The following is a 63,074-nucleotide window of genomic DNA, read 5'->3' as shown; positions in this document are numbered from 1 at the left end:
CCTTATTTCCTATACACTATTATATATACTTAGTAAGAAATAACTAAAAATAACAATCACAAACTAAAATTCTTCGACATGTGTCTTGTTATGTCTCGAATCCTTAGCAATTTTCCTTGTGTATTGATCTCTTGATCTAGCCTTTTCATAAGCAATTTGAATTTCTTCAATCGAAACTGAATAGCCTTGAAATCTCCAATATGCCAAGTAGTGACTATTTCCCACAGGCGGCACCCATGTTCAAAATAAACAGAAGAATTTACCCCGAAGAAGATAAGATACTCATAGTGGTGGTGGATCGACGGAAGTAGGTGCTTCGATCGTTGATGGCGGTTCTCCGAGGATGTGGTGGTGGAAACCCCATTGAGTAGAAAGGGGGATGTTGTACCTGCTGGTGCTCCGACACCCAAATCAGTATATGAGCAAAAGTTGAGGTGGAGAATATAGAGATACATATCTTGTGAGCTTGTCAAGAACTCTTTATATAGGGTCAAGGAGACATTTATGTGGTAATGGTGTGATAATGGGGCAACATCTACCTATTACATCTACTTATTTAGCTATATATTTTTTGTTGTATAAACCCACCTGCATGGACAGTTCTAATTGAGAGACTGATAGTCATGCTCCCCCCACTAAAAAAAATTATAGCGAGGAAATGACAAAAAAAAACTATTTAAGTAGGTATATTCTCTCTGCACCTGCAACCTCACACCCACCCACCCCACTCTCTTCCCTTATGAGTTCTCTCTGCCTCTCGCCTCACATCTCCCGTGGTTGCTATTCGCTTGAAACCTCTCATCTATGACTTCTCTTATCTCTCTAGTTCCCTCAAGATCAAAACATGACTTTGCCTCTGTCTGTCTTACCTTAATCTATTTGTCTCTTTTATTCATTTGATTCAATTCAATGTTGGAATAAATTACTACTCCCTCCGTTTCAAAATATAAGCAAAATTCACTTTTTAGGTTCATTCATTTAATGATGTATGTGGTCCATATTATGAACCACATATACATCATTAAATAAATGAACCTAAAATGTGAATTTTGCATATATTTTGAAACGGAGGGAGTATATATTGCTTGCTTCAAAATTGGGAAAACTTGCGCCCTAGAAATCAAAATTGGTAGAATTGTAATTGGTTTGTTTCTATGTTACAATTGCATTTTAAATTTGGAAATTGCACTTGGTTTGTTTGTTTATTTTAAATGTGTTGGATCTTGCCCAAAATATTTGGGGAGAAAGATACTAATTGGCACACGTTGTGCTTATTGTAGTTTTTTTTTTTTTTTTACAAAAATAAACGATATTTATTCATTCAAATTGATAGAGTACATCGATACAATATAAGTTCAAATTCGCTAAAAATAAAAAGGATGAATATGTGAACAAACTCGCAGCATCTATGTTAATAGCATAAAACGACAAGGTACATATGTCTACAAATATGACTAATATGAATATATTCAAGTCTCCAGAATTCTCATGTCTCCGGATCTGCAACGTTGATGATGCCAAAGTCATTGTCATTGTCTTCAGAAAATGAAGAAAACCTAACGTTTTTGAATTAAAACTAAAGGAAATGGCCAAAATGTATAAGAGATAAGTAAAGGGACTAAAATAAATCAAATTTTAATTAAAGGACCAAATCGATACTACCTAAATAGTTAAGGGACTAAAAATGATCGTAATTAATCCAGAAACTTGTATTACAACGCTTGAATCAATTAGGGATCAAGACGATGGTTTATGTACAAATTTTATTGGAAAATAAACTCTTGAATTACAAAATAAATTTCAGAAAATATACCAAATAAAAATCAGATTACAATAAATAATATAATGATGGACAAGAAAATTAATTAGTATTAATAATAAAAGCCTCTTTGAAAACCAAAAATCAAAAACAACATCACAAAACAACACATAGCTAGCACACGTACATAACAAATCCGATCATCCAAGAGTCCATTTCCAGACCTTGAACCTCACATCCACCGCACACTTCTCATCCGCCGTCGTCACTTTCTCGCCGGCGACATCGATACCGTCACAAAGCACATTTATTCCAACATGTGGAGTCTTGAAAACCCACATCTTAGCCTCCACCTTAGTCTCCATCTTCATCTTCAACTCCAATGACTTCCTCTTCACACTCTTTCTCTCAACCAAAGCTTTCAACATCGTAGTATTCTTCGTTCCATGCTCAAACGACGGAATAACACCGTCACCAACGTCGAGTTCACCGGCTAGAAGAGAAACTGAGATGGGTTGGTAAGAAAATGTTATTTTCTCGTTAGGGTTTGTGGTGGAAAGAGTTAGGTCAAATTCAGAGGAGGTGAGTTTAAGGGAGGTGACGGTGAAGGAAGGACGTTGGGGATGGTAGAGGAAGTAGACGACGGTGCCAGCGACGCCGAGGAGGATGAGGACGAAGATGAGGATGAGAAGAAGCCAGCAACAAATGGTGCAACACCAGTTACGGTTGTTACGGTGACGGTGGGTTTGTGGACGGTAGGTTGGGCGGGTGGCGCCGTAGATTTGCGCTTTTGTCGCCGGGAATGAGGGTTTAACGGCGGTGGCTGCACCACCGTTGGTGGTGGTTTTGGCTTGAGGGTGGATGGTGGTATTGTTTGTCATTTTTTTAATATATGTATGAATGGAAATGAGAGAGTACTAAATTAGATTGAAGAGAAACTTTGGTTTTGTAGAAAAAAGAGAGAAAATTAAGGAAGAGTGTTAGATGATTAAGAAGAAGGAAAATGGTGTTTGATTGATATAGAATTTTCGCCAGCAATTACATATCATGATGTTAAGTGCCACCATACTATACTCCACTTTTTTGCTATATGAACCTCTTAATTAAACTATAGTTTAAGTTAGGTGTAATTAACTAGCTAGGATACATTTGTCGTAATTTTGTGTCACTACATTTTATCAAAAAAAGTTGTGTCACTACAAGTCAAATGAGTCTTTCATGTTTTGATTTTCATTTATCATATATTTATATGTAACTCCTCTGTCCCTAAATATGATAAAAAAAAAAAAAAAATGAATGAAAAAAGTTGATATATTTTGTCCAAGATCTAATACATCATTTTTTTTTTAATATACTTTTTACAAAAATTAGAAGTGTTCTTTGTATCAATGTGATACAATGTGATATATACATTGGCATCTCATGACATCCCATTGTACTTTCAAAAGTATTATTCATTAAGAAAAATAAACTAAGGTGAGGCAAAATAATTATAAGAAATACGATAATTAGACAAGGCAAATCTATCTTTAGAAAAGCTTCTCTAAAACAATGACGAAGGGTATCACATTATTAGACTAAGTCATAATAAAAAAACCAATATTAGCAATTCTATTAGCATATACATTCCCTTTTTTTTTTGTAAATGTGAGAAACTCTAAAACTAAAGTTGTTGATAGTATGTATGCATACGATTCTTCCACTTGTTTTGCAGCTTCTAAAGAACAATATCAATATTAGGGAAAGCTTGAACGGCTAACAGAAAATCACATTCAAGCCATAAATCATCCTCTAGCTAGAATGACCAATTTTAATGGAATAAATATGGCAGCTCTTATTTCAGAGAAAGCACCAATAAAAACCTCAAAATGACTTTTTCTTAACTCATTTTTGCTTATAATTAGATACAAAGATAGTTTAGATTTGCATGCATATATTAAAAAATTCATTATGAAGAATATTTTATCACACAAAAATACTGTTGGATTCAAGTTGACAACAAAAAGAAACACAATCTTAAAAAAATATCGATCATATTAATTTTCGATTAGAGATTGTAACAGTTATGTTGTTGATGTTTTTTAACCTTTTAACATGAAAGACTAATTCGACATAAAAAAATAAAATACCTATGTTGATAAATTATGGTTAGATCTGATTTGGAGGATAGAATTTATCTTGTGTATCACGCAAGTTCCTTAATAAATATTAACTAAACGGCTGTACCCGTATAAAAGAATATCTATTACAATTTTGTCATGTTAAATTTTATTTTTTTAATTATAAAAGAATTATTTTTTGACAATAATTATAAAAGAAATTAATTAGGGTGTGATGATACACCTTAGTCCAACGAAATATGTATAACCTCAATGAATACAATGTAGATAAAATTATTTGAATTTGGATCATTCAAACCAAGTAAAAAAAAAATTGACAAATTTAAAGTGAGTAAAGTGAAAAACAATCAAAAGTTATTATTTTAACAAACTCATGATTTATTATGATGTACTTACAATATCTATATTTAAATTCTTTCTCAAAATATCTATAATAAATTATTAATAATGTTTCATATTAGTCATTTTCCTCTTAAAAGTTAATTGTCAGAATGATTTATTATTTAATCTCAAATGGATATACAATTTATCAGACGGCCAATGTTTGTTGGATTTTCTTATTAGACCATAGTCTATGATACTTAGGATGGTACCTATTGATTGCTCAATCTAGAAATAAATAAGAATAAAGACGAAGTAAGATTATCCTATGAGGTCTGCAGTCCCATTGAAAATTAGTTTAGTTGTAAATTGATGATCAAATGTAAACTTCAGCTTCCTTAAAAATCGTATTAACGAAATAATCATTAACACAATGAAAATCATATAAGAAGTAAAAAGCCGGCAAATGGCAAATTGATTCTTTACCTTCTTAATTGATAGTTTTTGTTACTGAAATTGATTTTGTACCTTCCTTTGCTTTTTTTCATTTTTTGATAGAGTATACCTTCCATTAATTGTTTAATTAATTTATACTTTCAATCATAAAATTGATGTGCATTTTGTTCATCTTTCATAAATTATTGTATAGAATTATTTCGAACAATTTAGTTCAATTAAAATTTTCAATATTTGCGTGGAGACTACTAAATGATTGCTTTCCAACTAAAATTAATTTGATTGATTTTCAACTAAAAATAATTTAATTTGTAGGTGTAAAATTTAGCATCTCCTTTATATATGAAATGATGTAATTTGAATGAAATATCCAAGCATTTGTTTTTCTATTATCCTTGTAAATTATAGTTGGATGTTTATCTTGATTAGGTATCAGTAGTGCATTGAAAAATATAGTTTTTGTCATGTGGTGCAATTTATATATTTGGTATCTCATGGAAAGAAAGTAAATGAATGTCTCCATGTGACTTAGTTATTAGCATGCATGTGGTCATTTTGGAAGAATTTTAAGTATGTGGTTTTCAATGATAAGGAACGTCAATTAGATTCATTTATTGACGTGGTTAAATTACTTTGTATGGTCATAGATTAAGTCTAAAGCTAAGGATTTTTCTTATGCATATTATCAATGGATCATTCAACCACTCGGATGTTTATAAATGGTTTTAATTGCTAGTTGATTATCATTTCTTTTAAGGGTAGTTGATTACCATTTGTCATTTTGGTTTGGTGGCATTTTTTATTTTGATGTCTTTTATGTAACTTTTAGCTATTGCTTCTTCTCGATCTAAGCACCTCTTGTATTTTTGATGAGTTGTTTTTTACATTGTATTTTTGGCCTTTTAAGAAAAAAATTGTTAATGTTTTTTAAATTTATTTCTAAAAAAATGAATTTTTTTTTCTGAATATGCAAGTTCTTCTCATATTTTCCTTCTCTTTTTTGACATACACAAAATTGTTCTGCAACATCTTTTCTGTGAAATTTCTTTTTTGTTTTTTTGTTCACATCAGGTTTTAATTGTGTGCAATGTGTATGCATACGGTAAAAGCAAATGGACAGTTTAATCAATATCAAAAGATTTAAATTTTAATACAAATTTAATTTAAAATATCAAACTTGAAATTTGAATCGCTTGATTTTGATTGAACGATTCAGATGTGACAGAGGCATGCAGTAAGGAATTGTGATAATTGACACGATCTATATTGGTTCACATCTCAAATCTATAAAACTACAAATGAATATTTGTTATTATGTTTTCAACAAATAATTCGCCAAGTTAGTCAAGTTGGATATAATTAAAACAAATTTTTATTGTGTATTTGGGTTTTAGGTTGGATTCAAAGGAAGAAATTCTTGCAAGAAATTACAGATAAAAATAATGAAATTGTATTGAAATCCTACATTATCAAGTTTTTTTTTTTTTTTGAATCAGTGTATTTCATTAAAAAAAAAAAAGCCTAGCAAGAATACAACACAGAGGTCAAAACTGGCGGAAAAGGGAGAAAATCAGGCACAAGTCACCACCCAAACAAAAGCATAGCAAAAACAACAGCTGCAATGCTAGAAAATAAAACAAACAGGTGCCTAAAAAACGAAACAACCACCCGCACCTCCCCTAATCCAAACATTGTTCGTCGCTGGAAACCAGCAAAACAGCACCCAACAGCCCAGTCCAAAAAACACCAGCTCTCACCTCTTATTCAAGCACTCTATCGGATTCCAACACCACTCATAATAAAGGCAATATGCTATCCGTAATATACTCAAAGACCAACACAAAGACAACGCCTTAATGTCTATGTGTGGTGGGCATCGTCATCCTAGCTTTCGATAGTGAGATTAATAAAGCTCATTTAACATGATATCAGAGTCGAACTAATGTGGAAATTTGTGAATTGGACTATGAATCCATGTTAGATGTGATTGTGTGCTATGTGTTGGATTCTTAAATTTATTGGATGCATATATATCGTTGGACAAATCCATCCTTCAAATTTACTTTTTAAGAGTGAGATTTCAGTTTTTTTTTTTTTTTTTTGTGAAAACTCGATATCTGACATAAGAATTGATTAATTTAAAAGATCAATACCACCACCCACTAACGGATATGAACTTATCTAATATAAAGATTGTTGACACTTGAGAAACTCAAATTTAAGATTTAAAGAGGAGCACATTCCTAAATGCTAAGCCTATATCAACGTGTAAACTCCAATAATTAGATTCAAGTTTATTTGACAAAAATATCATTGGACCGGAAGGAAAAAATGTGTAACCAAACCTAGGCTTAATAATGGATGCTACGGTACCAACAAAAAAGAACGAAGCTCTTGACTTTATTTGAATTGTTTCAATGAAATTAATAAGGATTAGGATTATAACTACAAAGGCAGGATAGGATAAATTTCAGGATTAACTTATCATATATTGTCGTGTCACCAAACACTGGACTGAGACAGAATATGATACAGTTATCATATCATGTCTCTTATCATATCCATCAACGAACCCTAAGGGCATAAGTTAACTTAAGGATCTAAAAACGAAATTAATATATATGTCAGAACACATGTGTTGTACTTTCATTTCTACATTTATACTCAACCATATTCCTCTCTTAACTCTTAAAATTTTTGTGCGATTTAGGGTTTTTCATCACAATCCTTCCATGAACTATAGTCAATCGTCACTCTTTTGTGATTAAATAGACGGTAAAGCTTAGAAGGTTCATTTACATTTCGTTTATGCTCATTTTTTTTAATTAAATATAACCCCCGAGAGATTCCTCCTCAACCATAATGTATATGAGTTCGGGAGTTATGAATGAAATTGATATGTTTCTGTAATGTATTGATTTTTGTAAGATATTTTTTTGCATTCAATTGTTTTAGTGGGGTTTTAATGATTTTTTGTGTGTGATATATACGTATATATGGTTGAGCCTTTCATTGTTATGAAACCAGATTCAGAGGTCAATTATATCGATATTGTGAAATATTTTGTTTATGGAATAAATTATGAAGATCGAGAAGAGTTGATTAATTGGATTTGTTGTCAAGCAAGAAAGGCGGAATTTAATATTAAAATAGATAAATTTGATAGTGGTTTCAGACGTAGAAAACTAAAGTTTGTGCTAGGTTGTGAAAGAGGTGGTGAGTATAAAGGAACAAAGAATTTGAGACGAGAAGAGACAAGCTCAAGAAAATACATAAGTCCATTAAGCTTGTGTGGTTATATTAGTGCATCAAAACAATGGAGTCTTGGTGGTGTTTCAGGATTGCATGATCATAAGATGGAACCAAAGTTAGAAGGTCATGTTTCGGTTGGTCGTTAAAATGCGGAAGAGACACAATTTGATCTAAGATGACAAGGAATATGGTGCAACCAAAAAAAAATTTGTCGAAATTGAAAGACATAAGGAAGATAGTTTAACGGTTTCAAATCAAGTTTACAACCCGCGTTAAAGATATAAAAATACATTAAAGGTTCAAGAACTAAAATGCAGCAGTTATTGAAGTGTTTCAAAGAAAACAACTATGTTTTAAGTATAGAATGGTTCGTGAGTCAAAAACTATTCATGACATGTTTTTGGCATATCCTAAATCTTTGAAATTGTTTAACAAAGTTTCTACTATTTTTTATGGATTCCACTTAAAAAATTGATCTATTCGGGAACAAAAACTAGGACGACGCAATCTCGACACTCGTACTAATGAAGATCCGGTACAAAGGACGAAAATCTCTAGTGCAGCGTAGGGTTTCCTTCGTTGATGGGGAAGTGTTATACCCTGATTTTGGACCTAAAAATACTCATTCAAATTTCCTTTTTAACACTGATATTTGTCAATTCTCTGTTATTTTACTCTGAATCTTTACTCTCTTTTTAAACGTGTTTTGCTGCCTCTGTCTTTTCTGACATTACAAGTCATTTAAGAACTCTCTGAAACGTCGCATTACTTTTCTTGCATTTTATTTCAAAAATCATACAAAAGGGTATTTTGGTCATTTCCTGCAGTGGAACCCATTTTAGTCCCTGTGTTTGCCTCTGAGTCTTTTCAACCTGTCTGTACGAATCATTGTTGAGTCTTTGTTTAAAAATTATTTCAAAAATAGCATCTGAGTCAGTTTGGGTCAGTTTAGTCCCTAGGGGCATTTTGGTCTTTTCCTGTCAAAATTTCGGCAGAGAGGTATTTTAAAATACCTCATTTTTGTAGCTGGTTCATTTTAGTCCTTTTGTTGATTTTATTTTTGGTTTCACTTTACGTTTTGTCCAATTTACCAATTTTAGTCCAATTTTATTTTTATTGCATTTTAGTCCCTGAAACAGTTTCTAAAATTGCATTTTAGTCCAATACTTTTCCAAATTGCATTTTTAAGTCCTTTTTCATAATTGCAGATTAGTCCTTTTATTTTTCTTTTTTACAGAAAGGTCCAAGTCCAGATGGCAGCGCCTCATTGGTCCAAAATTACACTTGGCAGTCTATAAATAGACTGAATCTGCACAGATCCAGGGAGATTTTTTTGACATCACCACAAACAGATTTTTTTTTTCTCTCCATTCAGTTACAAATCAAAACAGAAAAATCATAGAAAATCATCAAGAATATTCACATAAACCCTAACCAAAAATCATCACAAATTCATCAAATTCATCATTCTTTTTGTGCGATTCTCGGAGATTCTTCGCGAATCTTCATCACTGAACCGTTTCTGCTTTGCAATTCAAGTGCGAATTCGCCACCGAAAGCGGCGAATCCGAGCACGATCACAGAGAGAGGAGAAGAGGGAAAAAAGTTCGGAACCGAACCGAAAGCACCGAATCCAGCAACAAAACCAAATCCAGCACCGAATCCGGCAACAAGACCGAATCCAGCGCCGAATCCAGCAACAAATCCGCGCCAAGAACCACCAAAATCAACAAAGTCCGAACCAAATCACCAAGAACATCACCAAACAACAAGCACAAATTCGGTCAAAGAGTCACGAGAAGAAGAAGAGGAAAAAAGGAAGGAATATTCCGGATCCAGAAGAAAGCAAAGCTCTCTCCCTTGCTCCACAACACATCACAAATAGGTAACAACTTCTTCTTTCCTCTTTCCTCCTTTTGAATTCAAAAATTTCTGAATCTTTGAAGTTAGATCTACTCCGATTGGGACTTTTTTTCAAAAAACTAAGTTCGGATTCGTGAATAGCATAAAAAAGGATATCTAAATCTTTAAAAAAAATTTGAATTCGGAGCTTTTGCTCGATTCCGGCGGCGGCCGGCCACCACGCCGGAATGGCAAGGTCCATCGGAGAAGACGATCGGAGTTGTAGAGAGAAGTGGGAGCTTCTCTCACTAAGTGAGAGAAGAGAGAGAAGGAAGGGGAAGCAAATAGAAAAAAACGGTCCCATGCCTTTTTATAAACAATTAAATCGGTCCGGTTTATTTTCGGTTCTTCCCTTTCTTTCTCAGCCTCTAGATTGATCCAACGCTCCCTGCGCCTCCAGATCTTTTGGTTGGTTTGGGCTTTGCCTTTTTTCGTTTTTTTGCTATTTTCCTGCTATCTGCACCCTGCTTTTTTTGCTAATTGAACCTCTGCATGCTCAATCTTTTCTCTAAAAATTCCTAAAAAATTGTTATATGTTTCTTAATACATTTTAACACTTTTGTGATATTTTTCAGTGGTTTAAAAAATGATAAAAATGTGTGTGTTATTTCTTCTTGATTAATTTTGTGTTTGATCTAAGTTTGTGTATTTTTGTGGTATATTTTCTCATAAAATGTTGGCATGTGATGTGGATGATTGGTGTGTAATTTCATGGTGAATATGTTGCTGATCACATGTATGTTTTGCTGATTGTGGATGTGGATTTTCATTTCTTTCTTGTTTTGCAAGCAATGTGTGTTTTTCATCAAGAAATAAAGTGCAAAATATTTTAAAAAAAGGTGTCATGATTCTTGGCTTGAATGTGTCCTATTTGTTCCCACATTATAGCTCAAAATCAAACCCCTTTAACATTGCTATAATGAGAGGATTATAGGTCATGTGCATGTCTAAGTGTCATAACCAATTTTAGGTATATTTTGCCACTTTATTTCATTTCATTACTTTTTTTTTTCTCTCTTGCTATTCTATTCAATTTTGTTTACCTTTCTACTATTTTTATGCCTTATGATACTAACCATTTCATCTCACATTTCATTCATCCCATAGTTTTGGCATCATTTCTCTATTCATTTCTACATCAATTGGGTTTGTAATAATTTTAGATAGATTAGTTCTTTTTAAATTCCTTGCAAGACCATAGCATGTATTTAGGACTCAATATAAAGGACTATGGACACTATAAGGGATGTACACCGACACAAGCACCGACACGCACACACGTTGCATGATTACCGTTTAGATGTATGCTTAGGAAACGCGATTTTTAGACAAATGTCAATTTTCAAAAAATAATAAACCAATTCCATCACTCAAATTTTTCCAAACAAACCTTGGAGTCAAAACTCCATTGAATTTTTTCCTTTACTTTCTTAATCAAATCCAAACGAATCCTAATTCCTACTTAGACTTTTTTAATAACAATTGGACCAACCATTCACCATTTTCTTCTCTTATGCCTTTAAGGCCTCTTCCTTTTCTTCAAAACCATTTTCCAACAAAAACTAAAATCAACCAAACACACAAAAAGCATTTTTTGAGAGAGAACTACATGGAGTTTGATCCCTTAAATGGGTATGTAGGCATGAGGTCAAAACCTCTCCAAGTCCACTAAAATAAAACCTCAAACACTTTCTCCCCCCATTCTTAACATAAATAAATTTCCTTTTTTATAAATAGCATTAAAAATAAAGCGTAGACATAAACTAAGAAAACGGCTCTTATAGAGTACTATAGTCACCGCGGGTGCCTAACACCTTCCCGTAGTGAAAACGACCCCCGAACTTAGAATCTAAAGGTTTTTCTCAATTTTGCCCTTCCCAAGAAAAAATAGAGAATATCAAAGATTGAAAGGTTCAAGCCTAATTTATGACTTGACACCCGAAAATCGCGATAACAGGAAGAAACCTGCAAAAATAGGTAACTAATTTGATGCCCAAGTCAGCATGTGATTGAGGAGTAAAAAATGTGAAAAAACGTGTAAAATTAAATCGTTTCCGAGTGTGGCAGTTATATAGACGAGCTCGTTGTAATTGCTTATGTATTATTATTGAACACTAATTTCTTTTCTTTTTTATGAAATTTTTTTTGGACCATTTCTCGATTTGTGCGTGTCATCTTTGCGCAAGGGCCATGCTAATCTTCTCTGTATCGTTCCAATTATGTATTATTATTGGAGACTAATTTCTTATAACTCTTATATCTATTGATATTGAATTATAAAGGTGATATCTCCTTGAGACATGGGTCAATTTAGACCTAACAAGATAAACAAATAGCATGATGTTCATTCTTTTTCTCCTTTATCATGCTCGTGGTGGCTGGTGTTGGTTTTCGTGATGATGCTCGTGGTGGTTGGTGCTGATTTTTGGTGAGGATTAATGGTGGTTTTTGTGGTGGTGGTCTTTCTGGTGCTTGTGGTGATTTTTGGTGGTGGTCATGTCTTTTGCGGGTTTTCTTCTATGAGTTTGTTGTTAATTGGGTTTTCAAATACTTAGGTGGTGATTTTACTTGTGCTTAACTGCGCTCAACTGCAGAAGAGAAGCAAAGTGCGGTTACCCGGGTTTTTGGTAGGATTGATGGTTATTTTGGATGGATTTTGCAACAGTTTGGCACAAGACTTGTTTCTACTATTGCTCAGGCATTTAGAATTTGGTTTTTGGAGATGACTTTTTGGTTACGATGTTTAATTTTTATTGGTTTGGGGGGCCCTCAGTGGAGGGTGTTTTTGGTTTATTTGTAGAAGTTTGTTTTGACGCATGGATCTTTGTTTGGGTGTTCCGCATATATACGACACACTCTTTCTTTGTATGTTCCTACTTAAGTCTCCTAGTTAAGCATTCTTTGTGCTTGCTTAGATTCTTTGCGTTTTGAATAAACTTCATTTTACCTTCTTCAAAAAAAAAATCATAGTATTAGTGCAAGCTTAATCGAATTAACAACAAAAATAATGCTAAATTACATGTTAAAAATAACTACTATAAAAATAAAAAAATAAAAAAACGAAATAACCATATTGGAAGTATTTTAAGACTTGTACTGAAGACAGTGCATTATTTTTATTCAACTAACGATCATTTATCGCACGATAAGGTTTTCTATGTCATTTTCAAAACTGGGTAGCAAAAATGAATCTTAACGTAAATCACCGACAAAATGTGTGTGTGGCTTGCTACTCGGTCGACAACGTTGTTCTCATGGTTATGGAGGAAAATAAAGCAAAAGGCACGGTCCCAACCTTTTCTATTTTATGTTTGAGTCTTCCAAACAAATGTCTTTGAAATTATTATTATTTTTTTTTTAACAAACAAAAAGGAGATATATATTAGGCTAAAGTGCACTTTTATCCCCTAATTTTAAAAAACTTGCAATTTTAGCCTTCTAAATACAAAAACTACAATTTTGACCTCTAAAATTTAGCCCATTTGCATCTTTGGTCAATTTTGACTTATTCAATGCCTACGTGGGCAGGCCACGTGTCTAATTAAAAAATAAAAAAAAGATGATTTTTTATCTATTTTTTCATTAATAAAAAAAAGATGATTTTTAATTCATTAATTACACACGTGGCTGTAGGCATTGAATAAGTCAAAATTGATCAAAAGGACCAAAGATGCAAAGGGGCTAAATTTTAGGGGGGCAAAATTGTAGTTTTTGTACTTAGGGGGCCAAAATTGGAAGTTTTTGAAAGTTAGGGGGTAAAAGTGCACTTTAGCCTATATATTAATAACAGTGATTTACCCCGCACAAGGCGTGCAAGGGGGAATCACGAAAGAGTGTATACAATATTACTTGCTACAAACAGCAAAGCACAACCAAAAGAAGAAAAACAGGAAATGAAAATACAACTACACGTGGACGCCCATACAGAGGAAGAGTTGATTCCACCAGTCATGATAGTAGTAAGGTAACATAGCTTGTTTCGATTTTAGCCATAAAAAAGATGTCAGTTTAACCTTTTCAATAAGAATGGAGGAAATAGAAGCCTGATTATTGAACGCATGATCATTCCTTTCCTTCCAAATTACCCAAAAAGAGGTAAACCAAATGATTTTAAAAAACATATGTATAGATCTAGGTAAACCCGCCATATTGCTAAATTGTAATAAGTGTTGATGAAGATCAGCAGTTGAAACTGAGGAGATACCCAACCAAATCCAAACATGAGACCAAAGAGACCCAAAAAAGTCGCATTCCAAAAAAAGATGTAATGTTGTTTCTCTATTCCCACAACCAGACGCCACTTCAGTGTGAGAAAGAACTCTCCGCCGCAACAAATTGTCCTTGGTTGGAAGTCTGTTGCGAAGAAGGCGCCAAACGTTGAGAACTTGAGGCCTATCAGCCAACTCACCTGAAGTTGTGAGAAAGCGGTAAGCCACCCGCACTGAATAACCATGAATAGGATCTAAAAGCCACCTCCAAGTGTCGTCTACAGTATCCTGCAAAACAATGTTCAAGAGTAACATGGTACACTCCCTCACACTTTCCTCCTCCCATGCTAATTAACAACCGCCGACGCCACAACCTCTCCCTCCCCTCAACCGACCCAACCATCCTCCTCATCATCTCCACCGAACAATCCTTGTGAACTGACAATCAAAAATACGGGGAAATTTAACTTTTAAAGGAACATCCCCCACCCAAATATCATGCCGAAAAAACGTGCTCTTACTATCACCAACGACCCTCCTAATGTTATTATCAAACCAATTCCCTATTCCCTCGCCTACTCCCTCATGCAGCCTTGAAATACTATTTAAAGATTTTACAATAAAAAATTATTTCTTAAGCAAGTTCAACACAATGATTACATAGACTTTCATAAAAATTTATTAAGTCGTTAAAATATACTCGTTAGTATTTTCTTATATTTTTTATATGAAAAAGTTTAAAAAAAAATTGGACTTGATGGCTCACCATAATCCGAGAAACTTCACAAGTTTATAGAGTAGCGACAAATGTACTAACATGTTATCCATCACTTTTCTTTAATCCGACAAATCCGAGATAAAAATTGACAACGAAATTTAAACTTTAATCCTTGTAAAATTTGGGTTGAATTACTTTTCTTTATCACGTAGTGTAATGACTAAAAATCCAGTGAAGTTCAAGAGTACGTTGAATTAAGTTTCTACCCAACCTCTTCTCTAAATTAAAACAACTAACCAAATCCAATTCTATCTCTGGTGGGGTCATATTATCAAACGGAATGGACCACCATGTGCATTTCATCAGTTTTTGTCTAACTACGACTATTTTTATTTGAGATTATTCATTTAATATAATTAGTTAACATATTAATTATGTAACCGAAAAAATTCACATATTAATCATGATCAATTGTTAAACTAGTGGAACACATAGTACTTAGGATGGAAATGATGCAAAACTCAAGTAATTACGATCTTTATAAGAAGGACAACAAGAAATATTATAAAGAGAAAAATATCCAAGAATAACCTGTATCAGTCGTACCAAATTACGCAAAACAGCTTCAAATAAAATTGAGCATGGATATCAATATTCAAGAGCTTGAAAAGGAAAATAACAAGATTGAAATACTGTTGATATGATTTGATATGTGATCGTAAATTACGTCCTTATTTGTCACCCTCAAGAATAATGGCCCTAGTCAATAGTAATGTCCAACAATATATCGTTGGTTCATGAATACACATAAATGAACGTGTCTTCATTATTTCAAAAAGAAAAATATTATAGTAGTATGTGTGTTTTAGGCAATTATATATAAAAAAATGGGAAAGGGAAGTTTTTTAATACCAATGATACTATAATGATCATTTTAAAACCGTCTCAAATATGATTCAAACTTTATATATAAAATGAAGCATTAAAAGTGAATGTATTATTTGAATCATTTGAAAGAAATCATTAACTTGATAAAAAAAATTACTCCCCAGGCAAAAATAAATAAAAATTATAGTTTATTCCTTTATGATTTAACCTAAAATAAATGAGATTATAAATTTAATAGATCAGAGTTGGGGTACCTAACCTTGTTTGTCCATTACTGTCAGCAACAAAAACCTTAGTTTTGTCCATTATTAAAACTGACCAACATTCCAACAATAGCTAACTATGATGTTAGACCTGATTTTTTTATGAAGACAAAATTATACTATGAATGCCAGAGTTTATAGCCCACGGGTCATTTTGACAAATTGACATTATTGCTTCAATGCTGTATAATAGTAGTAGATAGATAGAAATTCTCAGTTTTTTTTCTTTTGATAGAAAGATAAAAATTCTACTTTAGGGTAAACCACTCCTTTATAGTATAATGTTTTAAGCATATTAATTAGATTTACCGGTTGAACTAGTCACACCGACAAATGGCAATTTCAAACATTATTTGCTTTAACTAAAGTCCTGTATGAGCACGTGTGATTAAAACAATCTATAAACTTGCTAATATATGTATTAAGGTTTTCTCTTTAATTTGTTTCCTTCATTTTAGTTGCTAAATTGTATTTTAACCTTTACCTTTATTGTTAAGCCATTCCCATTAATCAAGATAGCCAATCCCAAAGTCCTACTACTAATTGTCCAAGTGGATCATTACCTTGATAAACTGAAAACAAAGTCAAGCATTAAGGTCTTAGTTAATCAATTCAATCCAATTAATCTCTTACTTTATAGTCAATATTTATGACTTTTCTCTTTCTCTCTCTCTCTCTCTCAATCAAGCACATTCATATTACATATGCACAACCCCACCAACTCTACTGAAGTGTTTACTGATCTTTTGTTATGCTTAAAGTGAAGTGGGGTTATGCTTTTTTGTTTCATCTCTTACTTACATTTTTCTCTCTAAAACAATGATCACACTACTTTCACAATTCTCATGTCTTCAATGATTAATGTTTAATAACATGAAACTTTGGTGTTTTCCACCAAATTCAGTTTTGTACTATTACTGACCTGTCTTGAAACATAGGTTTATGTTTTACTTTCACATGCATTCTAGTTTTGCTTCATAGGTTTCTGTTTCTACTAGATTCTCTTCAATTTTGTTCTGTCATTGGTTTTTTGGTGAAAGCTGAGAGATTTTCTCTATTGATCTAGCTCTTCTTTAGCAGAAAATGGGAGTGTTTCTAATTTTTCTGATATTTATGCTACATTTTGTCCTCAGTAATCAACAGCTTCATGAATTTTCAGGTATGAATGAGTATAATTCATGTGTTTTAAGTTCTTGAATTGGTCATGAAAATGAAATTTGTTGTAGTAATTAACATATTGTAAGTATTTGGATATTTATAATCTATAATGATAATGGGTTTATATTATGATTCTCTCTCTTAAAGATGAATGTTAGTGTAATTGTTATTCTATACAATCTTTTTATTTTGTACTGTTTGGTATGAAACATTTCAACAACATTGGACAACTATAATTAGTGTGTAAGTTAAAATTACTTAAAAAAGATACTTTAAGTGAACATTGGATCAAGATCATTGATTTAGTTGGTTTGATCCTATGTTGTCAATTGGTGAAATAACATTTTGTTCAAATTCTGCTACGATATAGAAACTATTTGACAACACTTTGTACTAAATCGCGTATGATAGAACAAAAGCAATTTGTTGAAATCCATCTATACCATAGCGTTATAGCGCTGCTATGGCCATATTTGACAACATTGGTTTGATCTCTGACTTACACTATATGCTTAACAGAGGGATTCTAAGAAACAAAATTAGGGGTAATGACTGTACATTTTTGTATTAGTTGTATGAATTTAACATTATGCTTCAGAACAGGTTGAAGATCGTAAATAAGGTCTAGAAAATCTGGGGAATTTTACGTTAACTAATTTTATAGTTGATAAAATATTATTTAGGAAAGTTCATGCTAGAAATTATCCTAAATTGAAGTTCATTTTTACACTTGTAGACACCAATCTACCTCATTTCAGAACCAGAAGTCATTTAAGTATTGCAGTCCCGCCAACAGTGTCTTCTTCTCATGTTCGTTCAAGTATTGCACAACCACCTGACAAGTCATCGTCCGGCGTTCCTAGAAGTATTGCATTTCCACATTCCAAGTCACCTGACAAAGCTCCTAGAAAGGTATGGAAACATGGTTCTTTGGGTTCTCCAATATCACATCATAAGCATCATCATCATTCCCGAATAAAGAACGAAAATCGTACTCCAGGGACGAACTCTCCAATCCAGGCTCCTTCTTACAGCAGTCAAGGTTTGATTCACTCCCTGAAAGTGCTTAAATAAAATTACCACCTAAACTTTTTACTGAAATGTCAATATTGATTTCGTTTATTCTATAAAATTATCTTGTATAATAGGTCCTTCAGTTTTCAAAGCACAACCTCCTTTCTCTTCACCGAAGAGCAAGTTTATTCATGCACCTGCACCGTCACCAGCATTTTGGTCAGGCCATCTGGATGGTATAAAATCCTTATTTATTAATGTCATCGACTTTAATTATACTCTTTCATTTCATCCATCTTTCTTTTTTATTAGCATTTACAGTCACCAAAGGTTTGATTTTATCCTTTGTTGAATATGGCACCTAGTTAATGATAAGTGAACAGGCCAATTGAGCGAAGAGAGAGAGGCTCGCCCTTTAGACCGTAGTATTGATATACAAGTTTTACTCCGTAAACCTTAAGTTTTGATATTATAATGCAAAGGATTGGCAACTGCTCTGCAGTTGGAGGTGTAGGCAAAATTGGCTGAATTTCGTTACCAAGCATTGTGTGTTCTTTTTCTACGTTTATCGTTTCATTTTTTTGAACTGGAATTGCTGTTCTAACATCCTTTGTTCATCAATCATCAGTGCCGTATCCTTCGCCTAGAATTTCACCTCTAGGTTCACCATTGAACAAGATTAAGACTCCACCACCAGCATATACATTGGTTCTTCCCCCTCCACCTCCTAATAAAGGTATTCTAAACTTAATCCTGCATCTATATTAGCCAAAGTTTTATTTAAATACACATGCGCCTTCCTTTATAATCATTTCAATAATGCTATCTGATGTTGATCCTCCTGCAGATTGCTTGTCCGTTACTTGTTCGGAGCCGTTGACATACACACCTCCTGGATCACCTTGTGGTTGTGTATGGCCACTTCAAGTTAAACTCCGCATTGGTATTTCAATATACAAGTGTTTTCCTCTTGTTTCAAAGCTAGCTGATGAAATTGCAGCGAGTGCTATGCTGAACCATACACAAGTTCGTATTATGGGAGCCGATGCAGCTAACCAGCAACTAGATAAGACCAATATTATCATAAACTTGGTACCTAAAGGCGTAAAATTTGACAATACTGCAGCATTTTTAATATACAAGAAATTCTGGCACAGGGAGATTCTAATAGATGATTCCCTCTTTGGTGCTTATGAAGTACTTTATGTTCATTATCCAGGTTATATATTGATTACAAGTTTGTTATGATTATTTATGTTAGAAAGTGACTTTTTGTAGTATGTTTGGTTTCGTTAGTAGATATCTCTCTTTAGATTTATATTTTCGCATACTGCATGCAGGTCTTCCGCCATCTCCACCTTCAATTCCCTCAGGTGTTTCTAGTATAGATGATGGTCCAAATCCTGGTCGTGACAACAACGGAATGATGATGAAACCTTTAGGAGTAGCTTTACCAAACAAAGAAAAAGAAGGGAGCAACGGAAGAATGATTTTTATAATTGTACTGTCATCAATTACTGCTTTTGTTCTATTCCTTGGACTTGCTTGGCTTTGTCTGTTGAAATACAGTTGTTGTACTCATCAACATGAACACGTTTCAGATAGCTTAATGTCAACTTCTTCAAAACAGTTAAGTAAGTCCAATTACCAACTCGGTAAAAGCTTTATTGATAGTTTAGAATATATTATACAAAATAAAGATCCTGTTTTCTTTAAGCATCATAAAATGGAATCAAAGGATGCTATTTTATAGAATTTGGTTTGAATGTGGCAGGGGTTTCCGGGTCATTAAATCATGGGATTATGTCAGGATCTGGATCACGATCCTTCAATTCAGGAATGATAGCATATACAGGGTCCGCCAAGAATTTTACCTTGAATGACTTAGAGAAAGCAACAAATAACTTTGACACTTCTAGAATATTAGGAGAAGGTGGCTTTGGACTTGTTTACAAAGGTGTTCTAAATGATGGGAGAGACGTAGCAGTAAAGATTCTCAAAAGAGAGGATCGACGTGGTGGCCGCGAATTCCTGGCAGAAGTTGAGATGCTTAGCCGACTGCACCATAGAAATTTAGTTAAATTGATAGGTATATGCATAGAGAAACAAACTCGTTGCCTAGTCTATGAGCTTGTCCCTAATGGAAGTGTGGAATCCCACTTGCATGGTAAGCAAACCCACACTTCAAGAATTTCATCAACACTTATGTAAGTAAGTCAGTGGTGATCATTTCTTTTCAGATACTGACTTCTGAGTAATCTCTATTTTACCAGGTGCTGACAAGGAAAGCGATCCATTGGATTGGAATGCCCGGATGAAGATTGCTCTTGGTGCAGCTCGGGGATTGGCTTATCTGCACGAAGATTCCAATCCTTATGTCATACACCGGGACTTCAAGTCCAGTAACATCTTGTTGGGACATGATTTTACAGCCAAGGTTTCAGATTTTGGATTGGCTAGAACAGCTCTGGAAGATGGAAACAAGCACATCTCCACACATGTCATGGGAACATTCGGGTAATAATCCCTTTGCTAGTTGCTAGCACTTTCATTTCATGTTGATGCGTCTTTTCCGTATATGTTTACTTTTGAACCAGGGTTCATATGAATGGTTATATTAGAATTCTTAATAATAATTCTCTAGAATGAAAACTGAATTAATCTCAATGCCATCATGTTTTTGCAGCTACTTAGCTCCTGAATATGCAATGACAGGTCATCTTCTCGCCAAAAGTGATGTTTACAGTTACGGAGTTGTACTCCTTGAGCTCCTAACCGGTAGAAAGCCTGTGGATTTGTCACAACCAGCAGGTCAAGAAAATCTCGTGACATGGGTCCGTCCACTTCTCACGAGTGACGAAGGCTTGCAAACAATCATAGACCCATTCGTAAAGCCAAACATATCCATTGATACTGTCGTAAAGGTTGCAGCGATTGCTTCCATGTGCGTTCAACCAGAAGTATCTCAACGACCTTTCATGGGAGAAGTTGTTCAAGCATTGCAGCTTGTATGCAGCGAATTTGAGGAAACAAACTACGTAAGATCAGGTAGTTTTCAAAAAGAGAGTCTTGTAACTAATGTCGAAGGTAAGTTTTTCGAGGTTTCAGATGAGAGAGTAGAGTTTTCGGAGTATCAAAAAACACTTCATGCCTATCAATCTGGTGATGAAAAGTTAAGATTATCAGATTCAGAGTTGCTCAGCACTTCAGGTCAAGAATTTGAGTCATTCAGGAGGCAATCCACTTCAGGGCCTATTACCACCGAGAAGAAAAGACATTTCTGGAAAAATTTGAGAGGTTTGTCTAAAGGTAGCACAAGTGAACATGGATTTTCAACTAAACTATGGCCTGGATCCCATTAAGTCACCACTTCCTGAAAACAAATAATGATGAAAATGGACTTATGTTTATTACTGAGACAGAAGTTTATGATTTGGTTGCATTTTCTTATACTGTTATAGAAAAAATGGCATATTTTTTCATGCTCAAAACCAAAAAGCAGCCATCTTTGTTGGTTACAAACTTATGGAGCAAAATGAATAAAATTGTGTCCTTGTATAAGCTATTTTATGTTACCATTGAATTATAGAAACTTATGGTGTATCATATCTTTCCTAAGCTCCTAAAGTAAATAGTCAAGCCAATACAAAAGAACTTTATTTTGAATTTCAGTGCAGTCCAACAATATTTTCTATGCTAAAATAATAAAGAAATTCATTTGATTCATTTCTTTTACATCTTTTTTGGTTATATATAACCAATATCAGGTCTAGGCTAACTTTGACATTATAATGAATACTTAATTTTCTGCTCAAGAGGTACATTTTTAAATTAATTCTCTGGAACTTATTTAAACATGTACAAATTTGTTCAAAGGAGTATAGTTACACATAATGCAGATATTTTAAATGAGTGATGGAAAGAAACAACTTCTAGGCATATTTTGTGTAGTTATTATACTCTCGATCTTTAATTGGACACTACCATTTTGCTTGCTTTTCAAAAACTAAAAAAATCAATTGTTTTCAAGTTTTAATGCCTAATGAAAAAATAGATTTTACCAACTCAAAATGACTACTCTTTTTCCCTTGAAATAGAGGTTAAAATAAGCCACTATACTCAAAAAGCTAAGACTTTGTTGATTACTAATAATCACTGTATTCTAGAAATTACACCAAGAATAAACTAAATTCATTTCCAATTCTACAGCCAATTGTTTTTTCTTTTCTTTTTGATATGCAACAGCTTCTTTTATCTTCATATTACATACTTTTGTTGGTTTTTTCAATACTTGAAGTGATCTTCACACAGCAAAATCCTCCTTATATACCAGCCAATCTTCCCAACCTACCTCTCAAAATCTTCACTCCCATGTACCTGTACAAACATAAATACATTATTCATATGCAAATTTTGTAATCTGTATCATAACTTGTGTAATTAGATTTTAGGGTTAAATATATTTTTAGTCAGTATAGTTATATTAAATTTTTTTTTTGGTCCTTGTACCCACTTTTAAGTCTCTACAAATTACAAAATCGTATACTTCTAGGGACTAAAAAGTGGATACCGGAACTAAAACCAAAAAATGTAAATTTTACAAAGACTAAAAACATATCTAGATTTTATAAAAACACATGTTTATCAGTTTTATGAATATAATTCATGCATGCATTATGCATACCTTCCCATCATCATCACAGTGGCTTGAGGATTTGTTCCTGGTGATTCAGTAAACGTTGAACCATCGACGACTCGGAGTCTGTCAACGTCAAGAACCTTATAATCAGGGCTAACTACCTTTCCCACATGACATCCACCATGGTAATGCCAAATTGTGATGACAGTGTCTTTGCAGAACTGCTCTAGGGAAGATGTGTCATTGGCATGTTTTGGTATGAAGTTGACAGTAGTCTTCACACTAAGGTTAAGAAGTCTCTCTGCGGTTTCTCTTTTACATAATGTGTAGTTTGTGAAGTGTTCTGACTGGACTACTTTAATGGCCATGCTGATCCCTTCGACGCAGCGCTTTAAATCGTATGGATGACTGAAGTAGTTGAAGGTAACAGCAGGATTTTCATTCACATTGGTGTTGACCAACTTGAGCTCACCTACTGACCAAGCACTGCCAACTTTGGACAAGACAAAGCCTCCCTTGAATGCTTCAACAGGTATGTCTCGCTTATTCTTCTTGTAAGCTTCAATAGCTTCTATTGATCTTTGCTTGGGAGGAATTGTGTGAAGTTGTCCGATCTGGTTTATTGTGTAAAAATGAAAACAATTACTTCTGGTTTCTAATCTACTATGCACATTTGCTTAAGGGCCTATTAGGTTTGAGAAAATTTTTACTGTTTTCATTTTTAATTATGAAACAGTCATATAGTTTGCACTCTATTTCTTGATTTTAACGATTTGTACAAGAAACGGTGGAAACAGCTACAAATCATTGAAATCAAGAAACAAAGTGAAAACATCAGACGATTTTATAATTAGAAGTGAAAAATGAAAACGAAAAAATATAAATTGTTTTCTCAAACCAAACAGGCCATAAGGATTCAAAAAGTGATTATTTTAACTTTATTTTAAGAAATTATAGAAATATTATTGCATACCTCAGGTGACATGATACCATGATGGCAGTGAATGCTGCTGTTGGACTGACTAAATCCACTACTAGCCTCAATATATATACCTTTCTTGGTGATACCTACAGTTTGTATGAGTGACTGATGAACTGGCCTATTAGAAGGAACAAAAACTGTGTTCATAGGATTATCTATCATTCCCTTCCCAACAAAAGGATTGTTAAGGACCACTGAGATGTTCAAGTTCTGAAGTTCATCTTTAGGACCAATTCCACTTAGCAATAGCATTTGAGGAGACCCAATTGCCCCACTAGACAATATCACTTCACTTTGCATATCATTTCCCAACCTTGCCTCATGTTGTTTCCCATTTTCATCATTGAAAATAACCCCTATTGCTTTTGGTCTCTTACCTGCAAAAATAGGATATTGCCTATTTTAGTCATAAGTTACTTTGAAGGGCCTAATATGCCATAACGTTGGATTCGGACACCCTGCAGTCAGAATTTTCAGTTGTCATCGCAGTCAGTCTATCTAAGCCATTGATAGATATTATATGGCTAACATCATGACTGTTTCCAATCAGTAACTCGAATTATCTACTATTCGATCTTTATCGACGACTGAGATCACTGACTGCATGAAATTCGTTTCGCATAAATTTTAAGTATATGTTTAACTCTTTGACTTAAAATATCTTATATAGTATATGTACCTGTTGTATCAAAAACAATCTTTTGGACAGTAGCATGAACCAAAACAGTAAGTTTGTCAGGGTTTCCAGAAGCAAGAAGTTCGGCAGCTGTGTGTCGGCGACCAAATCTGTCGAAAATGGTTCCGCCGACTTTTGTTCCATATATATGATCATAGGTGAAACCATTAAAAGGAGAGACTCCATTGTCTATAAGGCTGTCCCTAACTGCTCTTTGAAATGGTGAAAACTTTGGACGATGAACAATTTGCTTCTCAACCCAAGGGTATGACTCATTTACTAGCTTCACATCCCACCCTGCCTTGTTTATAAACCTGCATGTCATATTCCATATAAGTTTTTAGATTTAATTAATATGCCTTATTAGAGTATATTTTTTTACAGATCAATCATAATCATCAGATCGTTAGAAATATTTGACTTCGATAACACTATCTTTAAATTTATATACATGATTGGTTGTGATTGTTTGACTTACATTGACGGGATGTGTATAATATTTGGAGAAACTAATTAATAGTAGTATATGAATTGAATAAATAAAAAAGAATTTTCCAATTAGTAAAGAACTTAATTAAATTAAGTGGCTGGAAAAGTATTGCAACTAGTTACAGCAAATGTAGGGACCTTGCTAGGAAAAAACTGGAGCCATATTTTACTCAAAAGAGTAGTGATATTTGAACAATCATTTGATATAATTTTTGTGACAACTTCTTCTCTCTCTATCTTTTCATTGGTCAAAAACAATGGAGAGAGAAAAAGGAAGAGAGAGAATAAGATAATAATGTGAATATGAGAGAGAAAGTTGTCACAAAGTGGTTGTACAAATATCATTTCTCTACTCAAAATGTCTTCTATCGATTAAACCGCTGCATGTGTTAGTTGCAGCCTCTCATTAATAATATTATTGTAACTGTAATAACCACTTTTGAAAATGGCATAGAAATTGTATATATTTATGTTTGAAAATAAATAAAGATTAGATTAATATACACTTTTATTTTTAGGGTAGACTAATATACACTGTTAATATAAAAAATATATAGAGTTGTCAATTTATGTAAGCAACAAAATTTGGCCTAAACCATGTTTAGGCTAGAGATCATCCACTCAAATAAGCTTCAAATCCTGTGAATTTTTTTAAACTAGAAACTTTTCTACTATACACCAATTAAATTTAATAAGGATTAAATATGTTTTTAGTTGTCTAAAATTTTCCTTCAAGTTTTAGTCCCTATAAAATTTTCAATCACTACTTTTGGTATCTATTTTTAAGTTAATTTTAGTATTTTTTTTTTTAATGAAATTTAGCATAAATGTGTAGAATATTGTAAAAATCTTTCATAAAAAAAAAATAGAATTTTTTAACAAAACATAAATTTAATATGAATTTTTAACCATAAAATATCATATTAAATTCATGTTTTGTTAAAAAAATTCTAAATGTTTTTGGGAGAGATTCTTATAATATTATGAATTTTTCTGCAAAATTTTACTCAAAAATATGAATTCTACATATGAGTTTACTTTAAAGAAGGGACCAAAAGTGAAGATGAAAAATATTTGAGGACTAAAAGTTGAAGGAAAATTTTAGAGGGACGAAAACAAAAAGTTGGTATATTTATAGAAATCAAAAATATATTTTACCCTAAACTTAATTGGGTAAAATATTTTTTTACAGCAAAACACATACTTATTAAAGCTAAACCCTAAACCCTACTAAGTTGGACACAATCTCATCCCAAATATAAAATATTTAGGCGCATACACAAGAATGATAAAATTTAAAAGAGAAATAATTTATCGTTTCTCTTTTAAATTTTATGTGTGTGCTCAATTAAATTTTAATTAGGATAAGACTCCCTCCCTAATTCAACGTACAAGGAATACTAATAGCTCCTGTGGTTCATATTTCCTAATAAGGACCATGGAATCTAAAGAGCACCTTAATGACTTTTTCACCAAAATTGGAGGCTTTCCTTGTAACAATGAATGTATTTCCTTCAGATCTGGACCCTCTTACCTAATCACTATCAAAGGACCACATGTAGCATTTAATTTAATTTAACTAAATAGAGAAGAGTTTCGTCTAAGAAATGTGCAAACATAAATGTCACCAATATAAGGGTGGTTCACTATTTACTATATTTATCCTAAACAATCAATTCCTAATGGAAGGATTTGTAACCATTTTTTCTTTCTTGAATTCTTAATGACAATTTTGTACAAACATTTTCTTTCCCTTTTTTACTTTCTTGTTGATGCTTCTAACATTTCAATGTACTAGAAGTAGCTATTTTCTTAGCAAATTACTTAAATAGGTATTTATTATCATATCCAAATATTAAGCATAGGAATTAGGATGATTTGTTGTGGGACTAATTATTAAGCACAATCAAACATATTGTTGCAAAATGTTAGTAATTAGAGGGAGAAAAGTTAACCAGGGTTTCTAATTTTATTCTATTTGACTGGAGTTTGAAGATGTGACATGTGGGTGAAATGCATAACACTATCTAGTTGTTAAACATTATTATACTAAAGATTGTGACCTACCCTTATACTAAAGTTTGAAGATGTAATAATGTCTTCAATTGAACCGAACTATTTTTTTTTTTAAATTGAGAATAGAATATTTAACTACTAGCTTTTCAATAAATTTACTACAATTTCAACATGAAAGTAATTAAATCGAGCATTGTTCTTTACCACAATTTTATTTTCTTCCCACGCAAACAACTTTTCTTTCTTTTCTTAAAGACATTCAAGGTGTGTTGAGATGCAAATTTATTAGGTGTGTACCATAGGTAGTAAATAGTTATAAGAATATCAGTAAACAAATCATATATAGAAATGGAAAAATACATTTAAACATCCCTATGTTCTATAATTTGTATTTTTTATTCTTTTTTTAAATATAACTCTAGCATTAAATGTTCGGATAAACTATTCAAAAAGTAACTTTAATAACTGCTCAAAAAAAAAAAAGTAACTTTAATAATAAAAAAAATTAGGGAGCTTTAATAATAAAATAAAAATGTAACTTTTGCATGTATATTATTTTATTTTTTGACAGGGTATGTGTATTTATTATCAAACATGGAAGAATAAAACACTGACATATAATCAACACATATCATATGACACATACATATCCTAGATGCAATGTATTCTTCTCAAAAAAAAAAATATTAATAAAATATGGATCACCTGTAATATTTGTACATCTTAAATTTATTTACGCATATTCAACACCTCATTTTTTCTCTTCCTATCACGTCATCAATCTATCACATATATCGAATCATTTTTTATATCTCTATTTCTCTTAATGCATATGTATACACGTTTGGCTTTGGGTTGTCTAAGAAATTTTTTCTAATATGGATAGCAATAATCTAAAAGAAAGACATATTTTCATTCAAATAATGAAAAGTGGAAGTTAAAAAAAACAAAAATTGTATGAACTATGAAGTTTAATTACCTTGAGCTAGCTCTAGTATAGAAACCAGCATTGATAGAGCTACCACCACCTAAAACTCTTCCCCTTGCATTGAAAACTCCATCAGTTGAAACAAAATATTGAGAAGCTGAAGTTGGTGAAAGGTCTGCCAAGGTAATATGGAAGTTCTCAAGAAATGTTACATTTGGATTAGTGAAAGGAACACCACCTCTTTCAAGTACTAATACACTAAAGTTTTGAGATAATGTTGCAGCTAAAGGACACCCTGCAGTTCCACCTCCCACTATTATGTAATCATAAGCCTTGTTTATTGATGTAGTTGAAATTGATGGTGATGAAAATGTACTTGCTTTTTTAATAAAAGGGTACTCTTGTTTACCTGCAATTAATTTTTTTTTGTTAGTCCAATTTTAGTCTCTTAATTAGATTTCAATTTCAATCAATTATTAATGTTATAAATAATTTAAGAGATAATTAAAACCCTTTATCAAGAAGAGAAAAAATAAAAGTATTCAAAATCAATGAGAGTACTATTTTTATTTTATGGCCTAATTAGTTGTACAATTTTTATGAAACTTTCTTATAGCAAACTGATTTTTTTTTTCTTGTTAAATTGTTACCATGTAAGCTATAAGATAGTTTCATAAACTATTCTAGAGAGCTTATAAAAATAAGCTAAAAATGGCTTATGAACAGTCATAAGTTGTTTTTACAAGCTATCTTAAACAAGTTCAGAAGTGCGCGTTTGTGCCATTAGATAAGCTAAAAGACCCTTTCTCTCTATGTGATCTAGTCATGTATATGCTTATGCAAGTGAAATGGAACTTCATATGAAGGAAGAAGAAAACAGAACCACTAGTTGTATATTTCCTAAAAATTCTGAGATAAATTGATGCTACATACTACATTTACAAATTCATACCAAAATTGCAACCAAAAATGAAAGAGATTAGAATTTTGATGCCATGATCATCTAACAAAAGAAATTCATATGCAAAATGAAAGCGAATAATGTAAGAAAAATGTTATATAGATATTATAGAATGATGACAAGAATGAACCTTGACAATGAGGTAGAAAGTTGCAGTTCCATAGCCATAGAATTAAGCATAACAAGAATTTGACTGTACCAACTGAAGCCATTGGAATTTCACAGGCTATAGAAAAAGCACTCACTCACTCAAGAAGTTTCTTCTTTCCAACCAATAAGTGTCTGCCTCTGGTTGGTCTTGTTTTGTGTGTAACATCATATAAATACTTTAAAATATAATGCATCCTAACTAACCATATCAATATTAAGGATTAAATAATCTAGTATTAATTTGTGTGACAAATTAGGAGCAAAACTAAAATTAGCATCATATAATGTACCTCCCTAATTAGATTCAGCTCCCTACAGTTGGAAATTCTTAACATTCATGCAGTCGAAACATCAATGATCATGCGATCAAGATCAAACTATCTAAATTTAAATTTCGTATTTAAAAAATAATTGTAACTTTTTGGACCGTCTGATCTTGATTAAACCGTCACTAATGTCACAAATGTGTGGATGCACCTAAAACACTTGTAACTATAAGTGAATAAAGCATTTAATGAGGAAATGAATGCAGCGGTTAGAGTCAAGTGTCTCCAGCCGTTGGATTTGACAATGCATTTTCTGATCAAGTTTATACTAAACAGCTCATTCACCAGCCTATACAATGTGTAGTACTAGTAAAGTTCAATATTTAATATGCAACCGAAACTATACAATTTCTTTTATATTTTTCCCTTTTTTTAGTACAATATATTTTTCCTCTTTATTATGGTTGATTTTATAGAGAGAGCACTGTCTAGATATTGTCTCTTCAACTAACCATGGTACATGACTTAACAGCCATTAATTCCAATATTCATGGTCAGAAATTAGAAAAACAAAACTTATGTGATTTAACTAATGGTATATCTAGAAAAGGGAATTTTTTCCATCCCTTTTACTTTGTTTCCTTCTGAATTGACTTAGCAACATAAATTTATGTTTGTATAATGTCCACTACTAAAGGTATTCTTGAATGATTCCGTAAAAAAAATGGTATTCTTGAATGATTGTTTATCATGGAAGTTGATGTTAATGGGAGAGTAAATAACAATGCATATGAAATTACTAACTCCTTTAATAGGAACTTAATTTTGGTGTAAAAGGAGCAATGCCAACTTTGATATATTCTATTGTGCAACTGATTCTGCCAACATGTAGGGTACAAGAACATTTTTTTGTTTAGGGAAGAGGTTTAGAAAGCCACACTTTCAAGATGGATTAACACACCCAAAGATATGAGGGTGCGAATAGTGGGTAACTCAAATCTTAATAAATGTAAGGACATATTTATTGAATTTGTATAGGGTTTTCGAATTGTTAGATGGATGTTTATATGTGGTTGGACACCTTCGTTTTTTGAAATATACCTTTAAGACTAGGATCTAAACTCGTTAAATATGGTATATAAGTTGGATCTCACATAGCAATATGGAGATTAATCTCAAGACTTGCGTTAGTCATGAGTATTGAAGTTGTATTAGAGTCGCATATTATCAAATTTCACATATGAGGTTTGACATTCTCATTCTTAAAGTAATATTTTAATAGTGATTCACAAGTCCAACTAACAATAGTGAAAGGTGTTAGCGGTGCCGTATGAATTGGTTTTGTGGTAAAAAAAATTATCTGATACAAAGATTAAAATCACATGCGAATCGATTTTATTTGGATGACTTCTTTAAAAAGTCATTTTATCTGACTCAATTAAATACCGTTTTAATTTGGACTGATTTTCGATATATACAAATCATAATTATAAATACTCTATTAATACAATTGTAAACATGTTTATTTTAAGAGTCTCACATCGAATATGAGATGAGATGAGTTAGACCCTAAATTTCAACATATTGTCAGACCATCTCATATCCGATGTGAGGCTCTTAACAATTTGATGCAAAACATAACCTATAATATACTAAAAATTAACATAATATTGATTATGTTTCAAACATATGAAGAAAAAAAAATTCGATTAAATTAACCTAATTGTTAAATTTGAGGTCTAACTCATCATCACAAAACCAGCTTGTGAAGTAAGGAGTGCCTCCTCTTTATAAACTTTCATCAAGAGTCTCGTCTATTTGATGTGGGACTTGAGTTTTTTCCAATACTAACAAGTATTATTTAAAAAAAAAAAAAAACAACAAATATTATATTAAAGCCAATTTCATACGAATAAAAAATAGATTAATACTTTCAATAATACTTAATTTTTTGCGATTTTTGTTTATTTTTTAAATTAATTTACAGTTTTCGTTAAGATGGATTTTGATATTAGCCCGCCCAATTTTCATATTTACATTGCTTCTTTGACTTAAATTGTCAACTACTATAGGCATAAGAGTACAAAACATATTTAACCTCTGAATTTGTCTGATTTATCTGAAAATATGATGAGGTGAAGAATACAAAATATTGTTTCATCTGTGAACTTTGGGATCAGTTTGCACTTTTGTGTCAGCTTCAACTGAAAATTAAAAACATAAATAAATTTATTCAAGAAGAAATAAGAGAACTTTTTTCTATGCATGAACAAAATGGTAAGGTAAATTAAGATGAAGTCATGAAAGTAGCACAAGAGGAAGGAGTTGGCAATTTGTGGTGACAGATTCAACTTGTTGCATCACTAGGTAATGCCAAATATGGTTTAATATTTAATATTGTAAACATTGAGAAAAAAATTTCTCTTTGACAACCGAGTAACATTTATTTCCACATGCATGTATGACATAACATTGCTATATACAATTATGCATATCATTTTTTATTTTCCTTATTTTTAAGATGAAAATTCAAAATTGAGCTATTGTTGCTAGTTGCTACATATACAATACCAACTAACTTTATGTCATTTAATTAATTCTTGAGGCCAAAAAATAGGAATAGAAGACCCACCCCTACCCTTTCATGAATGACGTACACCTAAGTTGTTTGTTCTAAACTTCCAGAGCTGAGCTGTAAAGTATTGTGCCTCATACTCTAGCTGTAAATGCTATGTAAAAGATTGTGGTTATTGATAAAAAAAAATAACGTGAAACTTATACTTATGTCAATCGGGTAGGCATAGTATATTATGTAAGAAACTTGCCCTAAGACTTGGAAAATGTTGGAGAAGCATCTTTAACAAGTTGGAATGGGCAAAACATAGGTTGGAAAGTGAAGTGGTGAATAAATTCTTGCTCTTTAACACAGAAAAAGTGAAAAAAATAAAAAAAGTGTCTCACTTAATTTGGCTAGGCGACCGTTTGTTGTATATTTAAATAATGTTTGGTTTAGCGGTGACTTCAATATTCCTGTGTTTCAAAGTTGTTTAAACTTAAAAAATAGAAACTTTAATTTAAAAGTTTGGGTAAAACGCACGTTGGGTGAGGTATCCCACCGTAAAAACAAACACGCTATTAATTCGAAAAGAATAATGTCATCTTTAACACAAGCAACTAATTTTTTAAGATGGTTGATCGTTTTAAGTGTTTATCATGGTTTTAGTTTATTTGTAGGGATGAGAGAAATAAAAACTTAGTTTTTTAATGGATCGATCGACTAATTCACTTTAAACAGTTAGAATTGGTCATTTTGCAATGGTTTTAAGTATTCCTTGAACTGATTTTCAATGTAATTTTTGCTAATGAAAAAGAGTTAAATAATTTTTTTATTCTTATAAATATTCCAATTTTTATTTTAGGCTCCGTAAAATATTTCTTCAACTTTTGGTCTTCTAAAAATTTTACAACGTCATTTTGGGTCATGCTTTTAAACCAACCTATGTGTATCATTTAAAATTGTGAATGAATTTTTGCAATAATATTTGGAGTATTATAATAATCTCTTATAAAAAAAATTAGAATTTTTGTAACAAAATATGAATTTTTAAGAGACAAAAATATAAATTCATATTTAATACTTTTGCAAGAGAGGAGCCTATAGTGTACTAAACATTATTGCGGAAAAAATTTAAAATTTTGAATGATTCACATGAGTTTACTGAAAAAGCAGTGAGAAAAAAATGTGATGTAAAACTTTTTTAGGACAAAAAGTCAAAGAAATATTTTAGAGAAATTAAAAGAAAAAAATTTAAAATATTTATGGGGATAAAAACATATTTAACCCTAAAAAAATGTAAGGGCGGAGATTGAGTTATATAAAAATAGAAAGTTCGTATTGAAATATATTTTTTAAACTTTTGAAGATATGAATTTAAGAGATATTTACATCTCTAGTTCATTAACACGTGACTTAAGGACACATGTTACCATTTCATAATTTACAATTATGTTTAATGAATCATCAATCTTATGAGATCGAGTAGGTTAGTCTATCCGTCAAGAAAATTAACGGGGTGGTGGATTGAAGAGCTCCTTTACAATTTCACAACATTGTACATTGTTTGTTTTGGATCTTGTGTGATTCATTAGGTTTTCTCTCTTATAAATGGTGTTTTGTTGAGTTGAGAAGTGCGAGTGTTGTTTATGAACATATACGATAGAGATCTCAACTATATTGTCGGTCCTATCGACCATTAAGTCCTAACAAGTATAATCATTCATTTTTATATTAATTTGTAAGGGAAGAAAAAACTCAATTGAAGCATTTGAGTTTTTCTAAAAAAATTCAAGGGTCATGTTAACTTGTGCCTTAAGGGCACGAGTTAAGAAGTTAAAAATGGGATTAAAAAATAACTTTTGTATTGAAAAGATAAAATTTTAAACTTTTACTTTATTGAATGCAAAAATTTTAAGAAAAAGATTCTATGGTTGGTTTCTAAACTTGTGCCCTAAGGATATAATTTAGAGTAATGTTAACCGATGCCTTCGGGGCACTGGTTAAGGAAACAAATATAGTAATATTACATTGAAACTTATGCAGTCAACTCATTAAAAATCTAAAAAATATTTCTTTTAATTTTAAACTTTCCTTTTTGATTTCCTTAACCGGTCCCCGGGGTACCGGTTAACATAACCCTATAAGTTAGCATTTCTCAAATTTCAATTATCACATCCAAACACACACTCATGATTGCATGACCCTTTTTGACTTAATCTTGTGTGATTCATTAGGTTTTCTCTTTTATAATGATGTCTCGTTGAGTTGAGAAGTGTGAGTGTTGTTTATAAATATATATGCGATAAAGATCTCAACCATATTGTCAGTTCTATCGATCGTTAAGTCCTGACAAGTATACTCATTAATTTTGATTTTGATCTTAATTTGTAGACAAATGCTAACTTGTGCCCTCAAGGGCACATGTTAAGAAAGTCATTATAGAAATACACGCATCAAAAGTCGTGCATTCAACTTTTTAAATGTGGATCTTATTAACTAAGGCCTCCGGGCACTAGTTAAGGAAACAAAAAAGGAAATATTTGCATTGAAAACATAATTCTTTACACTTTTTTAACTTTGAGTATACAAGTTCCAAAGTCTTTATACTATATTTGGTTTCCTTAATGAGTGATCCGGAGCATTAGTTAACATACCCCTAACATTTTCTTTTAAATGTTAACATATTATATTTTTCAATGCAAAGTTGTTCTTTTTAAATTGTTTACATTTGTTTTCCAATGACACAAGTTAACCTGACTCTAATTTGTAAGGGAAGAAAAAAACTCATTAAAGCATTTGAGTTTCCCTAAAAATTTCAATTATCACACCGAAACACTTATGATTGCATGAACTTTTTTTGTACTAAATGATTTCATGACTTAATCTTACCATATTCCATTACTTTTCTCCATCGAGGCTAAATATTCATGAATTCGGTTCAACTTTCACAATCATCACAAATATATTTTTACTTTTCACTTTTCATCTACTTTTTATCATGAGTTATTGAAGGACAACCGAACCACACACTTAAACCTATTATGAACCGCTCAAACCATGTAACACATATATGCAGCTGTCGTTTTTTTCTTGATTTAGAGCAATACAGCAACCACATTCTTTGTCACATTGTAAAGGAAGGAAAGACTAGATGTTGTCACCGTTACTAGTACTAGTATGTGTTATTTTGATTTATGATAGTCACGTTCCTCCTTGACCTATAAAGTCACATTTCAACATAAATGCCGTTAAGGTTCGTGAATGAACAATGCCTTATAAATTTATAGATCATAATTAATGAAACAGATTGTGTTGAAATTAAGGCTCAATAATACAAACACGAATAATAGACCTTCAATAATACATATAGGATAAGATAGGAATCGCTTTGTGATAATAGTATAGTGTGGGTTAACTTAACCATTACATTAAAATGTCCACAAAGTCAATATATATATATTTTTTTTTACAAGCCAAAATGAAATATATTAGATTAAAATGAGTGGTTCATCTCACACAAAACGTGCAAAAGAAAACCATCCAAAAGTTTTTTATTGTACAATTAATCATAGAGACCATGGAAAAGTTCTCATCAAATTAAGTCAACTTTTTTATTGTTGACAGAACAGAATCATAGTATGCTTGGTGAGACAAAACTTGACCATATGTCACTTTTCACATTTTAATTATAGTTCAACGGTTCGAACAAGCTTTGTGTGAAAATAAACTGAGAGAAAATTTATCGTGGGAAGAATGAAAGTAACTTTCACTTTGTTTCCGCCATATCACAGGATTTATGTTTTCTCACAGAGAAAAAAAAATGATTAACAAAAATAAAAGAAACTGATGAATAAATAATAGGCTTTTAAAAAATCACAAGTCTTCAAATGAAAAAAAAAAATTCTAACTTGTACAAACCTTAGTACCCACTATAATTATAAAGCATCATTTATCGTCCACTTTTTGTATTATTAATTTTTAGTGTCCTATTCGGTGCAAAGAGAGATTATATAGAGGTGAATCATTAAATAAATATAGAACTGATACTGCATTTTTTTTTTTCTAAATATAAGAAATTCTCGTCTCTTTTCATAAGAAATTCTTAAATTTTAAACGAAATCAATCATTTAATACTACTATTAACTTTCTTAATTCATGTAATTTTCTTTTCATAAGAGTGTTATAAGAGACATGTAGTAATAAAAAAGTAAAAATTGCAACTTATGTGCAGATTTTCATGTCATACTTTTTTTTTTAGGGAAAATTTTCATGTCATACTTAACAAATTAATTTTCATATCTATTATTGAGTTGAGTAAATATCTTACAAAGTCGAGAGTAAATGAAAATGTTCAAATTAAAAGTACCAAGTTACGGACCACTTTGATGATGAAGTGTGTTATTTGAACAATCATTTGTGTGACAACAACCATAAATTTATAAAGAAAAGTATATATTGATACGGAAACTAAAACAATAAAATGTGAAAGTAAAAATATAATATGAGTAATGTATGAGAGATAAAGTTGTCAAAAAATTATTGTACAAATATAATTTCTCTTTGATGATTTACTTGGTTAATTTTTCCTTCAATTTCTCTTTAGACTTAGAAATTGATCATTCCTCTGAAGTTTTCCTTCATTTTTTCTTAAACTAGTGAATTAATTGTTTTGTATCCAACCAGAGAACAGTGCATTACTAGTCCAATCAAACAAACCGTTTCCATCATGGTTAGTTGCACAATTTCTATTTAAAATCATCAAGGAGGAGTAGCTTTTTGTGCAAGTAATAAAATGAGAGATAAAGAAACCAGGGTACACAGGTCGGCATGGTGCCTATGTGTCGATTTTTCATGATATACAAAATTCTGGACCACAAATATTGTGTTGCCTCAGAATATATGGTACCCAAAAATATAAAATTTTGAACATCCTAAATCTACAGGGACCCATTCCTTAAAGACAAAGATACTGACTACTGAGACATGTATATTTAATTGTGTTTGTTATTTTTTTATACTTACACGTAACCACGACATAAACCTCTAATATAATCTCAATAAATAAATAAATAAAATCATAAACACACAAGTCCAAATAATGATTTTTAAAAAGTAAAATAAAATACACTCATAAAACTGATGAAATTACAAACAAAATTGATTGCAAAACCAGAATATATTCATAAAAGACCATATAAAAATAAGCTAGCTTCAGTAACTAATTGAAGCACCCAAATTTTAAGAAACCTAATTCAAGGGGGGGACTATACCTTGAAAAAAACACTGCCCCTGTATATGGCACTTTTGCAAACAAAAAAAAAAAAACTATGCCTTTGAATGTCTTGAAAGCTCACAACTTATAAAACTCATATCAAACCAAAAAATCGTCATGCAGCCAGCAGAAACCACCACCATCTTTCAAAAGAAAAAAATCGCTATTTGTTGAAGATTGAATTTCTTCGCTTATTCATCTTTTGATGAACTGGTATATCGATTTCCATTTTCCAGTGCGGTTATGTTAGATGAAGAACTAGATGAAACAGAACTGCCAACAGGAACAGCATTGGTGTTGTTTCGTGATGTGTGTCTTTGAGGATTGTTAGCCGCAGGGTTATTTCCCTCTTCTGCTAGTCTTTTCATAAGGTTCATGATAGTTGGAACAAACTTGGTAGCCAAGGAAATGACTCCGGGAAGCTGAAAGCAGGAAAAAGAAGAAATAAGGCTACCGTATGATACAAAAAATTGAATAAACGGTTGGCAAGACCAAAATAACTCAGCGTTAAAAGTACTCCGTGTGTCTCATATTGTTACGTTTGAAATATTTGCTTTCGTCATACTATTTGTCATTATTTAATTGTATCTCAATCTCAACTCACCTAACTATTTCACTAACTACTGCATGGTTTGGTATACTCAATGGTATTCCCAAGATGTGTACATAACCTTAAACGACATTTAATTCCTTAAACGACACTTAATATTTGACGGATGGAGTATTGACTATTGATGCCTCTCAACAACTTTGAACTCTACAGAATACCTAGTGAGATTATTGGCTATAGGTTGCAAAGAAACTCAAGCAGGCAAGAGAGACACGATAAATATGAACATTGGGATTGAACAATAAATTATAAAGATAGCAGTAAAAGATACTCACTACTCCATGACGAAATTCACCGGCAATGTTAAGTTGCACCCACAGGGCTTTAATGAGAAGAAAACCAACAAAGATGACACCCAAATACAAGGGATTTCTGCCACAAAGAATGACAAACATGGGTAAGATCAATTGAATAAGATCACTTGAACAAACATATGCTCTATGCAACATTCTTATGTAACTAAAATACCGTCAACTAGTTTGTCCAACACAAAAAATATTTTTATTTTAAAGTTACTACTTTCACATTGTGCAGCTGCTAGAGGAGAGAGAGATACAGAAGAGCAAATGAAAACAAACAAAAAATAAATAAATTAAAGCAAGAAAAAAAGACATCATTTGAGTACAATTGACACGCACTTTAAAAGGGTCATAAATTCATTGAATCCCAGAATAACCAAAGCAAGTATTGCCCATGGGGGAGGTAACCAGTTGTTATGACGCTTGTTGGCCTCCTGAAAATGCAACAAGAAAATTATATCAATAAGTAAAAAATAGTAAAACTAAAACATTTTCCGAAGATTACAAAATTTTAATGCCTTGACCATATGAGCATCCATTGTAGTTATTAAACTAACCATTTTAGCTTTTCACAAATCATTATGTACTGATGCCATGTAGAACCTAAACAATACTACAAAAGAGCAAAATACTTGGGACAATACCAACAACTTTTTATATACAGGAAAAATAGAGCATGAAAACATAGTCCAGCCTAGATGGCTTAAGCTACAAGTTTCAAATATATAAAATCCAAAAACAAAATGTCATTACAATTTAAATTATTGTTGATTTTGTCACAACAAATTTTCCATTCTGTCAAAGGAACATTCAAAATCTCTTAAAAAAGGGGAAACGCGGTACTTGTGCAGAAATGGCTCGAGTCAAAGGAACATTCAAAATCTCTTAAAAAAGGGGAAACGCGGTACCTGTGCAGAAATGGCTTGAGAAACACTGTACTCTGTCTCCATCTTGAATTGCCTCCACAAAGTTTTGCACTGGACAGGTGTAATTAATGTCTTAGATGATGGAATCTGCATAACAAATTCGGTCACGACAACCGATTAGTGCCCAATATAGAAAGTGTTCTCAAACATCACTTAACGAACCCAAAAGGTAGGCATTATTGAGGTCCAAAATATATACTCATGTCAAAACTTCTTGAGATGTATTCCTATTTGCCCAATCAAATCACTAACTGATGCCAGTTAATCAATCACTCATTTTATCCAATAGAACAAGCAAACAGTAACAACAAAAATGCACCTGTTCCCAACTGCTAGTAGCTAGCGGATCAACCGCTGTGATGCTCCTACTTATATTAGCACTGCTTGATGAATCCAGCAATGCAACTTTCAATGTTTTCTCTATATCATCTTTATCACCATCATCCAAACGAAGTGCTGCCATAACAGATAGCAACTTCAAAGACTGCAAAGGGTTAAACTTGGTTAAAAAGATAACAAAATGCAATACAAACTAGGTAGCAAAATAATATTTGTAATCGTGTCATACAGCAGAGCGGGCAGTTTTAGTGATGGCTCGAATATCTTCATTCCCCGTCCAAACACGAGGCATTGAATCAGAATCATGGCTAAATAACATTGTAAACCTGTTTTCAAATATAAGGTGAGTGTCTCTACAGACAACAAACAAAAGGTAAAAAAAGTCAACTTGGATGTTATAGAAGTTTTAATACCTGTCCTTCATACGGATCAATACCCTTCCAGCTTCTTCCCTAGCCTTTCCTTCTACCACACCCCTTGCATAATCCTCTAAACTCAAAATCATGTTTTGTCTTGTTTCTTCATCCATATCAAACCCATTAAGCGCAGCAGAAAACCCTAAAACAGATGATTGAATCTCACGCTTAAGAAGGCTCCTTACTGATGGCCAAGTATCACTATTAGCTCCATCTAAAAGAGCTTCGACAGGTCCAGACAAAGATACTTTCAGTTTTTCCTGGAACAGTATTATTATCAGAAAACTTTCCAAGAGGTTAATGATTCAACTTCATGAAATAGAAACTCACCAAATGGCATGACTCAATAAAATTTCATAACCTACATAATTAAATAATTCCAGTCACCAAGCATGGGAATTGGGCAGTATCTTATACTTTTCCTTTGCCATTATTGATGGATAACATATTTTTTACAACATAGAACATACATAATATCAATCCCTTTTTCCTAAGTGAATATATTGTTGGTGGACACTTGCTTAATTTTAATCTCATTTTACCAGGCTAAAAATTTCAATATCGATCTTCTCGCACACATATATGAAGAGAAAGAATAAAGACTTCAAAATGTGATTTTTTTTATACCAATGTACAAATACTAAACATGAACCTTCGTTATATTAATACTAGGCTTCTCATACTACTTAAATAAGAAAAAACAATCATGAAATATAAAGAAATATGAAAATCAATCCTAAGAATCTAAAGATACAATCCTTGCTGATCTTGAAAGACAATCCCTTCAATATTAATAAGCTATGAATAATCAATGCTGAACACATACCTCATATGAAGAAGTAAGTTCAGAAATCTTAGCTTCACGCACAGATGCAACATGTGCATCAATATCACGCAGCAGTTTCTCTCGTACTTTAGATGTATCCCAATTTGTTAGTTCAATAACAACATCTGCAGTGATGGTATGTCAGTCTCATGTTGTAATTCAGTTCAATAATAATATACATGCTTGCAACAAAAATTATCAAGTTAACTTCTCAGATAGTACATCAGTCGAATGAACCAAATCATAGCAACTAGCAAGTGTGCTCCCGACGCCAAATCAGTAAATTATACAGTTTCCTATGTATCCACATGCCCTTATTTCTCTTTCCAGTGTTGATAGGACCCGGGGTGAGAAAGTTAACTCAAAAGGACAGTTAGCACAGCAGTTGGGCAAGCCTATAGTATGGGGAGTTTATGTTAAGAGAAATAGGGATAGACAAAACGGGAATATCCATATGGCTTGTGTCAGGGAAATTATGTTATAAGGATGCAGAGCAGAGAGGAGTTATTTAGTAGGAATATTTTATTAGTAATATATAATAAAGATATTCTCTGAATAATATCTCCTAAGTAATATATAATAGAGATAATATCTTCTTAGTATAGATATTCTCCGAATAATATCTCCTTAGTAGTATATAAGAATAAGTTCTAGGGTTTGAGAGGCTATGATGGAATAACTTTCTGTTAGGGCCAGAGTAGGACACCTCTCTGTGTTGGAACTAAGCTCTGTGGGTGGGTAAATAGACTTTCCATTCTGCTACTGTTACTATCGATCCATCAATAAAATACCTCAATTCATCTAATTCTTACTTATTACTCTTTAATTTATGTTAATTCATTTTCTGATCTTCATCAAGTGTAGATCATTACATGTTTAGGACCCTCAACATGATTCATGTTCCCTAATAAACAGTATAAAGAAAGTTCTCATTACCTGCACATGCTTTATCAAATTGATCCACACAAGACTCAATGCAATTATTAGCAGCTGCAGAAAACCTTTCCCCGCCTTTCAAAGCCTTTTCAAATGTCTCCTTGAATTTCTCCAAAGTTACAGATCTCATATGTCCCAGTGCAGATTGGTAAGCTGGTTGGACAAGCTAACCAAAAGAAAAGGTGTTACATACCCTTATAAACCTCATAAATCATCTTTACAAGTCTACAAAAGCTGTAAAGACAGAAGGTAAAGCCAACAAGCATCTAAAAATGGTCTTTCTTGATTAAATAATATTCAAATATTCATTCTCTTTTTAGTAATCATCGATTCATTTATGTTTATGAAAAAAGAAAGGTTTCGACCATGATGGCACAAGAGTTAGGTTAGGAAGAATTACTTGCAACAATTTTTCTTGAAGTTGCTTTTGTTTTGCAGTTCTAACACCTTCATCGAAATAAGTGGCCTCAGCATCATACCTAGATTAAAAGAAAATGCAATAGCTCAATTAACCACCTGTCCTCATTCTTACATGATGCATTATGCAACATCAAGATAGCAAACTCTAAGGCCACAGTTTTCATGAAAATAACAAATTGAGACCGTACAAATATTAGATGTCACATAAACTGGACTATACTCACTCCGACAAACAAGCATGAAGAAGTGAATTGATTTTTTTCCCAAATCCAGGAATAGGATCAGATTGCACAGTCTCTTCCAATTGACACCATTCCTGAGTGAAAATTGAAAGCGGTTTCCACAGCATTAGTAATTGAGATGGTCGAAATTTTGGGAAAATGTACAAAAAGAAATGTTCATACCTCATTTGCGACAAAAGCGGCATATTTCTCATTGGCAATTTCTTCACATCGTACAGTTGCAACCATAACCTACAAGAGAGTTGACCCTTCAACGGTTAATAGTTAATAAAATCAATATACATGTGAGAAAAGGTAGCAACATTGCAGCATGTATATTAACCTTGTGTGCAGGAAGGTCAAGATCTTTGTTTTCCTTAATGACTTTCCATATTTCCTGAGCACTAAAAGAAAATCCAGAAGCAGGAACTACTCCACGCCGATCCCCTGCAAGTCCACCAGGAGCAATAGACTGATTGAAACGTTGCCTCAAGCTGGCAACCTGCATTTAAATTAAATCAACACAAGAAAATATATGCATGTTAGCAAGTAAGAGATATTTATTAAACCAAAGTATCTGTTTTCAACAAGAAAGCTAAATATCTACTATAATTCATATATACAGATTAAGATGGAAGGAACATTGTCACAGATGCAGATATGGAGATGCATACACCATAAAATCCTAATAACGGGTCAGCTAATACCATCAGCAAGTAAAACAGAACGAAACTGGTGCACAATTCATACCTGCTCTCTAAATTGCTCTTCCTTTTCTTCATAACTAGAAAGCGCAACAACTTCAACCTGGTTATTTGTTACCAAGCAATAAGTTAATATAAACTACCAATAAACTATCAATAAGAATAGTAATGTCAAATAAAAAAGGAAAGTACGTTGAAAAATTCACTCAGTGGGGTATCCTTGTGGGCCTGTGGTTTAGGAACAGAGTCCCATATCTGCAGAGTAAAAAATTAAAGCAAGAAAGGTCAAAAAAATACTATAGAACAATTTAACAAACATCATATGAAGATGAAAGCATGGCACTACCTTCTGAATATCTTCTCTCAAAACAGGTTCTAGATTTTCAAGTGGTGTCTATAAAAGGAAATGGTTAATCGCACCAACAACAGATTAAAATGCATAGAATTAGAAATTAAAACTACAAATAATTACGAAAACAATATGAAAGTTTTTTGCATATATACCCTTGTTTTATCACGTATGACAAACAACAGTGTTGTTTTGCGTGGACTAAACAATCTCATCATAACCTGAAAGCATAGAATCGGATAAATGACAATTTTTCAGATTCAATATAACTGCTTGAAGTCAATAGGCTGCTGACAAAAGATAATACCTGAAAGACAGTTTTCAAAAGCGGCTTATTTGCAGCTTGCTCACGGCCAATGTCATGGCACCACCTTTATAAGTATTGCAGACGGAGAAAAATTAGTTGCATAAAGAAATAAGACTCAACTGGAAAAACATCAAAACAACCAAGTACAGGCCGCTAAACAGACTTTTAACTTTCTGAAATTAGCCAGTACTGAAGATGTCTTGATAAAGAAGAGGGGAAAAACTCACATGTTTATTAGCACTATATCTGAGACAGCAAGAGCAAACAGAGCACTCTGCTTTTCGAATGCAGTATCATCCTGAGAGAAAGAAAATTTCAGCATACAAGTAAGTAAAGAACCAAAGAACTACCCATTTCTCATTCTTTGTTCAAAAAAATTTCAGTGGCAGACTGCTAGTATGAATAATAATAAACCCTAGCTATTTACTATTACCATCTCATCACAGTGTAAACAGAGGATTAGAATTATCATGAAACTCTGGGGAAAATGGATATTAAAAAGGGAAATTGCACTCGGAGCCCTTGAGGTATGCGTAAATGACACACACACCCTTACTTATTTTAAAGCCAACACTTGCTGCCCTAATTTACTGGAGAAATTTCCCTCACATGCCTCCCTTTAGGTCTGTTTAAATGACATGTACCCTTCATTTTTAACAAAATAGAGGGCAGGCCAGGTGAGTGTAACTGAGGGGAGGTCAATGTCTAAGAAAATTTAGGGGTTGTATGTATTATTTATACATATCTCGGGGAAGGTGAGAGCAATTTCTTCGTGATAAATTAAATCTTGAATAATGGGAAATCAGATACTCCACAAAATTCTATAATAAACACTTTTATGTTCCATAGGGACTAGAGACACATTGGCACATATGCATCCCCGATTTTAAAATGTAAATTGCATATCGGCAACAGACACTAAATTATCATCACTGTTAATATATAAGTCAAGGTATAACAAGAGTAATCATTAATCAAAACATTTTCCCATTAGGCGGGGTCAGTCAATGGATAGAACAAAACCATAGTGTTCAAGATAAGGTTTAACAAATGAAAAAACACCTCTCCACGTTCCCTTCCATCTGTACCCTCCAAATCCATCACAAGGGTACAAGGCTCTATGCCAGCACATCTGGCCATCCAGATACCTTTGGTTGTTTGAGACCTGAAAACAAAACCATAACATCCGGTCACTAGCCTGTTATTTGAGCAAGGCTAATGTGATATGTCAGACAGTATTGCAAGATCATACCTTCCCTTAAAGGCATCCATCTCTCTGAAATTTGTATGAAACAAATTATTTAATAGTGTGCTCTTGCCTGCGCAGAGCAAAGAAAACAACAAATTAGACAGTAAAAATATTTGTTTATCGGGAATTGTACACATCTCATTATATTTGTAAGTTAGAGGAAAAACAAAATAATGTATTGAGTTTAAACAGAAGAATAAATAAAAGAAAGAATAAATGAATTCTCATAAGAATTAAGATAAGGGTGAAAGGAGTGTTTTAGAGAGATAATGAATGCATAAACCATGCCAAATTCAAATAGATTATATTGCTGATGACATTATAAGGTATAAATTTTGATTTCATCTTTCCATGACTATGAAATAATAATCACTTAAACCATTCAAATTCAAGTGAAATATATTAATTACAAAAGATCCTCAAGTTCAAAGACTACTAAAAGAAATCATGAAATCCAATTAGCATATGAAGGGAAGAAGAAAAAATAAAAGTATGGGGACAAGAAACTTTACCACTACTCTGTGGCCCCATAATAGAAACTACAGCATATGAAAGCCCACATTCACCCAATTTCACTTCCTTCATAAACTTTTCAATCCCAGAAGCATTGAATAATCCATCTCCATCAATAAGCTGAGTTGAACAACAAGTCTCACTATTTGCTGGACAACCAAATTACTCACAATGTTAGTCAAGAAAAAATCAAATGCCAAAAAGTAATACTTGCACGAATTTCAAGTATAGCACTCATTGAAATCCAACAGCAAAATAAAAACCATAGGATATGATTGCATTTGCATTTGCACTTGCAGCACTATACTATGACATATTAATAGTGAGAAACACACTTAATCAGAACAATCTAAACTCTACATGACCATCCAGCTCCAGTAAAAAAATATTTTAGTCCTCAGAAAAATAGAAAAAAAAAATTCTAAACTTGTTGCCTTGAAACTTCTGATCAAACGCGTGTCTGGTGTCCAACATGTATCGGTGTCCGACACCAACACACATGATTTCACTCGATTATGTCATTTTCTAAAATTACTACAGGTATCGACCGTGTCCTCATATATGTCAATGCTTCATAGCTGTTGCTGGTTCCACACACCATTCATCAATACTTCCATCTCAAAGAGGTTGCAAAATTACTAATCTCAATACCATAGAACAATAAAATTGATTAATTAATTAATCCACCTTCTAATTAACATTCTATTTTTTAACTCATCTTCCTCATTTCAATTATATTAACAACCTAAACCTTAACATTGGATCCATAATCAATCAATCAAAACACAAATTATGGATCAAGTTGTCACATAATTAATATCCAAAAATCCAAACAGAATTTCAATCAAAACTGAAACAATAATAATAATTATAAATAAAAAACAACAGTTAGTTTTTTTTAAAATGCATAAAAACAAAACGGATGCAAGTGTAACTGATAATTTCAATTAATACCCAGAAACTATTTCTATAAAAGATTAAAACTTTGATGAAAAAAATTGTGTTTGCAGAAGAAAAAAAAGTGTGAATTGGATCGGGAAATGGGATCGAAATTGAAAAGCGTACATACCCATTAGAGTAGAGCGTGGTAATGGAAATGATGATGGTGATTGTTGATGTTGTTGTTGTTGAGAAATGTGATTGATTGAAAGAGAGAAAAGTAAGGGATGATCGAGAGAAGAAAGAAGAATCACAAAGCCATTACCATTGCTTTGTTTTGAATTTTTATTTTTTTTTCTTTTCTTCTCTTTTCTATTATTTATTCAATTTTTGTTCCCTTTTTTATTTCATGTATAGTTTTGAGAATTTAAATTTTGAAAATATTTTTTGGAAATTGGAATGCTATTTTTTAAGCTGGTTTTCTATAAATAAAACAACAAAAAATTATGGCTTCAAAGTATATGAACTTTTTATTCACAAGTTAGAATATATGAATTTTAGTACAAACTAGTTTTAATTTGATATATTTAAATATAACTGCGAGAAAAGTTTAGATGAGTTTGACTTTAAGATGATACAAGTTTTATGGTTTGGATAGCGTTTACAGAAATCTACTAAGATGTTGTCACATGAGTAGCAGAAGATCGACTCAGAATGGTGAGTCAAATTATTATCAATTGAATCGACTTTCATTGACAAAATTATTATTTTGCTACCATAAAAAAAGTTGAATGAATGTGTGGCAAATTAAAGAAGGTTTATTATTTTTGCTTTCATAAACCAATGTTTAATACAATTTGATGTCAAAAATGAACTTTTTCTTTTAATAATCCCTATTTTAAATTTTTAGATAAAGATCATTAATACTATTTGATTGTTTACAAAATATATTGAACTTTTGTGTATGATATGATATACTACTATCTGGCCAATCGGTATTTTTCGCTTTGGACCAATCCTGTTTTGTTTTTTATCACAACTTTGGACCAATACTTGGTGTACATATGAATGAACAACGTGAGAAATAAGCAAGGTTTTTATTATCACGTCAAAAAAACTATTTTCTTATTATGAATAATTCATCAGGAATTTACTAGTGATAGAATTTGATTTAATAATTTAAAAAAGATGGACGTGTTATATCAACATTATCACATTCATTATAAATCTCTAATACAAGGAAACTTTCAAATTTTGGATATGTTAAAATATATAGTCAATTTTTCAATGGTACTATTAATATAATATAATATCATGTTTAACAATGAAATTTTTTCGTAAAAAAAAAAATGTTTGACAATGAAATTTCTTTTTATTCTTTACTACTTAAATTAGAATGGATAATAACTGAATTCTTAAAATATATAATCATGGATTTGAGTTGATAGTATTTTTGGAACAAGTTTTCATTGAAAAAGGTTACACTGTAAAATTTGAAAGATTAGTCTCCAATTTGCAGCTTGGAATGTTATGAAAAAAATTAGTCTAATGAACACAAGTAAAATAGTTCTGCACCATATACAAATCTGATTTTATTTTTTTTTGTAGTACTTTTACAATTAAACTATGTTATTGTTCAAAAAAAATAATATTTTAGTTGAAAAATGTGAATACTTCCAACCGTGACGGTGAAGAATGGGACCACACACCAGCATGGCTCAATTTTTGGTCACCTTTCGGCATGCTTTTGACGTTTCTCATTATTCATTCATCATCATGCAATTGCAATGCAAATAACAAATGCATTTTTTGTTGTTCCCACACTCTGCTTTCGGTTTGTCCTTGTTGTCTTTCATAGATCTCAAAATTCCCACACATGCACTATACTCAATTTAATATTCATAAAGGAATTTGGATTCAGCTTAATCATGCAGTAGTATTAAATAATTTTTAGTATTGGTTTAAGTTGAGAGAATGTTCTTGGGACTGAAAGAAAAATAAGAGATCATCTATTCGTACGTATTGTTGTGAGTTTGATAAAATTGTAATGAATCACTGTGATCTTACAAAAGTTATGTTTTGTAACTTTAACAAAATCACAACTCAACGTGATACCAAAATTTTGATCAAAATCTTTTTGTACATATTATTATGGTCAAGTAAAGCTTTAAAAGTCTTGTACGTGTTTACAAGTATTGATAACCATGTCTAAGAGTTTGTTTGGTTAAGCGGCACGGCAATGAAAACTACAGTAAAATTCATGACAATGTAAAACTCAATTTTATTGCTTTAGGAATCCATGGTGGATCAGTCATCCGGACGCGAGAACAATAGTAAACACAAACAAAAGAAAGTTGAATGAGTGTAGGGATTTCGCACAATGCGATAGGGTTGTGCCAGCTTTGATAGTATCTCATACCAGCATTCGTTGGAGAAGGTGGAAGAAGCTTTTACATATAGTTTACTCGTCAAAGCTTCGAAAAGATAACTTTTTACTACTGCAACGTTTTTTTTTTTTTATCAATTTTAAAGTTTTAAAATATTCTTTAACTTGTTTTTCATAGAACTGCCATGAAATGCTGTGAATAAGTAAGTAGTTGATTTGTTCTCCTTATTATATTTATTAGTTTATTCCTAGAAATAAGGACATAAATTAGAAATTGATTTATTTCCATTATACTATGTAATTATTTAGTGTAATTATATGTATAGCCCTGTAACTCTATATATACACAAGGAATAACAATGAGAAAGGCATCAAGCCATTATTTGTGACAAATGCATGTTATGACGCATTGGAAACGGGGCACCCTTCATCCACAGTGACAAACGGCAGAGTTAAGGGATTACTATAAGCAAGAACTTTGCTTAGTTACTTGCACTATTGGGTATTCCGGAAAAATATGTGGTGACTTTATGATTCGTGTGCCTCTCTATTCTTCTAACACATTACTTTGCTTCCATTATTTCTAGACCACCTCTTTGCTTCCATTATTCCGGAATCAAGATGTGCATTATACTCCTCTTAGCAAGAAAAGGTAACGAGCAATTACTAAACAGAATAAGGTATAGTGTCTAACAAAACCCAACTAGATTATAGAATAAATTATTATTCCAGACTCATTGATAGCCTGTTTTCAAGCAGATACCTAAATTTGACTAGTGTTGCATCAGTTGAAACAACTTCAAAATTATAGATTAAAAACTAAAACATGGTCATCAAAGCAAATAAACCATATGAGGCACAGCCTCAAACTTAGGCATTTGAAAATTTTAGTAGTGAGAAGACCATATCAGCAAACATTATAAGGTACCCTAAGCAGAAGAAGCAGGTTGATGGTTTATGACCAATGGAGGACGAAGAGCTCGGTGGGCTTCCTCCTTTTCTTTGCGGGCCTTGTACATCTCCTCTGTCTCAACAACAACTAACCTCTTAACCTATATCAAATACAAAGTTTGCAGATGTGGTTAGTATACAGGGAGGTATGTCATTTCAAAATGGATTTGATAGAGCTATGTTGAAACCTGCTGGATCATTCCCCTAACAGTAGGTGTGTTCCATCGCATGACAGTTCGGTTGCATTTGCCGAGACGTAGTGCTTCCAAAGTGCGCCTATGTTGCTTCCTGGTCCCCGGAATACCCCTCACTAGAGTTATATAAAGATTGGGGCTATAAGCAATTGGGACACAGGACTTAAATGCCTTGAACGCATTCATGCTCATGGCTACAACCTGACGTCAAAACAGCAATAGCAAAAAATCAAGTTAATACAGTTGTATTTGCATGTATGTACTGTGTACAATAATGGATAAAGAGAAGTTTAAAAAAAATTGAAAGGCAATCACTTAGAGATTGGGTCATGCTCGGTTAACAGACCCATTTTATTATCCGGTTTTCGCAAAGTAAACATTTGTCTTCTCCTTAAATTAGTTTTGGATTTTGTGAACTGGTTTAGAACTGAACTGGTGTTTATATGTAAACCGGATTTGATTCTCAAACTTATTTAAAACCAGTATTTTCTCTAAAATGTTTGCACCATACATGCTAGCAAATTTTTGCAATACAAAGACACCAAAATCATGTTTATGCTTTCCATAAGTTATCAGACTATATCAATTTTTTAAAAAGATTGCTATTATGCTTTCCAAGCACAAAATCAAAAATAAAATTTTATAGAGAACTGAGTTTTGTAAAATATATAGTAATAAATTGTATTGCACCGAAAAGTGACAGCTGATGGATCTAATAACAGTAGTTGACATTCATTATAAATCCTAACAACTTCCTGAAAAAACGCTAAACCATATTTATATACATACTGAAAGGTAATTATTATGAAGCATGAATCAGGAAGCACACATGAGAACTAACATTCATTTGATATTATGTGAAACAATTATCAATACTAAAGCCAACAGATTCAGACCTGCCTCCCAGAATAATAGCACAACAAAACAAACTAAACTAAAGTCACTTCAGTGAAGTTCCATCTAATTCAAGCATAACTTGTAAGAAATTCCCAAGTAATGAACTAAGAATAAACATCAAAGAATAATGCACTTCTTACTAAAGTCTTAATCAAGAATACAAAGCAAGTTTGTACAATAGCAAAAGAGAGTGCATCATATAAGAACATCTCCACAATACAGCACACCATTCAGTCACAGTAGCTTCAACCCCCTAACAACCGCAAGACATACAATCCTGCTAAACCCTGACAAAACATCTGAGCTTCTCTCTCATATATGAATGGTTTTGCACGCATGCTTAATTTAGTGCTATGTTTTATATCTTTTGGATCAAGAATCCATGAGAAGTGTGCAGTCATTCAATCAACATTCCTGGTTACTATATGCAAATGGAAATAGTGGAACGCTGATTATCTTGCTACATCTTCATGCGTAACTCATGCCAATTGGTAGAGTTAATCAGCAACAGAGTTTTCTATGATATAAGAGGAGTATGGTGCATAAGGGCAAAACTCCGTTTAGAGCGGTTATTAGGAAAAATAATTAAATAAAGGGAGCTAAATCCTAGAATTGGAGACAGGTAGAACTAACAACTGAGTTCTAGTGTAGCTCAAGTTTCCGGATGATATTTTTTTTGGGTAATCAGGTTATATTCTGCAAAACTACGAAGATTAATCCCTTGAAATACTGTCGGGCACAGTGGGGACTACTTCCAACAGAATTACAGAATTTGCTCTATTCAGAAGCACAGGGGATTGAACCTTAGGCCCCTTGTTTAAAAGGACTCAAACTCAAGCCCCTTCCACTCACACCAACTTAAAAATCTTAATTTTGTAAATTAGAACTGGATTCTAGAAGCTATTACACGTTGTAAGCTGTTTATCCCTTATTCAGTGATAACTTGAATGCAGCAAAAGTTAAAGAATGCAATTATAACAGGAAGCAGAAATTGTTTTACACATTCACATATGAGTAATTAGGTATGCAAATAAAAGAGAAAACAACAAAATCGATTATTGATTTGTAACCTCAAAACCCTGTAATCTTCATTAGGCACCGCTCGCCGCCATTTTGCGGAGCTGAGCGGCGGCTGTTATGGTAGCAAATCGTATCGGGATCGAATCCTCACGCGCGATACAAGAGTGGGGAAGAAAAATCAGTAAAATGAAAGAAAGTTTCTCACTGTTTGTGGCGTCTTTTCTTCCGACGAGGAACTACTCCGACTGCGTTTCCGGCGAGGTTTTACTTTTTCCGGCTAGAATGGATTGCTTTACTGCACCGTCGACGGAGAGAGAGAGAAGTCCGATTATAAATTATGATATCGACACTGTATAGAGTTCAACCTGCATATCTCACTGTTTGTATATATTATTATAATTACATTTTTGGCCACTCAAATTTCATAATTGTATGATTTTGACCCTTATGTTTAAAATGACCCATTTTAACACCCTTTAGTTTACCCTCTTTGTGGAATTCAAAAATCTCTCATGCATATTTATTTTGATCAATTTTTAAATAAATCAAAAAATAAAATAAAAGAAGGCATGTATGTAAAATTTTGTACAAGATTTCGAGGTATAGTATATCAAAACTCAAGATATATATATGTCACATCCTTCAATATATATATATATATATATATATATATATATATATATATATATATATGACACAAAGCAGTACATTTTTTATAAAAAAATTAGTATAGTTTTTTTCCATATAAAATCCGCAGAATTGTTTTTTTTTTTTTTTTTTATATTCATCTTAATTCATTCAAAAATTTGTTTGCAATGATATTTTTTTTTCATTTGGATCCAAGGAGGAGTATAGTTTTCATAAATTTACCAATTATAATTAAGACACACATCACTCGTCATTAACAAACCTTATTTATGAAAGTTATCATCGTGAAATTCCTTAATAGTATCACTAGAGGACTATATTAAACATGATTTAGATTTCATAGAATGTTGTCGATTTAGCTTTGTTGGCCAAGTTGTGGTCAATTGCTTGTGAATATGTTGCTAATCAGAGTTCATGATATGATAGGGGAAGTTGTGTTGTTGTTAGTTTAATATGCAACTCTATTTTTTAATGTGAAAGTTCATGATATGATAGAAGTTGTGCTCTTGTTAGTTTAATATGCAACTCTTGTGAAAAATATGAAGCTTTACAAGAAAAAGAATAAAAGAGAAGAAGTGGGAATCATGCTAAAAAAATTATCTTCCAGTACTTTATTAAAAATTGATTAATGAACAATGCCATCTTTTTTATCATGAACTTTTATTTTGGTTTGTGTTGTTGGTAAGACATGTTTTATGAATAACAATGCTACTAGCAGTTTCATTCTGCTTGTTTCAAGGTAGTTTTCAATATGAACGGAAAAACAAAAATTGTGTTTCTTACAATGGAGGATCTAAACAGTTTTGAAAATAAAGTGACAAACTTTCACTAAACACCTTGTATGAGAGAATGTTTTTTCTTTGAATTGTATCCTGTTTTTTATATGCTTTCCCGTATCCTTATCACCGTGAGAAATTTTCCATTACGGTACTTATTCTACTTCAATTTCATCCTCGTTCCTCCATTTCATTTTCCTCAACAAGCATAGTTCTCTTAATTAGATATTTAGATGCAATATGTCCTTGGTCTTGACACTTAAAACACTTAAACATTTTTGTCGGTATCATTTGGATGAATGATAGTTTTACCTTTTGTTTCAATTGTCGTCTTGAAAGATGAAGAACCCTCCTTTCTTTTGTTTGTTTGTCCTTCCAATTTTGAGAGTTGAGAGCGGTAGTTCTCTTCTTTGCATGACTCTTCCTTTTGAGTTGTTGTTCTGCCTTGATTGCCTTGATGGATTCATGCACCAATTCTTCTATCTCCATGTAATGATGCAACTCCACCACATCACTTATGTCATAGTTTAGACCAGGAAGAAATTTGGCCATGGTTGCTTCATTTTCTTCCTCCACGTTGACCCTTTATTTCTTCCATTAAGTAGAGAACAAAGATGATGAGTGTAGATTTTTTCTTGCGAATAGAAGTGTTAAGAGCACTATCATTCCATCACTTTCTTTAACATAAAGTGGTAAGTTTCATATGAGTAACATCTAATTAAAAGGTGAGTACCAAAGAATGATTTAAAAAGAATGTTGTTAGTGTTTCTCTTTTTTTTAATAGTAGTGAGATATAACCCATACAAATAAAACAAGAGAGGGAATGGGTGTCGTAGGATCGAACACATACACCCATACTCATGCTAACTGTCGTGTAGTAAGCATGATTTAGAAGTCTCGCATTGTTTAGAAAAGTAAAGATTGATAACTTTAAAATGAGAAGACCATATATCTAATACATTAAGGTTTTAGTTTAAAGTGTAGTGTCCAACTCACTTGTAAAATTTATTGTCTAATATGGGTGATTTGATCTCCTAGACTTCCTCTCATGATTCAACACTAACTAATGCACTGCGACATAAGACATTCTAATTATTCTGAATATGGATGTATAATATGAAATCGTAGATCCATCCTTATTACATTTGTACAAGAATTATGAAGTTATTTTTGTTAAGTTAGCGATCAACTAATGATAATGCCCACTCTCCAATCTCGAGCATCTATCTCTTACACCCATCCCAATATTTTACATTATATTTCATATTGTATCTCGTCCATCTATTATTATAAATGAAATGTCTTTAACTTCTTTGGAGTAAAAAAAAAAACTAAGTCACTAATTTATTAAATTATTGTGAATTACTAATGGAAGCATAATCCTTATACGAAGGAAGAGAAGTGTTTTTTTTTTTTTGAGAAAACAAAGGATGAGGAGTTTTATTAATATAATAATTTATATTTATATTCATAAGGAAATTTAGCACACCAATCACAACTTAATTGTGATCTTTATTGTAGTTAAAGTAAAATCAATATTATTTTTTTTGAAGGATAAAATCAACATTTCTAATGATGTGTCATTTATTTACAATTTAATATATTTTTTACCTACATGTTTTAAAATTAAACAGATTTTTTTTTACAAAGGAAATTAAAACATTAAACACTTAGATTAAAACTTAAAAGAAAACAACATAGGAAGCAAAATTTATATTTTTTGACAGAAAATTTAATAAAATTAATGATGAATGAATTTAATAAGCAATGAATAATGAAGAATTTAAAATTGATTAATAGTTATTAGAGTGTCTCTATCCGGTGTGGTGAGTTAGATTACCATTACAAGCAACATAATTGATTTTGTTCCTACATATAAATTCCACTTCGCATCTCTTTTTCATTCTTTCCTCTTTCTTTCTATCTCACACACCTTAGATGAAGGAGAAGATGATGGGTTGCACCGCCATCTCTGTCCGTTCAACCACCACCACCGTCTACTTCCTCACTATCCTCTTCCTTTTCTCCTCCGTCCATTCCTTCTACCTTCCTGGCGTTGCTCCTCGCGATTTCCAAACCGTACGTTCTCCATTTCTTCTTTCATCTTCCATTTTCCTCGCTATGTTCGTATTTCCTTGGATCTAGGGTTTTAGCTTTGATCTACGTCGAATCATGCTCTTTCTTTTTTGGTTGATACTGGATTTTGTATTTATTTAAGAGCTTGAATATGTGTTGTTGATTCGGATTATTTGATTTGTGTTTGGTTTGAATTGAATATGATAGATTTTGTGTAATTTATTTTATTTTAATTCAAGTCATTTGTGTTTGGATGCTTTTTTTGTTACTCTCAAAGCTTATCGTCTTAGAATCAATCCATCATTAACACTACACTATACATGTCACACACTGGACACGCCTCCGATAAAGAAGATTTCGTGCTTCAGAGCTTATCGTTAGTTTAAATCGTATGTTAATCGAATGTAATCACATGTGTTTGTGGACACGGGACCCGATTATAAGTGTTGGTACTTCAAAGATTATCGTTGGTGTAAATTGTAAGTTATTTTTAATGGAATGTAATCACACGTGTTGGTGTTGTGACCCTGACACGTGGACACACGACCTGATCAGATGTGTCGGTGCTTCAGAGCTTATTGTTAGTCTAAGTTGTTTAACCTAACTCAAAATTATCACTCTTACTCAAATTGTGACTGAGGTGGCTCAATCAAGTTTGGCCTAATTCAAAAGCACACGTTTTTGTCATGAAATCATGTTTGATAGAAGACAAATTCAATTATGATACAATGCAACATTTAACCAAACTCAAGGTTGTTCTCGTGTGGTTTTAATTTGGAATGTTTAGTTTAGTTTAGTAGAAGGATGCTTAGGAGCTCTTCATTTTCAGTATCAAGCACTTCAATTGCTATTTAAATCTTAGTGCATGTTGGGCAGCACAGTGAGTTTGCCAGAATAACAGCGAGCCACCATGATCTTGCAAAAGCAGTGATTCTGGCAAACCACGTGTGATGAGTAGTGAAACTGTGTTAGACCATTTCATTTTGAGGAAGAAAAAAGAAGAAAAGAAAACATAGCAGCGTTTGTACCTTTTTATGAACTTGTAACTGTTGATTTTGGGGGATTTGGTTAAGATAGAGAACATTTTAGTTCAATTTGTTTTTTGTTTAGTTTATAGTTTTATTGCATGTGCTTGGAGATGTTGATTTATTAGTTCACTTGTGGGACCAGGGTGATGCTCTCTATGTCAAGGTGAACAAATTGTCATCTACCAAGACTCAGCTTCCGTATGACTACTACTACTTGAAGTATTGCAAGCCCTCCAAAATTGTGAACAGTGCAGAAAATTTGGGGGAGGTTCTTCGAGGTGATCGCATTGAAAACTCAATATATACGGTGGGCATCTGTTACCTCATCCTTTATCAATTGGATAACATTTAATTCAGAGTTTTTGCCTTATATTTTGATGTCAACCTAACTGATTTTTTTTTTCTTTCTTAGTTTCATATGAGGAAGGAACAGTCCTGTACTGTTGCTTGCCATAAAATTTTGGATGCTGAATCTGCAAAGAATTTTAAAGAAAAAATTGATGATGAATATCGAGTGAACATGTAAGTGATAAATATATTGTAGTTGGTGCTTAGTTATGTAGTATGAGTTTGAGTTCATTAAATTACTTTTATGAATTTTTTTGGCCGGTTTCTGGCTTCTCTATATGTTTCTGATTTATATTCCCATGAGCCCTAAAGCTTTGAATTGAACATGCAGGGTTTTGGATAACCTTCCAGTTGCTGTTCTTAGACAACGGAGGGATGGAAGCCAATCTACTACATATGAACACGGTTTTCGTGTCGGGTTCAAAGGAAACTATCAAGGGGTATAACTCGCTAACTCAGCATTTATTTCAATTATAGAATTTAAGTATTGCTTTAGTCCCCCTAATTCTTAGAATTTCCAATTTCATACAGAGCAAGGAGGAGAAATATTTTATCAATAACCACTTGAGTTTTAGAGTCATGTATCACAAGGATCCTGAAACTGGTTCTGCTCGTATTGTTGGATTTGAGGTCACACCAAACAGGTCTTGTTCTTTTCCCCTCCACTTATCTGTGTGGGTGTTGCATTCTTAACTCAGCATCATATGATTGAATTTTTTTCATACACTGTTTTATATCTGGAACTGGAATAAGATGTTATTCAGAATAACGCAAATGAAACAGATTATATGAGAAGTCCTCTAATAGATCTTACCTTCATTATGATAATATGATGTTTCTTTTATTTAAAAGATAAAAGAACTTGTCATAGATATCTTAGTAATCAGCCATTAGCTGCTCCTGTGACCCGTCATCTTTCTCATTCTTTTGCATTTGTGCTTATCACATCCATTGAAATCATTTCTGTGAAATAAAGAGAATGTATGTTTGATTGCTTTCTAGTAGATTTCAAATGACTGCCTGGTATGTGCCTTGATTTTCTCTCATAAGTTCTATAACTGTGAACAGTATTAACCATGAATACAAGGAGTGGAATGACAAGAATCCACAGGTAACAACATGCAATAAAGATACAAAGAATTTGATGCAAGGTAGTACTGTCCCACAAGAAGTTGATACAAACAAGGATATAGTATTCACATATGATGTTTCCTTTAAGGTATTGGTGATTAAAACTTGGCTACTCATGAAATTTCACCTCATCCATTATATGATACTATGAGCTAAGATTGGCGGTACTTTTTCAGGAAAGTGAGATCAAATGGGCATCACGGTGGGACACATATCTTCTAATGAATGATGATCAGATCCACTGGTTCTCCATCATTAACTCTCTGATGATTGTTCTTTTCCTTTCTGGAATGGTGGCAATGATCATGATGAGAACTCTTTACAGAGACATTGCCAATTATAACCAGCTAGACACCCAAGACGAGGCCCAAGAAGAAACAGGGTGGAAACTTGTTCATGGAGATGTTTTCAGGCCACCAATCAATTCAAATTTGCTTTGCGTTTATGTTGGTACTGGTGTTCAGATCTTTGGAATGACACTTGTGACAATGATATTTGCTTTGCTAGGGTTCTTGTCTCCATCTAATCGGGGAGGTCTTATGACTGCAATGGTTCTACTGTGGGTTTTTATGGGTTTATTCGCTGGCTACTCCTCGGCACGTTTGTACAAGATGTTCAAGGGCACAGAGTGGAAGAGGAATACCTTAAAAACTGCGTTTATGTTTCCGGGCATTCTTTTTGGTATCTTCTTTGTGCTGAATGCTTTGATCTGGGGGGAGCAGTCCTCTGGGGCAGTTCCCTTTGGAACAATGATTGCTCTAGTGTGTTTATGGTTCGGTATATCGGTACCCTTGGTCTTTGTGGGCAGTTACTTAGGTTTTAAGAAACCAGCAATTGAAGACCCTGTGAAGACTAATAAAATTCCTAGGCAGGTACCTGAGCAGGCATGGTACATGACACCTGTCTTCTCAATTCTGATTGGTGGCATTCTTCCCTTTGGTGCAGTGTTTATCGAGCTCTTCTTTATCCTGACATCAATATGGCTAAACCAGTTCTACTACATCTTTGGCTTCCTTTTCATAGTGTTCATTATCCTATTGATCACCTGTGCTGAGATTACGGTTGTGCTTTGCTACTTCCAGTTGTGCAGTGAAGACTACAATTGGTGGTGGAGAGCATACCTCACTGCTGGATCATCAGCTGTGTACCTTTTCCTCTACTCAATTTTCTACTTCTTTACCAAGTTGGAGATTACAAAGCTGGTCTCAGGCATCCTTTACTTTGGGTATATGATAATTGTTTCATATGCCTTCTTTGTTGTGACTGGAACAATTGGCTTCTATGCTTGCTTCTGGTTTGTCCGCAAGATCTACTCTTCTGTGAAAATTGATTGATTGATTGATTACAAGCATCATAAAGTGGACAATCATCTGTGACATGAACACGGAACCTGAGTGGCTGTAGGAATTTGAGGACTGGAAGCAAATACCTTTGGGAAGTTCTCTTCCCCTGAGTCTTGAAAACCCATTTTGTTTATTGTTAGGATAGCAATTTACTGTTATTTTGTTGCACTGTTTTCTAATATTTTTGTGGTAGTTTCTGAAGTAAAGATGAGATATCTCCATATTTGTGTCGCAACGTAGTAATGATAGATCAACAATTAGTCTCGTCAAGGAATGTTTGGCATTAGGAACTGATGAGATATCTGCATATTTCAAATATTTGACATTAGCTGACAAAACTCTGGTTGAAATCTGGCACTGTTAAATGACTGTCTAGAAAGAGACCTCTGAATGTTTTTTAACATAATGACACCGCTTCCGTGAGTATTAATGGTAGAGTAAAACTATCCATGCAAGTTACCCAGTTCTTTACTTTGTATTTAACAATGAATTCATGAACACAGGTAGCGCCTGTCATTGGATGCACAATATAAAAATAAGGGAAAATTACACTAACCACCACTAAAATCTATAAATACGACGCTGACACCCCTGTAGTTTTAAAACTTGCTTCAATCTTTTCTGTTAACTTTAGATGGAGCTTTCCTTTTGCATTTAATAATTAAGGAAGTGTGATGTCTTCAGCTGGTTATGTTCAAGAATACTCGCCAAATGTTAAGGGAAAATTTTCTCCAAAAAAAGTTAACAAGAAAGGAGGTGTTCATCTTGTTTATAGGGAGATTAATGTAGATTTTAAAACTAGAGTGTTGATAGATTCATGCTAACTTGTGTTTTAATGACATATGTTAAGGATTTCATAAATAGATACATAGTAAAATATAAATTTAAACCTCAATGAACTTTGATTGTGACGAGTAACAAGTTTGTACTTAAGTGATGTACACACTCTTAAATCGAGATCGATTGCAAAAAAAAATTAGTACAGGTAAGCATGATGGAAACTCGTCCATTCAGAAAAACCATTTGGATTTACATTCTAAACTAACTCTAAGTTATCTAAACTAGCAATGTCATTAGCTTGAACATTGTCTTGATTTCCCATTTCTTTGCCTGTGAAAATACAGAAAATGGTCATTGATAATCAGTTAGCCAACCCTCCCCCTCTCTTCAAGTGGGAACAAAAGAGAGAAATGGTTCCTAAAAAATTATAAAATTAATCAAATATGAAGCATGGGCCCCTTTGAGATTAGGCATGCCCTTGTGTCCGACATGTGTCGGTGTTCGACACCGACGCATTTGTAAGATTCAATTAGTTAATTTTCTTAAATTATCACCGGTGTTGACGTATCTGTGTCGGTGTTGTGTCTAGTATTTGTGTCATTGTTTCATATAAAATAAATGAATACAAAAAAGCCCCAAGACACTAGTTAAAGAATCAAAATGTATTTCTAATTGAATAATGGAATATTTGATGCATTAGAAACATTAAATGTTACACTTGAAGAAAGAAAAAAAAACTTTTTTGATTCCTTAACAAAGATACTCCCTAGCATTTGCGAACAAGAAATGAAATGCAACTTACCAAAATGAATCCTTCTTTTCTTGTGTTAATAATTCTTCAAAAGAAATGTCAGAAAATTCCTCATCTTTTCTCTCTCCCATCTTACAGGATTTTTCCTTCTCCATGGAAACTCCAATTTCAAGCATCTTTATAGACAAAGGAATGTGTAATTAGTACATAATAACAAAATAATATGTCAGTTACAACCTGCATACACAAAATATTGTTAGGATACACAAAATATACAAAATCGATAAGGAACATAAACGAAGTAGCATACACAAAATATTGTTAGGATAAGAGCAAAATATTACAACTAATAAGCCCCATAAGCCAGAAAATGTCACATTGATGATATGTAGAGCTTGTGGTAAATTACCCTGTTATATGCTGGTGAGAGTTTAAGCTGTTGCTGAAGCCAGTTATAAACAAAAGCATCCTCTTCTAATCGTTTTCGCTCTAATTCAAGCTTGTATACCTGAAATGTGGAAGAAAAAAAACCAACACTCAATGTAGGGTATGAACACAACGTTTCCTTTAAGATGAGACATCTTGCTATCAAAAATATTCAAACCAACCTGTTGTCGAAGTCTGTCAAAAGAAGAAATGTCTGCCTTGCATAGTAAAGCTTTCGCTATAACAAACTTGCGTTGTGTTGCTTCAGCCCTGTTACAATAAGAGGGCACGGAGAGAATCAGAATAACACGCGACATCATAAAACATACTAAACTTGAGAAGAGTAGTATGAAATTCAAGTTTCGTTAAATGGAAAGATGTGAGTATGCATATATAACCCTTGATGACTAAGCAAAAATAATGCAATATTATCTGATAACATTTTTCAAGAGTATAAAGGGCACAACAAGAAAAGCTATCTGAATTTGCTGGTTTTAGGACATACTTGTGTTGTAGCTCACTCCTAGCATCAACCAAACTATTTGCAAACTGTACAACCTGCATTTTGAAATATAAAAGTGTATAAGTATTTATCTTTTATTATGTTGCTCATGTTTAAATAAATTTGATGCCAGCATCTCTTTTGAGTGCAAGTGAATTTTGATCCATAGTCCATGCTGTAATAAATAAATAACTATTACACGCACAAAGAGAGGAACCTGTGAGATTGTCAACTTTTTGGATTCATTGCATTTCACAATATTATCATACTGCGGTTTCATCTTCTTCTGCATAAAACTACTACAAGGCGTAAACAGGTCCAAGGCACCTAATTCGGGACGGGTATCCGAAACAAAATGATCCCTCTCCACCATATCATCATTCATCACACACTGACCCGACTCCAAGAACTGGTTCGGGTCATCATGGGACGCTGGTTTGGAAAAGAGAGTTGGAGTTGAGTCATTATCGTCAGGTCGGTTTAGATGAGAATCAGCCGGTGAGAGAATGGCCGGGGCGTGGGTAACGGGGTTACGGGTCGAAACGGGTTTTGGGATTGTGGGTGGTGTTTTATTACGGAGAGAGGAAAGAAAGAGAGGTATTATTATGGAAGATATGAATATGAAGAAGAGAAGAATGAATGAAAATGAGAAAATGGAATCATGCATTTGCAATACTATGTATTGTGTGAACAAAAGAAGAATTAGTACAGAGTTAGTTAGATAGATTCATATGTAAAAAAAAACGAGATATTTTATTGGTTTTTCACTTTTTGACTTTTTATTTGTTAGGGGCAGGCAGGCCTCTTTTTATGGGAGGAATGAAGTTAACAGTTGACCACGAATATTATGTCCACGTGATCACGCATTCGGAACATCGATGACTTGATGAACAACAGCAAAGTCAACAATGAGTTGTCGGAAATGTTCAGAACGCGTGAATGTGAACTATTTGATTGAACAACCGCAATGTCATGCATCACCACCAATGATCTGAATGTATGAAAGTGTGGATTGAAAATAACAACATAAGTTTCTTTTGGTTTTTGGATTGAAAAATAACAACAATAAGCCTTGTTACAACATTTTAAGTCAGTACTTTGAGTCTTCAATTTTACTTTGTTTTGGGTTTACCTAATAGCTAATTTCAAGAAGCATTGTGTGTCATCATTTTACACTTTAAGTTTGTTAGAAGTTTTGATGAGGTGTTAGAAGTAGCGAAATTTGTTAGTCTTTCATGGTTGTAGTTGACTATTTGGCATGATTTGATTAATTGTCAAGGAAAAAGGGATGAGTAACTTCAATTGTTTGAGCAAAGTGAAAATGAGTTGGAAGTTATGCATTTTAATATAGACAAACGAGTAAATATTAATCTAATAAATTAACTATTTATAAATAAAAAAAAAAAAAAAAATAAACCATTCTCTTTATTCCGGACACTATCTTTTGTAACTTAACTCCTATACACATATGTTTGATACCAAATGGTTTGTTGTGTTAATCTGCAACTTCACCTTGGTAAAACCAAATTCAATGTCGGTGGTGATCTTGAAGTATAGACTTATATTTCACGGAAAAAACTTGTACCAAATTACATAAGAAAAAAAAAAATTCCATGGAGTCTTTGTTTCATTTATTTTCTTCATAACATTCTGTCATGGATCACCTCCGAAAATTTCACGGTGCCTGAACTCTGACCAACACAATTCTGCAGCAATTAAGAATGTTTTATAACAACCTTGGTTTTAAACAAAATAGCTATGAAAAAGGCAAACAGAGAACGAACAAGATTTGATCACAGTGTTCGACCAATTGTGCCTATGCCTCCAA

General features: G+C 32.7%; 7 protein-coding genes and 1 non-coding gene across 8 annotated transcripts; 2 read left to right on the top strand and 6 right to left on the bottom strand.

Annotated features, from left to right (window-relative positions):
• Positions 1-1,685: 1,685 nt before the first annotated feature.
• On the bottom strand, positions 1,686-2,752 carry LOC25500453 (NDR1/HIN1-like protein 2). Its single transcript, XM_013588873.3, has one exon. It carries the CDS (start codon positions 2,638-2,640, stop codon positions 1,960-1,962), a length of 681 nt encoding a protein of 226 aa, XP_013444327.1. The 5' UTR covers positions 2,641-2,752; the 3' UTR covers positions 1,686-1,959.
• A 9,194-nt stretch (positions 2,753-11,946) lies between these two features.
• Positions 11,947-12,053, bottom strand: LOC112417658 (U6 spliceosomal RNA). Its single transcript, XR_003008251.1, has one exon. It is a non-coding gene; the product is annotated as a U6 spliceosomal RNA (small nuclear RNA).
• A 4,306-nt stretch (positions 12,054-16,359) lies between these two features.
• On the top strand, positions 16,360-21,725 carry LOC25500450 (receptor-like serine/threonine-protein kinase ALE2). The gene is made up of 9 exons (XM_039828568.1): positions 16,360-17,046; positions 17,782-18,087; positions 18,194-18,295; positions 18,688-18,795; positions 18,907-19,278; positions 19,400-19,693; positions 19,834-20,226; positions 20,333-20,576; positions 20,746-21,725. Exons 1-9 carry the CDS (start codon positions 16,971-16,973, stop codon positions 21,419-21,421), a joined length of 2,571 nt encoding a protein of 856 aa, XP_039684502.1. The 5' UTR covers positions 16,360-16,970; the 3' UTR covers positions 21,422-21,725.
• Positions 21,726-22,153: 428 nt separating this feature from the next.
• Positions 22,154-29,066, bottom strand: LOC25500449 (protein HOTHEAD). Its single transcript, XM_013588869.3, has 6 exons — positions 28,881-29,066; positions 27,841-28,198; positions 24,360-24,670; positions 23,672-24,057; positions 22,744-23,312; positions 22,154-22,436 (listed from the first exon to the last, which is right to left on the bottom strand). The coding sequence occupies exons 1-6, from the start codon at positions 28,960-28,962 to the stop codon at positions 22,382-22,384; spliced, it is 1,761 nt and encodes a 586-aa protein (XP_013444323.1). The 5' UTR covers positions 28,963-29,066; the 3' UTR covers positions 22,154-22,381.
• A 7,747-nt stretch (positions 29,067-36,813) lies between these two features.
• LOC25500448 (protein ROOT HAIR DEFECTIVE 3) lies at positions 36,814-46,349 on the bottom strand. Its single transcript, XM_024772702.2, has 23 exons — positions 46,180-46,349; positions 45,110-45,259; positions 44,601-44,667; positions 44,411-44,513; positions 43,576-43,646; positions 43,349-43,412; positions 43,197-43,262; positions 43,039-43,086; positions 42,885-42,947; positions 42,739-42,795; positions 42,332-42,490; positions 42,172-42,240; positions 41,992-42,083; positions 41,748-41,826; positions 41,348-41,513; positions 40,412-40,536; positions 39,583-39,845; positions 39,399-39,495; positions 39,150-39,314; positions 38,813-38,917; positions 38,244-38,338; positions 37,881-37,977; positions 36,814-37,417 (listed from the first exon to the last, which is right to left on the bottom strand). Exons 1-23 carry the CDS (start codon positions 46,181-46,183, stop codon positions 37,187-37,189), a joined length of 2,436 nt encoding a protein of 811 aa, XP_024628470.1. The 5' UTR covers positions 46,184-46,349; the 3' UTR covers positions 36,814-37,186.
• Positions 46,350-49,056: 2,707 nt separating this feature from the next.
• LOC25500447 (50S ribosomal protein L30) lies at positions 49,057-51,805 on the bottom strand. The gene is made up of 3 exons (XM_013588867.3): positions 51,643-51,805; positions 49,515-49,721; positions 49,057-49,427 (listed from the first exon to the last, which is right to left on the bottom strand). The coding sequence occupies exons 2-3, from the start codon at positions 49,710-49,712 to the stop codon at positions 49,305-49,307; spliced, it is 321 nt and encodes a 106-aa protein (XP_013444321.1). The 5' UTR covers positions 49,713-49,721; positions 51,643-51,805; the 3' UTR covers positions 49,057-49,304.
• A 2,923-nt stretch (positions 51,806-54,728) lies between these two features.
• On the top strand, positions 54,729-59,217 carry LOC25500446 (transmembrane 9 superfamily member 7). The gene is made up of 7 exons (XM_013588866.3): positions 54,729-54,940; positions 56,108-56,272; positions 56,378-56,487; positions 56,645-56,753; positions 56,845-56,957; positions 57,382-57,532; positions 57,621-59,217. Exons 1-7 carry the CDS (start codon positions 54,800-54,802, stop codon positions 58,776-58,778), a joined length of 1,947 nt encoding a protein of 648 aa, XP_013444320.1. The 5' UTR covers positions 54,729-54,799; the 3' UTR covers positions 58,779-59,217.
• A 425-nt stretch (positions 59,218-59,642) lies between these two features.
• On the bottom strand, positions 59,643-61,729 carry LOC25500445 (uncharacterized). Its single transcript, XM_039828661.1, has 6 exons — positions 61,464-61,729; positions 61,250-61,302; positions 60,927-61,014; positions 60,728-60,826; positions 60,370-60,494; positions 59,643-59,897 (listed from the first exon to the last, which is right to left on the bottom strand). Exons 1-6 carry the CDS (start codon positions 61,629-61,631, stop codon positions 59,861-59,863), a joined length of 570 nt encoding a protein of 189 aa, XP_039684595.1. The 5' UTR covers positions 61,632-61,729; the 3' UTR covers positions 59,643-59,860.
• Positions 61,730-63,074: the final 1,345 nt, after the last annotated feature.

The sequence above is a fragment of the Medicago truncatula genome, chromosome 8 (assembly GCF_003473485.1).
Source record: "Medicago truncatula cultivar Jemalong A17 chromosome 8, MtrunA17r5.0-ANR, whole genome shotgun sequence".
Lineage (NCBI taxonomy): Eukaryota > Viridiplantae > Streptophyta > Magnoliopsida > Fabales > Fabaceae > Medicago > Medicago truncatula.
This window is presented reverse-complemented; position numbering and strand designations above follow the sequence as displayed.

Bases quoted from the DNA above. Each gene is read 5' to 3' on its own strand.
- LOC25500450 (XM_039828568.1), top strand. From the start codon at position 16,971: ATGGGAGTGTTTCTAATTTTTCTGATATTTATGCTACATTTTGTCCTC. The intron at 18,296-18,687 runs GTATAAAATCCT...ATCAATCATCAG, and splicing joins TTGGTCAGGCCATCTGGATG to TGCCGTATCCTTCGCCTAGA. The intron at 20,227-20,332 runs GTAAGCAAACCC...CTATTTTACCAG, and splicing joins TGTGGAATCCCACTTGCATG to GTGCTGACAAGGAAAGCGAT.
- LOC25500448 (XM_024772702.2), bottom strand. The intron at 42,796-42,884 runs GTACTTTCCTTT...ACAAATAACCAG, and splicing joins CACTGAGTGAATTTTTCAAC to GTTGAAGTTGTTGCGCTTTC. The intron at 41,827-41,991 runs GTGAGTATAGTC...CTTTTAATCTAG, and splicing joins CTTCATGCTTGTTTGTCGGA to GTATGATGCTGAGGCCACTT.
- LOC25500449 (XM_013588869.3), bottom strand. From the start codon at position 28,962: ATGGCTTCAGTTGGTACAGTCAAATTCTTGTTATGCTTAATTCTATGG. The intron at 28,199-28,880 runs GTTCATTCTTGT...AATTAATTGCAG, and splicing joins CTTTCTACCTCATTGTCAAG to GTAAACAAGAGTACCCTTTT. The intron at 24,058-24,359 runs GTACATATACTA...CTATTTTTGCAG, and splicing joins GATTGTTTTTGATACAACAG to GTAAGAGACCAAAAGCAATA.
- LOC25500445 (XM_039828661.1), bottom strand. From the start codon at position 61,631: ATGAATGATGATATGGTGGAGAGGGATCATTTTGTTTCGGATACCCGT. The intron at 61,303-61,463 runs GTTCCTCTCTTT...TTCAAAATGCAG, and splicing joins AAAAGTTGACAATCTCACAG to GTTGTACAGTTTGCAAATAG. The intron at 59,898-60,369 runs GTAAGTTGCATT...GTATTTTCACAG, and splicing joins GAAAAGAAGGATTCATTTTG to GCAAAGAAATGGGAAATCAA.
- LOC25500446 (XM_013588866.3), top strand. From the start codon at position 54,800: ATGAAGGAGAAGATGATGGGTTGCACCGCCATCTCTGTCCGTTCAACC. The intron at 56,273-56,377 runs GTGGGCATCTGT...TTTCTTTCTTAG, and splicing joins TTGAAAACTCAATATATACG to TTTCATATGAGGAAGGAACA. The intron at 56,488-56,644 runs GTAAGTGATAAA...TTGAACATGCAG, and splicing joins GATGAATATCGAGTGAACAT to GGTTTTGGATAACCTTCCAG.
- LOC25500453 (XM_013588873.3), bottom strand. From the start codon at position 2,640: ATGACAAACAATACCACCATCCACCCTCAAGCCAAAACCACCACCAAC.
- LOC25500447 (XM_013588867.3), bottom strand. From the start codon at position 49,712: ATGAGCATGAATGCGTTCAAGGCATTTAAGTCCTGTGTCCCAATTGCT. The intron at 49,428-49,514 runs GTTTCAACATAG...TATTTGATATAG, and splicing joins TTAGGGGAATGATCCAGCAG to GTTAAGAGGTTAGTTGTTGT.